The sequence below is a fragment of the Molothrus ater genome, chromosome 12 (genome assembly GCF_012460135.2).
Source record: "Molothrus ater isolate BHLD 08-10-18 breed brown headed cowbird chromosome 12, BPBGC_Mater_1.1, whole genome shotgun sequence".
NCBI classification, from domain to species: Eukaryota; Metazoa; Chordata; class Aves; order Passeriformes; family Icteridae; genus Molothrus; species Molothrus ater.
This window is the reverse complement of record NC_050489.2, coordinates 6,980,306-7,051,696: the sequence shown is the minus strand read 5'-3', so window position 1 is coordinate 7,051,696 and position 71,391 is coordinate 6,980,306. Positions and strand designations below refer to the sequence as shown.

The following is a 71,391-nucleotide window of genomic DNA, read 5'->3' as shown; positions in this document are numbered from 1 at the left end:
TAGCATCAAGTGGAATCCTCTTTTACCTGTTTCCTCACTCACTGTGCCTTGTCTGTTGCACACACAAAACTGTACCAGATGGTTTGTTTAGTGCAGCAAAACTGCAGAAATAGGAGCAGTACCTTGCCCTGTTTTATTAGGAATTCATCCACTGTCCTTTCAGGTTGCAAACCCCGGGTTAGTAAGTCAATGGGCAATAGCAGGGTAAACTAATGAGGTTCTGCAATATTTGCAACCTGAGAAAGGCAAATATTTCACAGAGCTCTCCAATTATCTCTGGTAGCCTTGTACACTTCTAATGAGCACAAGGTAATCAGCCTATCTCTTCACTGTATTAACAAGAGCCACTTAAAATTCTCCAGGATTCCTGTGGAGAACTGATATATGGACCCAAATGGATAAATAAAGAGGTGGTGCAATTACCACTTCAAGGGCTGCCATGCTATTCCCAGGGCTGGCTGGCTCTGCCTGTGGTGTGTTTTGCTGATGCCTTTATTGTATGCAAACTAAAGAGACAGTGATTTTGGAATGGCTAGGGTGCTTTAGCAGCAGCTTCATCTGGCTGCTGTGAGACTACAAAAATCATTCTCCTCCAAGACAGCATCTCCTAACAAGGTGTTCAGCTGCCAGCTCACAGCTCAAGCAGTGCAGCTGGGCAAGAAACAGGATGTCAGAAAATACCAACCTGAAAACAGCAGCAGCTGCTGGCTGGGCTTTCACCATCCCACCCCTGTAAGGGACAGCAGGAGGCTCTCAGGGAGCAGCCAGCACAGCTCCATGGGCTCCTGCTGTGGGAGGGAGCCTCCCTTCCACAGCCTCCCCTGGCAAGGAGGGGCCAGGACAGCACCTGGAGCTGTGCAAACAGGAGCACAGCAGAGGTGTGGGTGGTGGGAAGAGCTAGATGTGTTCTTCTTTGTGTTTACCACATACCTTAAGACTCTGGAGACTAAAGATGAAGAATACAAATTAAATGTTAGATGCTTCTGATCAGCAACAGCAGCTAGCTTTGTTTGAGATCTTTTAAAATAAGGACAGGAAAAATTGTTGCTCAAATAGTTTTTTCCTGTGAGATTGGAATACACAGAAATTTGTTAATACTGAAGAGAAACTTGGAAAGGAAAGAGAATTTGTGAACACTCTCCATTCCAAAAGTCTGTGTCACAGTGAAACCCATTTATAATCAGAGGTTTACAGGAAAAAAAATATCAGTCATTTAAAAAATGTGAACTGACAGCCAGTATCCTTTCTAATTCCCTAATCTGCAGCTGTGCTGAATTCAAACATGCACTTTTGGATGCTCAGGAGATTGTTTGTTGATGGGTGCAACTTTAAGTCCAGGGGGTACTGAAAGTGGAAGAACATACTGAGGTATGTTTTAGTACCCCCTGGACTTACACCACAGGGTTGTATGTCCTTGCAACTCACATCTCATGGGTTTGTAGCACACCTCAGTTCAGGGTTTTTCTCTGTTGTTCCTGTAAGAAAATCAAAACTGCAGAGCTGAGGTTTTGGGCTGTGTCTTTGTCTTGGAGCAGGAGGCAGAAGGGACAGGTCCCAGGTCCCTCCTGTTCCACAGCCCTTCAGTGCCTGCTGAGGTGGGGTTGGCACCAAACACCTGCACCCCAACACCAGCCCAGTCACCTCCTCTCTGTCCCTGCTGCCTGGGTGGAGCCCTGGCAGTTTCAGTCCTCACACAGCACCAAGAATATCAGAATTCTGTCTAAGTGCAAGTAAAAAGCTTCATCCAGCAATGCAGCAGCCCCAGGATTTGCTGCTGAGAAAGTTCAAAGCCCAGAAAGAGCTGGGAGTGTCATGAGGCACCAGCTGACTGCCAGTGCAGCCAGCAAGGGCAGCAATCTGGGGCCAATAAGGAGAAAAATAAGTATTAATATGAGTGAAGTGGTGTGCCTGTGTATAAAAGCTGGGGTTTAATCTTGTGATACCTTTTCCTTTGGCTTATGATGACATTAGGCTCTCTAAAGGTTTATTATGTGCAGCTGGATGTACATCAGCCTATTTATTAGTCATCACAAGGTTGTTGACATTATTTCCACAGTGCTTTTACATTAAGAGCTTACTGAAATGATATATTTGTTAGGGTACCAAAGTAATTTCCTCATATCAGGACAGCTTAGAAATACAGGGACCTAAGCTGTTGCTGTAATGAATTTTCTGCCTCTCACTGGGATATTTATCCAATCTGTTCAGTAAACAGAGAAATTAGTTCAGACTTGTGCAAATGCTTTAATTACACTTAACTGGATTAATGGCTCTACTCTGAGGAAATGTTGTTTCCTTGGACAAGACAGTGTGACCAGGTCAGAGATGTATTTTTAAACCCAGCCTGGTGCCTCTGTGTGAGCTGGGCTGGTGAAGCCTTGCTGGGTTGGGATGTGAGGATCTGTGTTTGGGTTTAGGGTTTGTGACAACTTCTCTCTTCAAGCTCACATCTTTTGGATAGATTTCTCTTGGAACCTCCAAATGGTGACAGTTTCACAGCCCCTTTCTTTCCATATGAGTGAACTAAGATTTTATGGTGAATATTTGCTTATCCATTACCTAAAGGTGAATGCAGCAAATCATGTTAAAGGCTTCCAGTCTGCTTTCCTTGACTGTATTGTGTCAGCTTGAGCAGCTTGCTCAGAAATTCAGTAACTGTTGGAGGAGTGACAGATGCTTTGTTGCTTTGGTGGCTTCTGCATCCCTTTGGAGCAGCCTCAGCCATTCCTGAGTGAAACATGCAGCAAAAACCCCAAGCAGCCCATCCCAGGCACAGCTCCCTGCATCTTCCAAAACCACTCCTTGGCCCTGAGAAGGATTGAATTTCTAATCCCACCTTGCCCTCATCCTCTCATTAAATTGCTGCAGCCAGCTTCCTGCTCAAGGTGCTCCTTTCAGAGTGGTATTGAAGCATCTCTATCTCATCTTTCACCTCAGTGAAACTCAGTACAGCTTGAGAGAGGGGTGAAGGTCCCAGAGCAGAGCCTGGAGCAAAAAGAAACATCTCTGAAGGTTTAGTTGTGTCCAGCCCCAGGGGCTCAGCACCTCCAGGGCTCCCTGTGCACTGCTCTGAGTGCCTGGGAAAGCCCTTGCAGCTCATCAGTGCTGACAGTGAGCCCTACAAGTTATTTATTGTCCTTTCTTACCTGCATTCAAGCTAAACCTGATGAGTGGCCCAAGGCCTCATGGACATAAGGCAAAAGGACACCTTGAAATTCCACTCTTCTCACCTTCTCAGGGTTCTGGGCAGGAATGTCTGTGCTTTCCACAGATATGCAAAATGCCAGCACTGTCACCTCTGCTGTTTCTAGAGGTTCTGGGATTTCCTTGTCAAATGGCAATGCTCAGCTTCCCTTCCCCACCTCTGCCCTGCTGCAGCTCCCACTCCCCCACCCTTTGGCCACTTAGAGGGAACAGCTCAGCTTCCACTTTATTTGCCACTGTCTGAATCAGAAATCCCAGAGAGCTGTGGGGTTCCTCTGGTTTCCTGGAGTTCCTGAGACCAGAATTCCTTCTCAGCCACAGCTGCAGTAGGAAAGTCTTCATGGCATATTCCAGCAGTGCCTTTGGAATGTTTTCTAATTACCTGTTTCTGATAAAAACATGTTTGCCATAAAGATTATATACACAGAGAGATTTCAGGCAAAGCAAATATCACTTTAGTATACCCACACACTTCCATACAAAAATAAATGTTGACTTTGATCATTAAAAAGAAGAAAACAAAAAATTACACTTTTCTTTTTCTCAATATTGGAAAGATCCTGTTGCTAAAAGGACATCTGTGAGCTCTGTTCTATAGAAGGTTTGAAATAGCTCTCTACAGAAAACAGGGAAAGGCCAGGATTGTCAGATCCTTCCAGAAAGGAATTCAGCTACAATCCAAGTGTGGCATGGCATTGAACAGCTCACCTTACCTTGCAGGCAGGGCTGGCCTAAACAGGATCCCTAAATTCAGCTTGTGTGAATTCCCTGTAAATTGGAGTTCACTGCAAGTTGGCCCTGTGTCTCTTTTGATTTAAAATATTCCAGATTTGCAGTGGTTCACCTCAGGAGAGGGAGTCTTCCTCAGCTTGCTAATATTAACAGTGAGTGGAAATGCCATCAGCATTTATCATTTTAACTTTGTTGAATGCATTACACTGCAGATTTCATTGCTCCTTCTGCAGATGGAGAGAGGGAAGGAATTGTGTTAAATGCTCTGTGCTTGTGCCAGGAGGCTCTTGCTGCTCCAGGAGCAGCTGTCCCCATGGGCAGGAGAATCTCCAGTGTCCCTGCAGTGCCCTGTGTGGCTGGGAAGATGCCCAGGGTCACCTCTGTGTGAGCTGTGCCCCTGAGCTCACACCCTGTGCTGGGAAAAGGCTCAGGCCGGGTTCCTAGAGCTCCTCTGGTAGGATTTGGAACAGGGCTGTAGAAGGTGGGGGTTTTAGCCATGGGAACAATGGCAGAATTTGGTTATTTCCCCTTTCAGCACAGGAGCACAGCCCTGGGGCACAGAGGGCAGCTCTGGGGGGGGCTCATTCCCCTGTCTGTCTGTTCCCCAAAACAGGAGCACAGCCCTGGGGCACAGAGGGCAGCTCTGGGGGGGGCTCATTCCCCTGTCTGTCTGTTCCCCAAAACAGGAGCACAGCCCTGGGGCACAGAGGGCAGCTCTGTCTGTCACAGGGGGTCTCATTCCCCTGTCTTTATGTTCCCCAAAACAGGAGCACAGCCCTGGGGCACAGAGGGCAGCTGTGTCCATCTTGTACCTGCCTGAAATGGGGGCTCATTCCCCTTTCTGTCTGTTCCCCAAAACAGGAGCAGGTCAGCCCAAGTCAGAGGAGCTGCACTGGCCCTGACTGCCCAGAGCAGGAGTGTTTGAAACTCATCAGCTCTGCTTCTTCTCCTGGAGCTGGTGGGGAGGGAAATGCTTACAAGCAAAACCTCAGACAAGCAGAGAATTTCTCAGCACTTGTTTGGCTTTAGAAAGTGTAATCACTTGTGTTATTACCATAAAACAAATACCTTGGAGGGTTTGCCAGTTTTTAGTGAGCTACTGAAAGCTCTACTGAAAAATGGTGTTAGTGAGAAATAACACACACACAAAATAAAAGTCACTGCTCTCCCTTTGCAGAGGCAGCAACAGAAAAAGCTAAATATCAGTTTTCATAGCAAAATTGCTATTTGTTGGTGAATCAGTTTCATGCATATAAAGAGTGCTTGGGGATTTTGCTCCCATGCATGTTTATTTATGAAGTGGAAAGGAAGCAGAAATTTTGAGTAGTCCCATGGTACAACCCAGAGCTGAAATGTAAAGACAGAATGCAAAAGCCAGTGATGCTAATAATAGAAATGCAAGGTCTCTGAGGGTGAGCTTGATCTGTGGGGAATGCCAGGGCTGTTGCAATCAGGAAAGAAAGGATTCTTCTGCTTCACTTCTTCCTAAAAATTCAGGAAAGCTTTTAGTTTGTTTTAAACTTGTACTTCACAAAATCTGGTGGCAATCATGACCTGAAGGAGTAGTGCAGAAGCAAACGATGAACACAGCAGCTCTAGAGTTTGAGGGCAGAGTGAACAGCCAGGTTTTGGCTTTGTGACGTTCAAGGGAGAAGATTCATTCCCTCCAGGCTGGCTTTGACCTTGCCAGCCTGCGCAGGGCTGAGGGGTACCCTCTGCTACCTCTGAGACAGGATGCTGCCATGGCTTCTAACTGCTGACATGAGCAGTGAGAGCACCCTGCCTCTCAGCAGCAGACAGGCACAAACACAGGGAAGGTCCCCACGAGGTGCAATCACCCTCCCTCATCCCCTCACTGCTGGACTAAGATCCTTTGGTCACATTTATCTCAAATTCCACTGGTGTGTGCCCATGCGCTCTCCCATCATGCAGCTTTGCCACTGGATTTGTTTCTGTGTTTGTTTGTTCTCTCTGGCAGCATTTAATACCTTTTTTAGGTTTAGTTTTCTCCCTTTTCCCCTCTGTCCCTGTGTGGGTGCTCACAGGGGTCTGAGGATGAGGGAAGAGATGAGGATCTGACTCCATGTTTCAGAAAGCTGATTTATTATTTTATGATATATATTATATTAAAACTATACTAAATGAATAGAAGAAGGGATTTCATCAGAAGGCTGGCTAAGAATAGAAAAAGAAAGAATTATACCAAAAGCTTCTGGCTCAGACAGAGAGTCCAAGCCAGCTGACTGTGATTGGCCATTAATTAGAAACAACCACATGAGCCCAATCCCAGATGCACCTGTTGCATTCCACAGCAGCAGATAACCATTGGTTACAGTTTGTTCCTGGGGCCTCTCAGCTTCTCAGGAGGAAAAATCCTAAGGAAAGGATTTTTCATAAGAGATGTCTGTGACAGCCCTGTTAGTTCTTCAAGCATTCTGCCATGTCTCTCCTCCCAAAGTGGCCCAAGCACCTCAGCACGCTGCATGGATGGCTGCTCCTGCTTCACCCCGTGGGGGCAGAGATGACAGAGCCCCCTTCCCAATCCTATTGTACCTCCTTGTGCTTCTCTTACAGCCAGCAGCAATGCTGGGGAGCTGGCCACAAACACTGCTGTGCAGGACACCCCTCCAGTCATGGCTGAACACTATCATTCAGCAGATGTAAGCCACTAAAGCTTTCAGCAAACTTGTAAGGCTTAACCCAAAGCACTCAGAAACAAGATAAAAGCTTAAGCATTTCCTCATCTCCCATTGGAAGCTGGAGACCCGTGTGTACTGACCTTTCATACTGCTGGAATCAGTGTGCACTGAAAATCCCTCTGTAATTTAGTGCTACAAGGAGAGCAGTCTGACTCATCTCTGAGACACTTTGTCTGCCACTCAGAGCCAGAGCAGCTGAGTGTATAAATAACAACACCTAATGAAAATAGCACTCTAGTCAAGGAAAGCAGGCATGTTTGATCCACCTGGTTATTTAATTCACAAAATACAGGAACTGAGGAGCTGTGAAGCAGCTCTCACTTATCCAGGTCTACCACTCACCAGTTCCTGCAGTTGCTTCAGTCACATTGAGATAAGGAGAAATGTGCTGTGCGGGTCTGTGAATATTTCACACCATTATTTCCATTTTGTGAGCACCTCTGGAGGGTGTTGGAGCTCACTTTGTTGGAAGATGTTGTGCTGTTGCTCCACCATGGAATCCTGGCTGTGTAAAGTCACATAGCTCTTGCCTTGGTCCTTTTGCCAGGGTTACAGCTGTATCCCTGTCCTGAGAGGAAATTAAGGAAGGTCTCTCCATCTTTACAACAGATGGTCTGTTACTAAATAAGGGGGTTTAAATAAACCTTGGATGGTTTTGGTTCTCTTTCCCATATCCTCATTGAGCACTGAATTTTCTGGCTAAGTGGGGCTGTACATCTCTGTCCAAGCAGGACGAGGAAAACAGCCTAAAATTGTTTAAAATACCTGCAAGTGTCCTGATGATGTGTCTTTGTGCAGTTACTGAAGTGCAGCCTCAGCCAGAGATAGAGAATCTTTGCAATTAGTCACCTTCCATGTAGAAGGGAATGCACTGGCTGATTAGATTGTTCTCCTTATCAGGGTATGACCACTGGTGAGAGAAGCAGAGCTGGGCCAGGCTGGGCTGTGCTCTGACTCTCACTGAGGGACCTGCACTGCATTCAGAATCAAGGTATGGTGCTCCTGGCACTGGAGTGTCTGCAGGGCCTGGGAACAGCAGGGCAGGAAATATGGGATGATTTCCCATCACCCAGGCAGTGGCAGGCTCAGCAGCCAGCTCTGTCTCTGTACCTGGGACTCTCACTCACTCTCTAGGTTAAACAACTTCTGGTAGCAGCATCCATGATAATCTGTTGCCTAAAAGTCCTTGGCTTTTCTAGCAGGGGAAATAGATTGGGCTAGTCAGATTGTCTTCTGTGATACCTGTCAGTTTAAATTGTATGATCTTTTAGTGAGCTCTGAACCTCACCTGTCCAAGTCAATTTAATCATGTGTCCTTGCAAGGTTTCACAATTCCAGAGTTCTTTCAACTGAGAAAACTAATTGAAAAAAGTTGGCAAACACTTCACTAAAGAGTAAGTAAGCTTGGAGGGGAAATATATCTTCTTCTGCATGGAGTTTCCTATGTTGCTGAACTTAACTGCTGAAAATATTCACCCCTAAGGCTGCCCTTTATCTTTTCTAGCTCTGCATTTGACTGGTTCTCAGAGACCAAGATCTGTGGAAAGCAATTAAATTAAATCTTTTTTCCTAATTGGACTGGGTCTGTGCAGTTGTTGTCCATTCCCTTCAGACATCTCACCATAGAATAAACTATTTCCCCTTGGATATTGAGTCTCCTCTTTTCTGTCACAGCACCAATAGCTGTATTTCACCTTCTCATTCTGGCAGTTCTTGTTTGCATTTTCTAAACTATGGCATCCTTCAGATTTCTAGTTCTGAGGAGAGATGACCTCTCTGTGTTGTCTTTAGTATAAGAACCTCCCTGGGCAGCCCATTCCAGTGTCTGACCTCCCTTCCTTTAAAGAAATTCTTCCTGATGTCTCCCCTGGTGCAGCTTAAGACTGTGTCCTCTTGTCCTATCCCTGGTCCACTGGTTTCAGAGAGTTCTAAACTTCTTTTGCTCCCTTTCACCTCTCCAGCTTTCCCAGGGAATCGTCAGAAGATTTCCAGCTCTCAGTGAAGATACCATGGTGTGTCTCAGGAGCATGTGTTGCCTTGTCCCATGCCTTTGTTACAGGATGAGAACACTACTCATGACAAAGTGTTCAGAGAGCACATGTTAAAATCAGGGCAGAAAGGTGGCTCTTTAAATCATACTTTCAAGAAAAATGAAGATTCCCATTTACAAGAGTTCCAAAATCTAGGAACCCAAATGTATTCTGTGAAGGAAAATTAGGGGTGAGAGGCACTCAACAAAGTTCTTGAAAAAAATTTTTAAAGCTGAGAAAAAAGCTGTTCTCAGCATCTACTGCAGAGTGGCCTTATTAGCTTTGAGGCTGGGCACTCCAAGGGGGAGAGGCTCATCCACCCTGCTCAGTGTTCACAGTGCTGTTGGTGTTCCCACCCTGACCAAGCATCAACTCTCCACCCTTAGGGACTGGAGTTATCAACAGGCCCAACACTGCCTAAAGCAGGCTGGAAAGCCTTTGTCCATGATGAGTTCTCCTAGGTTTTGAATCCTCTTTTTCCATTGCAGAGCAGGGAAGAGCCTGGTAATTCAGAGAACAGTGCACAGGAACGTATCAGAGGAAGGCAGTGACGCTTCACCTGCTGAGGAGCCCTGGAAGAGAAAATACATTCAATGTATATCATCCAACCTCAATTTCCAACTTGTCTCTCTAGGGAAGGAAGGATCCAAGAATATAAATCCACTCATAATGCAATCTGAATTTTGGAGCCCTTGTTTCATAATTTATCAGATCCCATTTTGACTTGCAGGAAGCGTCCACGTGGTGAGACTGGGAGAGCTGCAGCTGCATTGGTGAGCAGTACTTGTGATTTCACTCCATCAGAATCACTCAGGAGCTGCTCAGCAAAGTGAATAAGAAAAGGTCTGCTGTAATTGACAGTAAAAGGCCTCTGAATTGAGTTACTCCTGCTTTTCCTTTTAAAGTTTCTGATTGGAGTGTAATGGCTGCTCAGTAGCAGTCTGCAACAAAACTGCCATTTTTCCTCCTCCATGTATTTTTGGTTTTCTGATGCCAGTCACTCAGGAGCAGCTCAGTAATTTCATGGACTTGGTGCTGCAGAGGACCCTCCAGCTTGTAATTAAGCTGTTATCTCCCCATTCCTAGTGCTTATTTGACTTCAGCACAAAATATGGCTGTTGACTTAGAATTCATTGATAGCAACAAACAGGCTGAGGTTATAATTTATCAACTGTGTTCACTGGGCACAGGAATTGTCTCAACTGATAGATTTCACACAAAGTTCAGGAGCCAAATGCACAAGAGGCATTGCTCCAGGCAGGTGGCACATCTCCATGCTAGTGCAAGTGCCCCAAAAAGCTTGGATTCAATTAAAGAGGCTGCAGCACAGCAGGGAAGGAGAAAAACACGTCAGGCTGGGAGAGACATTGAAAATCTGGCAGTTCACCATGCCCTTATAACATATGCACTCCTGTGAATTTCAGGCAAAGCACAGTAAAAGTTTCTTTTGTTGCAGAGGCATTCAAGCAGAATGAATAAAGAAGATAAATTGTCTTTTAGAAGGGAGGGAGGGTTTCCAATCTTCCTAGCGACTTTTATAGTTTTATGTCAAGCAGTAGTGGGGGGGGAAAAAGAGTTCTCTTCTAAGGGATCTTTCCTTAAAGGATGTGATAGATGATTAAGGTGCACAGAAAGCTTCAATAGTATATATGTGAAAAGTTCCCCCAGCAAGGATGCATTGTAAAACAAATGTGCTGCTTTAAGGATAATGGCATGGTATTATTTATGTAGACAGTTCCAGCAGCTCCCAAAGAGAAGTAAATGCTGTAATCATACCCATAAAGGCCTGCCTGCTTGCTTGCACATTATTTGGCATTAATTTTAGTACAGGATAATTATCAAAGGAACATTTGGATTTATTATCTGTAAAGGCAATTTGAAGTGACGTAGGAATTCAATACAGTAAGTGTTCTTCTCTCAGCACTGTGAATCCAAAATAGAGTCATTGTCTTTCACCCACTAAGTCAAGCTGTGCCTGGGCATATGGAGATTTTCATAATATATTCTATTCAAGAATCAGATAGCAGTAAATATTTGTGAAAGTGATAATCAGCAACTGTTTTTGAGGGCGGGAACAATGTACTGTAAGATTTTGAAATGAATCCCTGCAATTAGTGCTCCTCAAGGTCTTTTGGGGAGAGAAGGAGGCAGGAGAGTTGAGGTGTTAAAACACTGAGAGAAGGGATGCAAGACAAGAGCCTGAGTTAACACTTCTCACTAGGATGCTCACCTGCAGTGAAATGTTCACCTAAAATTTCAGCTCTGCCATTTTTCAGCTTCTAAAAGTAAATGGCTTAGGAGATGGTACAAGCCATCTGTACTGCTGCAGCCAGTAGGTTTTATTGGGCTATTTTTGTTCTCACTGGACTAAACTCTACTCCTGGCTTGCTAGACAGCTGAGAAAAGAAGTGTCCTTTTCCATCTGCCCAAGCCAAGTAATTTATTTTGCTCTTCAGGCTTGAAATCTGCTTTATGCCCTCACATCCTCAAGTCTTGACAGCCCTGTAATGGGCATTGTACAGTGCTAACAAGAAAAGCCATGCTCAAGAACCAGTTCAAATCCTTCAGATCCCACTTTTGATCCCTTTTGATCAGAGTAAGGCAGCAGAAGAGTGACTTTCCTTTGCTGCATGCACTGGTGTTTGCCCAGGAGCCCCTGTCACTAAGTAAATACTGCAGGCACTTCCCAGTGCCTTCCAGGTGAGATTTCAGCAATTTCTTCTCTTTCAGTGATCCCCTGGTGTCTGGGAAGAGCTCTTAGAGACAGCCAGCGGAGCCCACTCTGGGCTTTCTCCTGTCCCTGTCATGCTCTGGTTTTGAACAAGACCTGATGATCTTCTGTCTGTAGATCTGCTTTATTTAGTTAATTGTTTGTGTATTTATTTAATAGGAATCATAGATAGTCTGGGCTGGCAAACATTGCCCCAGCAGGGTGAAAAGTGCCTGAGCAAACAGAAAGAATGGTGCTGAGCAAATCAAAACTGGCAAGTTCTCAGGACTCAAACTCCATTTTGGATTTTTTCTAGTAAAAAAAATTAGCTTTAAAACCTACAGGGCATTAAAACTTTTTAAGTAGGAGGAGGACAGTGTAGCAGTTCTGAACAGTAATGATCAGCACTGCCAGCCATGAACTCTACTTTGCAGAGTTCTCCTGGATGTGGAAATACAGGCAGGAAAATAGAGCAACCCGAACAAAAATCTTTGTTTCCTATCTCAAAGTAATTGATTAGAGCACAAACCTTGAAATTGGAGAGTTATGGTGCTCACAATTCTGAAAGCAGACATAACAAAGTCATTGGTAGAGGATTGGTTCAGTAATTTATCCCTTCTCTCTGTTCATGGTTTCTTTATAATCAGTGAAGCATTCCCCAAGTGGATGAAAAGAGACTGTGCTGTCTTGAGCAAGATATTGATGTCAGTCCCTAAAAACAGAGCCAACAAGTGGATGTGGCAGAGCCAGCACAGAGGACATGGTGACAGGAAGGGACAGGGGCTGAGGGCAGCTTGCAGAGAGGAGAGGGAAAGCTGGCACTTGCTGGGCTGGAGACCCAAGAGCAATAGGAAAGCTTAAGAGGGACAGCTCAGGCAAGGAGAGAAAGAGAATGGCCCTGTCAGGGAGGAGAGCAGGATTCATGGCACCATAAAGAAAGCAAGAATAGACCAGATTTCCATGTGGTGTCACAGGGTGCTGTGACCAATCTGATTTTCACCAGGTGAGAATCCTCCTCACCCTTTCCAAAGGGGCTGCTGGGCTTGTCTGGCTGAAAAATGTCCACGAGCAGCTGTGCCCCTGATGCAGAAGGTGCAGGGGGTGTCCAGGCACCAGCACCATGCTGGAGGTCAGAATTAGATGATCATAATTTTCCCCTCTGGCTTTAAAATCTATTAACAGCTATTTTATGAGGCTGGCCATTCATCATCACACTGCAGACTGCAGGAGCAGGACCACCATGATATACTTCAGAGATAATTTATTTCCATTAGTTCACAGCTAAACTTAATTTAAAAGAATTTCAAAAAAACTGATTATAAGGGAGAAAACCTAGAGACTTCCCAGTGTAGAATTATTTTGGGGAGGGGTGGGGGAAGGAATTTCTAGAGCTGTGAGTGAGATGTAGATGTCTGGCCCTTGGTTGTGCCCCACATTTTAGTTGTACCTTAAATTTTACCACACATCCCAGGACACAATTGTCCCACAGGATGAGAAGGAAGTAATTCTAATGATGTAGGGAAATGTTGGACTTGTTTTTGCACTTGTGTACATTACAGTAATTTTTTTTTCTTGAGAACTTAATCTTCTGTATTAAATTAAGTCAAATAATCTTCTTGTCACTATAAAAATAATTACCATAACTTTCTGAAAAGAACATAGGAAATAAAAGAAACTTAACCCCCCTCAAACCCATGCTTTTCTTTCCAGCATTATTTTAATGATTAAAACTGTGTTAGATTTAAAGCTCCAATTAAGATTAAAGCACAGGAATGACCAGCTTTATATTTTGAACATATCTGCTGTTGTTGATGCTGCTAATAGGTTCCACAGGCAGAAGTACTAATTGGTCTAAGACCAGATAAAACTAGATTTTCTTTCAGGCAGACATTAAAAAAAAAAAAAAAAAAAAGGAGAACAAATATGTAGAGAACAAAAGAACAAAATTTCCTTGTTTTTGTGGCATAAAAACCCAGAGACAAGAACTCAAGCCCTCCAGGTCTCATGTCACTGTTGAATGTGCTCCCCTAATTTCTGTCTCCTCCAGCCCAGCCCCAAGCACAGAAATGGTCCCAGTGGGAGAGAAGCAGTGACCCTTAATCAGTCATATCCCTTTGCATCTCTCAGAAGTTTTTATTTTTAGAAGATTTCTTTGTAACTATTACTTATATTCTTGTGCTCTTTGGCACAGATCTATTAACCAAATGTACTTTACTGTTAAATGTATGACCACTACAAAATACAAACTACACTAACAGGACAAGGTTCCTGATTGCTAACACACACAGAGCCAGGGTTTAAATCTGTGCTGTTGGCAATTCTCTCCTCCCTGTGCATTTTCTGCACTGGGACCATAAGCCCTTAGTGGAACTTCCCAGAGGAATTCCCAAAGGGGAGCAGATAAAGCTGAAATGGCTGTGACTGGCAACAGCCCTGGCTGTGGGCAGGGCTACTCTCAGATTAGCCAAGGCCTGAGTGCTCAGATAAATCAGGACAGCAGCAAATGACCAGTAGAATGCATTTCGAGTTGTGAAATTTATTTTCTCCTATAAACTCTTTTGTTTTCTGCTGTTAAACTGCAAGGATTTTACTGCCCAGTTACTAATCCTAGCAGCAGTTCCTCAATAGTCCTGAGAAGCATCCTGAGACCAGATGGCTTTGCTCACCCAGTCCCTGCTGCCTTGCCCTGTGACAGGGCTGCAGGGAACAGGTCCCACAAAGCCTCACCACGTGTGTGTTCCTTCCCAGTGTCAGTGCCTGGGTTTGTTCCCCAGCCATGGCTGGTGATGTTTCCAACACCCTCTGTGCAGCTCTGGGATTTGTTTGTTTGTTTACAGCAGCAGCTTCAACAAGAGGAGGGAGCAGGAAGCATCACAGAGCTGATGTAAAGAGAGCAAGAGTCTTTTGTAATTCCTTGTAGCTCTTTCAAGTACATCCATTTGTTTGACACTGATGCTGTTGTGTATTTTAACCAAACACACACAAAGAAAGGAGCCAGTCCTGGAGCCTTTGCTTATTCAGTGTTTGGGGAAAGACTTCCAGATGTTCCTTATAGATGTTTAAACTCTTTTAATGTAAATTTTAATTTTACATCTAAAAGGAGGGAGTGTAGCTCCCTGCCAGAATCTGAAGGCTGATCTGGAGGAGAAAGTTAAATGAACATATTGATGCCTGCTACTGGAAGCTCTCCTGAGATATTTTGACACTCAGGGAAGGATGCCAGCTTGCCACTCCACTTTTAAGATATTCCTAAGCCTTGTCCTGCAAATTTGGCAAAGTGAGGGATTGAGTGAGAGTATTCACATTGCTTTTGTGGAGAAAAGTCTCTAAATGTGGAAGTAAATTTCCCTCTTTCTCCTGCCATCATCTAGCACCTCCCATGATTTTCTGTTGGTGTGATATCACTAATGTACTGTTCTGACACCCTTTGCTATCATTCCAATCCATCACAAACTCTAAACATTATGCTAGTGCATGTGTTTTACTCCTCTATTTTTTTGCATAGATGTACACAAATGAATCCTGACTTCAGGCCTAATACCCGATTTACACAGATGCAGATGGGTTATTATGCCTTTAATTTGCAAGCATGGTTGATATAATTAAAGACATTTCTGCTTTTTAGCCACACAATTGCATATGGCTTTTTAGAAAGAATGATACTCCTGAAGGATTTTTCCCCACTAATGAACATAATGATTGAACATCAGGTACAGAACCATTCTGCAGGCAAGACAGTGATATTGCAGTAAAATCTCACATGGGTTGGTAGTTGCATGGTCTGGAAATAGATTATTACCAAACAGACCTGATTTTTGCTGACCTGACGCGCTGCCCTTCCTTCTGGGTGATGGAGAGGAATGTACAGGAGCACTAATATATGATAGTCCATAAATATAACACTCCTCACTTAAATGATCTTTTCAAAAAGTAAAACTTTCAAAAAAAAATGCTTCAATACCATATAATCTATTTCACTCCCTCAGTAAAAGCAGAAACAGCTTAAAATTCTCAATAATTTTGTGTAGAATATTCCCAAGCAAGTCATTTGTATGCTGGATTTCCACTTGATGCAATATGAAACCACAGAGATACCTTATCATACTCCAAAGGCTGACATTATAAGGCACTACTGGAAATATTGCAGAGCTTTGCATAGCAAAGAACATTCAGCCAAGCAGTTACTGAAAGTCCTGTGCTCTTAAACACAGACACCTTTGCTGTTCAATATTATTACTTCAGAAGACCAGAACCTAGCCTATAATATTTATATCATTTTTAAGTGTCATGGGGGAAAAATCCAAAATGAAAAGGGGAAAAAAAAAAAGCAGGGGTGAAGGGGTGGGGAGAAAAAGCAATCTAGCTGGGAAAGCTCCAGGGACTCAGTTCTTGCATACTGACATTTCACCACAGTGAAAGCTTCTTTTAATGCTGGGCTGTGCAAACAAACAGAGGGATGTGTCTGCTTTGGAGAAATGGAGAAATGAGAGGCTGATCTGATGGAGCCCATCTTCTCTGTCAGCCCAGCTCTTGCACAGGTGTTGCCAAAGCAGTGTCCCCAGCACAGGGGTGGCACTGGGTGGCACTGTGTCTGTCACAGCAGGCTCTAATGAAAACCTGGGGCTAATCTTTAATAACACCTGGGTTTGATACAAGGTGAGGGTTGGTTCTGAGGTTTTGTCTTTCTTCTTTGTCTAAAACTTGAAATTTAAATTGTGGTTTCCTTAGGGAAGGCTGCACTTTCAGATACCTCATGTTTTCAAGTAAGAGCTCAAGCTTTTATGCCTGGTTTTCCTGAAGCCTTTGGAACTGGATATGATTTTCCCATGGAATCAGAAATAGTGTTTATATGGGGTTTAAAATAATTGGTTTTAAAACATCTCCCAGTGGCTAAATCCTTTGCTTGCAGATGATAAGGAAACATTTTTTTGCTGGATGTTTACTGCTGTTTTCATGGCTTTGTGAATCTAAGCTTTAATTTTTCTCCCCATTTGTGCTTATGTCCAAAGGTGTTAAAGTTGAACTATTGTAAAATTAATTGTATCAGGAAACACGGTGTTATTTCTCTCCCATATCTGATGTTCATATTGTGGCTAAGGGAGGGAAGGGGATGGAAGGGGAGGTTTCTGAATGTTGTAGCAGACAAGCTGCTTGTTTCCTGCACTGATAAAGAGAGAGATTCCTTCAAAGTGGAGTAGGAAGATGGCTTGGGGCTTTGGCTGTGAGTAACATCACTCACAGCTGCAGCAGGAGCAGAGTCAATATCAGGCTTTGTGGCCTCTGAGTGCCTGGCAATGAATGCTTTACGGGCACGTTCAGGGCAGGCTGAACCACAGCTAAACCAGCAAGAGTTTCAGATTCTGAAAACTCCAACCTCTGCAGAAAGTCTTATATATTCTATACTAATAAGAACTGTGGTAAAAGATGACTCTGAGGATTTACAGTGACACATAAACACATAGAGATGCTAATGTGTGTGAGGAGCAGTGGAAGAGAGGAGGCAGATTTAGAAGTGAATGCAGGAAGGAAAAGCTAAACACAGTTGGACTGCTGTAGCCAGAAAATCAGAAAATGAATTAGCACTGCATTTCTCTGCCAAGCACAGGATATCCATCTCATTTTTAATTTTTTCCTGAGCCATGGATATAGAGCTAAATAGATGTGATAAAAGGTCAGGGGTTTTAAACTCCACACTTAAACAATAAAATGATGGGACTGATTGTCCTGAGACCTTCTGCAGCTCATAGGAAGGACAAAGACAACTTTGGTGTCTTGATCCTGTTTCATGGAGTTCAGGGAAGTACTGCCCTCACCTTGTCCTTCAGGGGAAGAGATTTCTTCCTCATCTGGATATGTACAAACTGTCTGCTCAAATACTTCCCAGGCAGCCAGGAAGTTACAATGATACTGCTAAACTTGGTGTGATTTTCAAACCTCCCCATCTTAATTATCAGCATCTCTGAAGATTCATTTGTCTCTTGGGGCTTGCTGTTTTCTCAAAATCTAACAAATCCCATTTCTCTGCAAGTAATGACAAAACTATGGGGGGAAAATAAATAAAAGAAAATAAAAATAGAATATAATAAAAATAGAATAAAATAAAAAATAGAATAGAATAGAATAGGATAGAATAGAATAAAAATAGAATAAAGTATAATATTATATAGTATAATATAATGTAATGTAATATAATAGAATATAATATAAATAGAATAAAATAAATTAAAATAAAATAAAATAATAAAATAAGCAATGCTATGAAAAAAGTAAAGGGCCAAAGTCCAAATAAATTTCTGAGACTCTAAGAATTAACCCTATCTGCAGGCAGATTCACCCCCATCTGCAGGAATAATCTGGTTCTTCCTCTTGCTCTTGAGGGCCCCAGCTCTCCTTGCCCTGTGCCCATCTCAGAGGGTGTCTCCTGCCAGGGCAGTGCCCGTGTCACTTCCCCAGGACCTTCCCCTGCTGTGCAGCTTTCTGCTGCCTCCCCAGGGGCTTTGTGCCCTCCCCATCCTCCTGCTCTTGTTCCCACCCGTCCCCGTGCCCAGGTGCTCAGAGTTTGGCAGCAGGGTGGGGACAGAGTTGGCACTGTGAGCCACCCCGCTGCCCCTGGAGCAGCTCCTGCAGCCCTGGGCGCTGCCACCCCACCCCAGAGCAGTGGGGACAGAGTTGGCACTGTGAGCCACCCCGCTGCCCCTGGAGCAGCTCCTGCAGCCCTGGGCGCTGCCAAGGCAGGGGGAGCTGGGGCAGAGCCTGGGGCAGCTCCATGGCAGCACACAGGGCTGCTTCTGCTCAAGACTGCTCCCAATAAAAGTGATTTATGAGGGCTTCTTTTCCCGAGATGGTTTTGAAAGAATGATGTTGATATCTATATCTATCATATATAAAAAGCAGAGTGGGGTGGGTTTTTCTTTTGTTTCTGTTTGATTTTATTTTCCTTAATATCAGATATCTCTGTGGAACAAGTACAAGAATTTCTCTTTTTTTTCCCTGTTTTTAAAGTGTGGTCTTATTCCCTGGATTAAATTTCAACATTACCATACAACATTTCACTTACCCTGTGTAGTGTTGCAGTGGTGAATACTGAGATGAAGCTACAGAAATCTGAAATCACTAAGTTTTTTATCTATTTTAAAACTGCTCAAAGTCATTCTAAAGTTAGGAATAAAGAAGGTATATTCTCTGGAAAAAGAGGGGACATTCACCACAGTTTGTTTATTCTTCTTTGTTTGCAAAACAGTCCTCCTTTCACCTTAATAAATAGAAGAATTAATGAAAGCTTTTTTTGGCACCCTGACTATTACTTTTATATAGCCATCAAAAGGAAATGTGAACAGGATTGACAATTTCATTTATCTTTGTGATAGAAATGCAAAGTAAAGAATTTGTAGCAAGTTCTGTGCACATCATAATAAAAGGGCAGCAAGAAACCCTTTTCCAGCCAGTGCAATTTATTTACCTCTTTTCAAAATCAGCTCCTTATTGTGTGCCTACAAATCTGCCTGCTCTGAATACGCATTCAAAGAGGAAGAAAACAGGGCAACTTTCAAAAGGATATTACAGAGGAAATTGCAAAAAGTACTTTGTAATTAGTTGGAAGTTTTGTCAAATTGGACAGTGCATTTTTGTGCATTTCAATAAGGTACAAAAATGCACTCAGCTGATGACCAGGGGAAAGGGGAGCCAGTGTGAGACGAGCAAGGTCCATTCCTCAGCAGCAGCAGCAAGCAGTGTCCATCCCCAGGAAAGGTGCAGAGGCTCTCATCTGCAGAGGGTCAAAGAACAGAGGAGATGGTGACCCTGAGGCAGAACTGATTCATGTATGCTGGGATTAGGTACTGCCAGGTGAAAAGGAGTGTAAGATAAAGGAGCTCAAATGAAGCCTTTGAAGTTCTCCTTCTCCATCACAGGGGCTTTTCCCTTCCTGTTCCCTGGGGATGGAGATTGTTAGCTGTCTGCCACTGCTTAAAAAACCACAAAGTTGGTATAACAGCTTGGAATAAGTGACCTGAATCCGTCTGTCCCCACCTGCTGTGTCCCCCCTGCTCAGGTCCAGTGGCTGTGTTGGCCCTCACTGCTGCAGGCAGGGGCTGCAGCTCCACACGTGCATCCCAGTGCATCCCTGACTCATCCTCAGCTGGAAGAAGGCTCTAGTGGGAGTTAGCCAAGATCTAGAGCCCTGAAAGGCATTGCCTGCTAAGATGGCTGGGGAAAGGAGCCATTCAATTCCATGAGCAGGTGATTCCAGCAGTTCCCAATGAGAACAAAGGTCAGTAATAACATTTGTATAAAATGTACTCGGGGTTTGTTATAGGAATGGAAGAAAGATTTACTTCTTGGGTTGAGGAGAAAAGCATCAAGCAAAGTTCTAGAAATAATTAATTATGGGCACAAGCAAAGCAAGTTTTTCAAACACAAATCCTACAGTGCCCATCAGGCACCTGCCAGAGAATTCCAGATAATCAGCCATGAGAGGTGATTAATAACAATGAGCAGCTGGGAGAAAATAACAGACTCTCCATGCTACTCCAAGCTGGTATTTCCACAGGGTCCTAATCAAAGAATGGATCCCCACCACTGCTGCTTAACTAAACCAAAGGTTTATGTGGCTCTTTGTCCTGGAGATAAGGTGCAGTCTCTTCACAGAGATTGTTAAATTCAACTCACAAAACCTCCAGTCCAAAGACAGGGATAAAAGCAAAACCATTGCTGAGTCCAAGACAGGAACTTGGTGTTCAGTTTGGCTGCTGTGGGCATCAGGAACACCTTCCTCCTTTCCTCTGTCTCTAAACACCAGCACAAATCAAATGTGGAAGAAATAATTCTTCAGTAGAAACAACTCTGAACACAGAGTTTTCATGTGCTTTCTCTGCTTGGCATTTCATTGAATTTACAGAAATCTGACAAATCTAACCAACCATTAAAGTGTGCAATAACAGTGATAACTAAAAAGCAGGCTTTGAGGGAGCATGCACAAGCAAATGCAGACGATGAAGAAACATAAGGAGAATTTCTGATTCATGATGAAGAGATTGAATCATTTGGTCAGACAGTTTTAGTAATACGTCATTTATTCATTAACTTGTACTGCAGAATACTCCTATTTATTTTGAGTGCAATGGCAAAGTACAGCTGCACAGAATGTAGGCAGAGAGCTAATAAAGGACAGTTTTAGGACAGTTGCTATTCTAGACTTGTAAGCAGGCATTTCCATAATTAATAGTGGAATCACCACATCCAAAACATTCACTTGGGTAAAATGCCCTCATATATTATCAAGGTTATACTAAAGCCTATCAATAACTTTGGGGAATTTTTAAAAATTGTAGGCAAATATATTTGTAGACTAAAAGGTGAATCATTAGGTTTTGCAACAAATTTAACTTTGTAAATATGACCTTTTCCACAGCCTATCATTTCTGATCACGTATCTATAGAAATTCATGCTATGGTATTTACATTTCATAAACTACAAAGGTTGTTTTCAGTGTGTGTGGAATATTGTGTCAAATGCTCAGTGCAATACAACTCAATAGCATAGAAAGTTGTAGTTTGCTCAATATTTTTGGAAGCAGGTCTCTGTCAAAAGTGCAACTTGTTTTTTCTACCTGAGTGAGCCCCAAGTTCAAATGCAATCAGATGAACATTTCAGTCTTAGCTTAAAGTCTACCATTAGCCAAGGAGTGTGGAAAGCTATCAGCCATTTCTCAGGAAAAGGTCAAAGATAACTGCCATAACTGCCAGCAGCTGTGGCTGGATGTGCAGGTTGATCCAAGTACACCAAAACAACAAAAGAGATCTTGGAAGAAAAACAAAGTACATATGACAATGTCTTAAAAATGTAAATCTTTACAGTAGTCACTTTAGAGGAGAACGCTGTCTGCCTTTCTGCATCTCTGGTTATTCATTTAACCCTGAAAAGGTGAGATATTTTGGAGGTTTCATGACGGCAGTGCTGGGGAGGCCACCCTGGCCTCACTGCCTGAGTCCTTTGAGCCATAATTGCTAATTTCAGGCCTCTGCTTTTGACTTGATGGTATCATGTTGACAGAGAACCTACAGATGACAGAAGAGTTCCTAATGCAAAAAAAAAAAAAAAGCTTATTTTTATCAGAATTTTCAATAACCATTCACTGAAGTTCACTGCCATGAACTTCACCATAGTCTAATCAGCCAACCAGTCCTGCCTGTTTGACTTGGCTTTTCTAATCCACAAAACACAACCATGAAGTTGGACTTTAAAATACACATTTCATGAAAAGAAAAGGTTTTGTAGAAAATCATAAGGATCAATGAGGAATCGTTGTGGTATTTTCAGGGTCCCAGGACAGAGGAGGAATGATGAATCTGACTCCATGTTCTTAGAAGGCTAATTTATTCTCTTATGATATTATATTATATTATATTATATTATATTATATTATATTATATTATATTATATTATATTATATTATATTATATTATATTATATTATATTATATTATATTATATTATATTATATTATATTATATTATATTATACTAAGCTATACTAAACTATACTAAAGAATAGAGAAAGGATACTCGCAGAAGGCTTAACAAGATACTAATGAAAATATGGTGACTCACCAGAGTCCTGACACTGCTGGACTGTAATTGGTCATTAAGTCAAAACAATTCACATGTTGGATAAACAATCTCCAAACCACATTCCAAAGCAGCAAAACACAGGAGAAGCAAATGAGATAATACTGTTTTCCTGTTTCTCTGAGGCTTCTCAGCTTCCCAGGAGAAGAATCCTGGGCAAGGGAATTTTTCCAGAAAATATGACAGTGACAGAACCATCACCCATAAGGTAAGAGGGTACTCTATGAAGCAGATAATGTAATCCTGGTAATCAGGACAAGATGAAGCATGGTGAGGTTATGATTTGAAATCCAATCCAGAAGTTTCCCATTCAAAACCTCCTTTGAAACACTGGGGATGGTGTTTATAGCAGAAGCCATGCGTGCCATACAGGAAGAAAACACAAATAACATTTTCATGGGGGTTTTGGCTTTAGAATACATTTTAGTGAGGATTTGGCTGTCAGCTTCCACATAGGCTGGTTTAACTTGGGAGCATGGAATGGACTGCAAATACACACCCAGCTCTAAGCAAAACACTGCTTTTGCTGGGATGGAAAACTCAATCAGTGCTTAGATTTGTCCTCACAGTGCTCATCTGCTAACGTTGTATTAGTAATTAGTAATAATCAGTACTGTGGCTGAATCCATTCTGGGTATCACCACAGTCAACATCTTCATAACTTCTTCCCAGCTTCCTCCTGAAAATCTGAACTCCACAGTAGCCAAAACTAGTGAGTGGTGGCAGGATCACAGCTGAATGCAAAGAGCTCTAAGAGAGAACACATATTGTGGTCAACTTTATACAGGATTATGAGGATTATCTCCTAAAAAAAAGATCAAAATAAGGCAGACCTTCTGAACAATGGAAATCTCTAACTAGCAGTGTGGTCAATTTGTTTAAACAAATATCTATTTTTACATGGTGGATTAATTTCAGATTAGTGAAGTGAAAGCCTTAATATTTAAGCATCTGTAAACATCTGAATTCTAGAATTTTTATTATTTTATTATTTATTTACAACAAATATTGTAACTGTTTGTTTCAAATACCTTTCTGCTCATGAAACCTTTATCTTCCCTGTGTGGCTGCAATGCACTGCAGGCAGGTGAGGCTCTGAGCAGGCTCTGGGTCCTGGGCTGGGCAGGACCTTCCTGGAGCTGCAGAGCCCCAGCCCTGGGGCCACTGCCCTGCAAAGCCTCACAAATGTCACCCACACAGCCTGAGTCCCAGAAACCAAATGAATTCCCAGCATCTGTGGAGCCTGTCCTGCCCAATCCACCTGGAATTCACCAGATGGGATGGAATTCACTTCACTGGGATGGCTGCCTGCACATGGCTGAGGTGCAGCTTGGGGAAGAAGCATTCTGCTCAACATTTGGCACTGTGCAGAGGGTTTAATCTGAGCAAAGTCACATCCAAGCACCAGGAATCTCACCCAGAAAAGAGACTAGGAAGGGAGAAACATGTTGATGTGTTTGAGTTTTGGTATCTATGTGTTATCCCTCATCCCCAGCCACTTTTAACAAGTGTGTGTAGCAGTTTTTTCTCTAAAGGTCTGCAAGTATAACTATATGTCTGTGAAACTCTTTGTTAGAACCATTTGCTCACCTCTAAAGATTCATTTAATGAAGACATTTTGTCTCAGACTTTTCCAGGATGCTTTTGTAGATTAATTGCTGGGACTTGTGTATTTCTGCAGTGGTCATTATTATTTTCCTTGAATCCATCTTTCAATATGTTAAATACCTCTTCTGAGTATTGGGCTTTGTCTACAGCCAGTGTTTTCTGCCCACCCTTTTCACACCTAACAAACTCCTGTCTGATGGAAATTATTAATTACCACTCTGTAATGCACAGCTTCTAATCCACACCTACCAAATGAGCTGCTGAGGTTAGGTTTTGGTGTTTCTTACTAGAATCTGTACAAAAGGATGACCCATCAGAAGTTAACCAGTTCAGATCTTGGGATAAGGGAGGTGAGAAATAATTATTTTTAATTTCATTTCCCTGAGAACACTGAGAAAAAACATCAGAGTCTGCACATGAAGGATGTGGAATCAAGAATGATCTGCCTTTTAGTTTCCATATTCATTCCTTTTATTTATGGCAGTATCTCCCCAGGTCTTCTAGTGCCACAAACTCTTTGGAGAATGGAGAGAGGCTCTCTTCCTGGATGTTTTTGATCCTCTGGGGCTATGCAACTCCTTCTTCTTTGGAAAAAAAATCCTTTAGGGCCTCTGGCTGCAGGAAAATTACCCATGAGAACACATCCTGGCCAGGAGTGTGTTCCAACCTTGCCAGCCAGAAGCTGAAGGCATCCCTCCCTCACACCTCAGTTTCCCAGGTCAGTGGCTGCAGCTCTGAGCTCTGAGCCCCTCCCAGCTGAGTGCCAGCATCTGCCTGACACAGCCCCACTGGCCAATTCCTCTCATTCTGGGGATGAGCAGTGGATGGATTTTCCTTCAGCCTGAGTCCTTCCTACCATAAAATATTGATGTGTCAAGAGGCCATTCCAAACCTGCCCAGTGTCAGCTCCCACTCCCATCAGCCGTGCAGCTCTGTAGCCACAGCGAGCACTGAGGACACAGCAGCAGGTGACACCTGACCCTGCTTGGAGCAAAGAGTCATTCCAGGGGTCCCTTAGCAGCCATGGTCCCTCACAGCCCCTGAAGCATGGCTAAGGGGCTGGATCACCAGCAGAATGAAGAGCTATGTGCTCAGTGGAAGGGTTATCTGCAAACTGCAAGCTCTCCTCCTGTCCCTTCCCTTCTCTTCCCGCCAATGCAGGCTGGGATGGGGGAGTGCAGGGAGCCCCTCTCTGCCAGGCTGCTCCAGCCAGGCCTTCTCACCCAGCCACAGCTGCTGAGAGGAGCAACAACAGAGCAGGGAATTGGGGCCAAATTTTCTTTCTTTTTCATATTAAAAAAAAAAAAAAGTAATATAAATGATTAAGTCAGAGCATCTGATTCATCCATACAGCATGAGGTCAGGTGTTTCACTTGATAAATGAAGACATTGACTTATTAGCTCAGTTCTGGCAGAATTATTAAGAGTGTGTTTACATTCAAGCTCATTAAGAGAGACATCTGAAACCAGAAGCATCCAAAATTAATGGATGCTTTTTGAGACTGTTGGCTTCAATGAGTTGTGTTGCATTCTTTTATTAAGTGGATAGGTTTTTGTGGTTTAGGCAGAGAGCAGCTGCAGACAGTTCCTTAAAAAATGTAAATGTATTCTTAATCTGTAAAGGAAAATTATTGAATACCTAGAAGCTTTTCTGTGCATCAGTCCACAAATTTGCACCCAATATGATTTCTCATGTTGTATGTGTTTTATGTGTACTAGAAGATTCTTGTTTCACTTGAAATTTTCCTTGCACTCTGATCTTTTGTGCTCTAGTATTAATTGGAAAGATGGGATTTCTGTACATTTCCTGCTTACACTGATTTAACAAAGGTCATGATTTTGGCTTTACCAACTCACCAGATTCCTGCTGTCAACACCTTTTCTCTTGCTGTCTCACTCACCCATGACTCCAAAACATGGTACATTGATGTGCTATGGACTCAAACCCCAAACTGCCAGCTGCAGGAACCCACATCCATTTGGAGTATCCCCTTATGTTCTCACAGCTTCAGTGCCATTTATAAAGGTATTTAATATAGAAAATCTTAAAAATCATTTAAAGCACAACAACTCTGAATACCACATATCTATATAGAGACACTATGTCTCTCTATGCAGAGATCTACATAAAATAAAATGCATTGTGTGTTAAACAGATTTTATAATAGTTGGTGCTGGTGGAAGGCCCACAGGTGAGCACAGGAGCATTGCCCCTGTACCTGTGAGGAATCAGAGGCCATCACTCTGCAGAGGATGCTGCAAGTCCTGCTGACTCAGCTTGCTCCCTGCCTTCTGCAGGAGCAGCTTCCTCTCTCCCAGGTAGTCATTCCTGAGCCACCTGGCAGCCACATCAGGAAACCTAATTCAGCCACCTTTAACTAAACTTTACAAGCTTTAGCTTCAGCTTGACCAGAGGGATGCAAGAGATGACTTTCTAATGGTAACTGTTTTCCTTCCAATTGTTTATCAAGTATTTATTATTTAAAAAAAAATAAGGAAAGGAAAATGAATCGTGTATCCTAAGCAACACTCACTTTCCCACCTCTACTAATCAGGCTTTATTTGCTTAGTATCTGTGATGTAGGAGTAATTACACTAATTCTCCAGTCACTCATTGAATCTCTCTCAAAGAACTGGATAGATGTGACTTGAATTTCTCATCCTTTAGATTTTCTAGCTTCATACTAGCGGAGAGCCCAGCGTGATGTGATCCTGGCAATGCAAATAATGTACAGGAAAGACAAAACAATCTTAGCTTTTTTCAAAAGCAAAGCAAACTCCCTGGTTTTACACATGGGAGAACATATATTTTTCTTTATAATATTGCACAGCAGGTACCTCTTCTCCCCCTTTACATTTGGAGGTTGTTGAGACATTTATATTGCAGGTCACAGAAACACTTGCAGAACTGAGATGCTTAAGTGTTTAAGAGTTTGCTGCAGATCTGTTGGTTTTTTACATGGATTTCTTTCCTTATGAGGTGCTGGGAGTTCTTTGAGATCAAATGTATGTTGGTTTTCTGTGTGGGAGATGTTATGAATATCTGTGAGCACAGTGAGAAATACAAGGAATTGCCAAACTCAGAGGTGTTCTCTCTTGGACTATGGTGATCTAATATCATTTCTAAAAGATCTTGGTATAAGTGAAACATTTTACTCCCAGGAAGTAACCACAGTGTGTAGGTAGAGACATTTCAGAGTCAAAAAAATTCACCTACATTCTGTTGGGCACTGCTGGGACATCTTGGAGTCAGAGCTTCTCCTGGTAATGTGGAATTCTGGCTGCTACCCTGCACTTAGCACACTTCTGCAAAGCAGAGTATTTTTTCTAATTCCCAAGACTGAGCTGAGCTGGCTTTTACTCCTCTCTCTGCCTCTGGGTGATCCACCTCACTCAAGCTCTTCCCAATAAATTTGCTCAATCCCTTTGGTGTGCAGGGGCTGCACTGAGCAGTGGAGGAGCAGCAGCTCCCATCTGCTGCAGGCTGAGCTGCCAAATGCCAGCCCCACGTGCTGATGGACATGACAGATGATAATTTTTGTATGTTTTCTTCTCATGCCACCTTATACTCCTGTCTGTTGGGCAGCCAGCATCATGTCTTTTATTAAAACAGGCTATATGCTGTAAATTTCAGGTATGTTTTACAGTGTGGAATACCTGCCTTTCTGGCTCTCTTTGGTTTTGTTGTAAGCATGGTGTACTAGAATGTGAGATTTTGTTGCATTATTATGAAGATGTTGTCCTCTCTTTCCATATGTTTCTGCATGAGTGTCTCATCCTGTTAGATCATTTAACAAAGAATGTCAGATAAGAAAGCAAAAGTAGAAACTAAAGTTAATTAAAAATGCATTGGCTGCATAAAGTGAGCCTGGCCAGAATGCAGAAACATGCTTTCTACCTTAATCAGTTTCATGGAAAGTTAAATAGAGTTTTGTGGTGGAAATGTCACTTGTCCAGAGTGAGGATAAATAAACCAAAGAGATAGCACAATCTGCCAGTTTTAACCCTGAATTTCCTCATATGACACCAATCAGTTCTTTCTGAGATACTGTGTTAGTCTTCTGACTATCACCTGGATCCTGGAATAACTTCAAGGCAGTGCAGTCCCTGCTTGGAGATGGGAAATTCACAGTGTATATTGAAAACAATCCAGCCCTTTGAACTTGCAGTTTTTATGACCTTTTACAAACTCCTTCCAGGAACACAAATATGGTGTTCATATTTGATCATGCCCAAAACAGGGATTGTTTTGGGCATGATCAGGACTGGAATTATGGGGGGTGGGGAGAAAGCAGAAACCAGGCAATTATACCTCCTGATTTGATGTTAAACCAGTGACATTTTAAAGGCAACCAGGGTGGCAGTTGCCAGCCTGTTTTTATGAGCTGCTCTGAGATAGAAGCTCCACAGTGAAGGTCACTGTACTGGAAGCAGAGATGTGAGCATTTTAGCATCTCTCTACTTTTGCTTTTTTGGGTGTCTTTCCATCCAATTTTCTTTTCTGCCCTCACCTATTTTCTACAGCAAATGCAGTTTGCAGAAGCCCCTCAGCCACAGCACAGTCAGGCTCCAGGGGGGCACCCTGAGCCCCAGAGTGGGCTGGAACCCCTCGTGGGAGCTGAGGGGCAGCACTGCCTGCTCCAGCCCTCCATGCCCACAGGGGTCACGTGCAAAGCATTTACTTTCTGGGACTGGAAGCAAAATTGGCTCCTGTGACTGCAAAAACATGTCAGTCTAATGAGAAAAATGAGAAGGGAAAAAAAAAACTGACAAAAATCTAAGAATAGAGTGTTGAACAGGGCTTATTTCTGCCAGAGGATTTAGAGGAGAGATGAATATTACTTAAATATGGTAGGAATACCATGTCACATCAAGAATGTTACACCAGCTCAAAGTATGTCTCATCCCACATGCTTTGTGTGTGTAAATTTGGACATTTTTGCAGCTTTCTCCTTTCCAAAGGTAATCTGCACTGCCCTAATTTCTGAGTGGATTAACTCCAAACAGGAGAGAAGGCTCCTCCAGCAGCCATTAGAAAGTGTTTTGGTCATTCAAACAGAGGAGCTGCTAGTCGTTTAAAAGTATTACAGGGAGAATTTACAGACATTCTCCAAAGTAATCAGCTACACAGTGCTGGGGCCACAGGCTGAGGGGATTTCATGAGCTCCTGTAAAACAGAGTCCAGCAGCATCCAAAGAGCTGTGCCCCTACCAGCCCTGAGAGTGGCAGTGCCTGCCTGAAGCACCAGGCACTCAGCCACTGCTCAGCACCCATCCCCTCCCAGGGCACTGGTGCTCCTGCATTCCACACCAGGGGGATCTGGGTTAGGGGTGCAGTGTGACAATGGGACCCAGAGATGGCAGGGATGGCTGTCCCTTCAGAGGAACTCTGCTGGTTCCATGCAGTGCTCCCTTCATACTCCTGGCTCACCCAGAAAGGTGCTCAGGAGTCAGGAAGGGGACTTCAGAGCTTTCCCAGCCACCATCCTCTCCAGGAATGAAGCCACTTGTACAAAGTGATGGAGAGCCCTGTTACAGAACAAATGCTCCTGTGCTTGGGTTTATCCTACGTTAGAGGGATTTTCTAGTAAAATCAGATTTGGAAGTGGAATACTATGGAAATGCCATAGAATTTCTCCATAAAAACAACCAACTTCAGTTTGCCCAAGTGTAAAATATTGTTACCTATCTGCCATACAGACAGCTGCAGCAAAAAAATAAGATCAACTAATCATGGCCTTTACTTTAAGCACCTGAGTAGTTTCCCTGATTTCTGAGAATTGCTGGATGATGCTGCAGAATCAGCAACTACAAAGTGAGCTTCTCCCTATGACATTCCTGCCATTCATCACCTCTTTGGGGTAAGAGTGCAGGCAGGTGAGAGCTTTTGCTGTACAAGTCCCTTTTGCTAGCAGGATTGAATCAATAAATGACTTCAAATGCTGTTATGATCCTAAGAGCAAGATGATTTGCACAGAGTACTTGCTAGTGAGTGTAGAGCACCATAGTCCCTCATTATAGTTTTAGCAGGAGAACATAAAAAGAGTCTTGGATTACTCTAACTTGAGACTGTGAAAACCACACTGTTGTGTTTCTTATTCCTTACTTTAATTGAACACCAAGATATCAGCACTTCAGTGTCAGCTGCTTCACATAAAATCAAACTTAGAGGGTAGTAAATACAGCAGAACTGAAGGTTTAGTGTTATATATTGAGAGAACCATTCAAGATAGAATTGTCTTAACCAACACTACTACTACAATAACAACCTTAAATTTATTAAAATAGAACTAAGTTTAAATGCACTTGCCTTTCCTTTTCATTTTTATTACGTATTTTTTATTTCTAAGAACCAAAACTCACTTAACATAAACTGGGTGTTTTCACTTTCCCAGCTGTTGTAAATTTTCACAATGTTGCAATCTCAGAAGAACTTTTTAAACATCAATTTTAATAAAAACTTGAGTAAAAGTGTTTAAAACATGATTTGTCACTAGCCATTTGATGTAAAAATTACTTGTTTTGATCCTGCTTATCCAAGAGGAGCTTTCTAATCAATCTTTGTGCAGAGGGCACAAAGTTGTGGAACTGCCTCTCTAGCAGAAGACCAACTTAACCCATTCCTGGGATTTGACTGGGAGACTTGTGCTGCTGAGCAGAGAGACTGCTGGATTTGCTTTCTCAGGCGTGTCTGTCCTGATGGCCTTCCCCTGCCTTCCTCATGTCCTGGTGGGTGGAGCAGTGCCTGGGGACTCTGGCACAGTGACAATGTGAAAAAAGGAATGATGCTGGATGAAGCACACTGAGCCTTTGGGTGAAAAAGCAGTGTGTCAGCAATTGTTACACAATTTAATTAAACAGTATTAACTAGTAATCACAATAAGTTTCTGTGACTGCTAACTCCACCTGCCTGGGGACCTGGGCCTGCCTGGGGCAGGATTTAGGCTCCCAGTAACCAGTCTGGAGAAAGGCAAGTTGCTATTCAGGCAAATTGTCACAGACCTGCCAGAGGACTGTCACAGGATTTAAGTCACTGTAAGATCAGTAGGAATGGCTGAAAATGCTCCGAAGAAAAAATTTTCCAGCAAGAAATATTGATTTGGTGCAGCTTGGATATTCTTCAGGACTGTGTGAATTTTACTGGAACTTCCTGATGGAAGCCTTGCAAAGGTGGGTTTTCCTAGCAGGGAGCCAGCAGCTGGCAGGGTCCAACCTCCACCAGAGATTTTTGTGATGGGACAGGGAGGTAGCTGGGGAGCTAGAGAATAAATCAAAGCTGGTCTGATTTAGTTATTCAAAAAAAGAATGTTCCCAAATATTTTGTTCCATAGAAATCTTCATGTATCCAGATAACACATTATGCATCCTTTTTATGGTATAGAATGAAATAATTAAAAATATAGAGGAAATTTTCTGTGGCTCTTAAAACACATGTCCCAGGCCATCACAGTGATAAAGTTGTGGCTGAACAAAATGGTGACTTTCAATAGAATTTCTGGGGGGTGGAGGGCAAATATTTCAGAAATGCACCTCAAATTTATTAAAATACAGCTCCCTCACATTAGATACTGCAAAAATCTAATTCTGCTTTTTATTTATACTCACTGTAATGACTTTACTGATGACTTTTCACGCTTCTATTTTTTAATTGGGACATTAGCCTGAGAAACAGCTGATCCATGGAAACGTTTTCTTGTTATGATGCTGTTTTCTAAATCAATAGGAGTGGGTTTTGTTGGGTTTTTTTCCCCTTAATGCATGTTAACACCGCAGCGAGCACGTTAACAAACGCAGCGAGTTGGGGAGGCTGACGGCGCCGAGCGATCGGGAGGAGGCCAGGTGGGGCTGGGGGTGCGGCGAAAGCGCGGCTCGGCTGCCGCGGGCTCAGGGGCCCCGCGGGCGCTGCCGGCGCCAGCCGGGCCGGGCCGGGCCGGGCCGGGCAGCGCGGGAGCCCCAGCGGGGCCGGGGCGGGGCCGGGGCGGGGCCGGGGCGGGGCCGGGCGGGGCCTGGCGCGGGGGGCGGGGCGGGGCCGGGCCCGGGGGCAGCTGCGGCCGGGGCCGCGCATCCATCGGATCCAGGGGATCCAGCGGCCGGCAGGGCGGGGAGGGGCGGGGGCTGGGGCTGGGGCTGGGGCTGGGGCTGCCTGCCAGCCGCCGCCTCCCCGCGCAGGGGCAGAGCCCGCGACGGGCGCACGGCGGGCGCTGCCCGGGCGCACCAGCGAGGGGAGGCTCGTCCCCGTCCCCGCCGCCGCCGCCTCGCTGGACATCGCGGCGACCGTGGGATGGGGCTCGGAGAGGCGCCCGGCGTCGCCTCCTCGCTCCCGGGCTGCGGGAGCCCCCACGCAGCGCAGGGCAGTTGAATCCCGCCCGCGGTGGAGAGAAGGAGCGGGACGCGATTTTGTTGCTGCATTCCCAGAAACGTCGCTTCCACCTGCGAGCGAGTTTGAGCAGCCGGCTGTGGATTTTATATTTGCTTCTCCGCAAACCGAGGTTAGCCGGGAGGCTTTGGCTTTTTGGGAAGGAGCCCTGCCCCGGCCCGCTGTGTGCGATGGATTGAGGCGTGCCCGGCTGCGCCCCCAGCCAGGTCCCCGCCCGCAGCCCACATAGATGCGATGGAAAGTCGGGGGCTGTTCTGCACCCTTTGTTACCTGATGTTCAACGCTCCTCTGCTGTTCATTGTCACCGGTGAGTAGGGAACTCCGGCCGCTCCGGGCACAACTTGCCGGCGGGAGCCTGCGGGGCCGTCGGGGCTGCGGGGCCGCAGCCGCCCCGCTGCTCCAGGCCCGGCCTCCCGGGCGCGTTCCCAGCGCGGGGCTGGGGGCAGGGAGCTGCCCGGGCGGGCTCTGGCTCTGGCTCTGGCTCTGGCTCTGGCTCTGGCTCTGGCTCTGGCAGAACAAGGTGGCACTGTTGTTGGGCCGCAGCTGCCGGCAGCGCGCAGCGGAACGGAGCGGGGCGCGCAGCCCGGGACAGGTCCCCGCGCCGCTCGGCGGGAGGGGACAGTGCCACACCGGTGGCCCTGTATCAAACCGAGGGCTCTCTTAGAAGGAGCAGGGGGTTTTTGAGTCCTCTTCAAACTTTCCGCTGAAGCCGCGGGTGTAGGGTGATGGGGGCCGGGTGCGCAGTCCTGGATGCTCTGCTCACCCTGTTGTCCCTGGGCTCCAGGAAATCTGTGCCGCGGTCAGCGCTCAGCTCTTGAGCTGAAACAGCTCACGTTAGACTGATCTTGCCTTTTAATCTCTCTCGTTAACCAGCCCTTATAACTCTGTCTTCCCCTCCCAGCTACCTTTACTGAAGTTCCCAAAGATGTGACTGTTAGGGAGGGAGATGATATTGAGATGCCTTGTGCTTTCCGAGCCAGCGGATCCACCTCTTACTCCTTGGAAATCCAGTGGTGGTACCTTAAAGAGCCAGCCAGAGAACTTGCACACGAATTAGCCATCAGTGTCCCCGGCAGCAGGAGCAAGGTAATACATTGCTATGGAGATATATCTCTTCATCAAATGCAACATGCTTAGGCAGGGATCAGAATAAACTCAGCATTCCCAGAGTGCTTCCTCTGCCCAGTGCCAGCCACCAGTAGGAAGCATCAGTGTGCCCAGGCCCTCTGAGGAAGGCAGGAGTACAGGGCATGCACCATGAGGGACTTCATGTCAGGAAAAAACATCAGTGCTGTAAGGACTGTAAACAGAAAATGATAAATGTTCCACTGCAAAATCAGCAATGAGGTCCCAAGAAAAGCTGTTGTATGAAGTGTGGACAGGCAAAAACCAGTGCTTCTGTGGACTGAGCTAGGAATCACTGTAAAAGGTGGGAGAGCCTCTGCTCACTGGTAGTGCAGAGAAAGGCACGAGGGATACATCTCTCTGTTGGTACATTAATGTGGTACCAGTCTGCACCTACAAAGCCACAGTTACTTGTCCATGTCCTCACTCGTGTCCATATCTGAGGCTCAGAAAGATGTTTTCAGTCAGATATAGCCATTAAAATGCATGAAGCAGAGTTAAATCTTGTGTGCCTTTTGCCCTCCCCCTGGGAAGCTGCTTGGTCTGAGGGCAGGCTTTAGTCTGAATTTTTCAGCTGCGTTTCCCCAGCATAAGCCAGTTCATTCTGCACCCCTCCCCACCAGAGCAAAGACAACTTGCAGGTGCCAAACGGGGCTGTACAAGGAGTGGGGTAAAGCAGGACTTTGAGGCTGTGTTGCCCTACTGTGCAGGACATGTCATCCTCTCCAGGCCCTGTCCTCTGTGCCAGCAGGGTGGCCCGTGGCAGCCTCTGTGCCTGTGCCAGCTCCCCTCTCTGTGGCACGCTTGTTTTCCTGCAGAGCTCAAATAGAGATGCAAAGCATATAGACACTGAGCTAATGCGATGCCGCCTAGCTGGGGAAAGTGTAAGTCAGTTGTCAGACTGGGAAATAAATCGCTTGGATTTAAATGTCTTCTTTAACCTTATATAAAAACTGTGAGCGGCTTTTACAATAAATGATGACAGAGCAAGCCTGGAGAATGATGACCATCTCCCTGAGAGGCGTATCAGTGAGGTCTGAGGCATCACTTAGGTTTACAGTGGTTGGCTGGAGACAAAAACATAACCAAATATGAAATCTGCTGCATGATACCTGCTCCCAGGGTGTTTCAGGACTGAAGCTCTGCCCTGAGCCATGCAGGATCCAGCTTGCTCAAGCCCTTCCCTGCTGTGCTGCTGGTGAAGCGTCTTCCCCAGTGCTTGTCAGTGACTGTGAGCAGCAGAGCATGCAACAAGCATTTCTTTGGCTGCTGTTCACACCCTGGGGGAAGGCAGTGCTTCTGTGGGGCAGCATGGGAAGTTTACCCGAACAGTCGCCCCGGCTGAGCACTGGTTTGCTGCCTTCCCCATCACCTGGGGACTGCCCTGAGCCACACAGGCTGTGTGAATGGCAAGCTGAGAAAGTTGCATCTATCCGTGCCCTGTCCTTCCACCGGGGTGGGAATATGAGCATCCTGTTGATGTGCTGGCAGTGCTGAGTCTAATTGCCCTTTTTTTCTGTTCTTTTAGGTAGCAAATAAGGATGCAACTAAAATCAGCGTAAGTGCAGAGATGGGTGCACAGCCCTCCTCCCACGCATGTGGGATTTACTGCATGCCCCCCTCATTTCCTGACACACGAATGCAGCTGGTCTCACTGGCAGCCGCGCTCCCGCAGCACGGCGGGAGTGTGGCACGTTTCCCTTCCTCGCTGTGCCGCGGCTCAAGACGTTGTTACCATCTGTTGCTGGTTTTGCAGTCACGTCTCATTCCTCGCAAATCCAGAGGAGGTGGCCCTTCCTTAGCCACGTTGGAAAAGGACTGTGGGCCAAATCAGAGGAGAATCTTGCTTTTTTTCCCCAGCCTTCTGCAGCCCCCAGTCGCCTGAGGCGGCCCCGTTCCCTGGCTGTCCCGCAGGACACCCGCTCGTTTCCCTGGAATGCGGCCCGGGAGCCGCTGCCCCTCTCCGCGGTGCTGAGCACTCGGGGCAGGAGAGGGGGCCCGGAGAGGGGGCCCTGCCACCAGCCGGGCTCGGCTCGCTGCAGCGGGCGGGGGCTGCGCTTTCCCCGGGGGGGTTCGGGGCGGTTCCTGAGGGCCGGGGGGCGACAGAACCCCCGCGGGGGCGGGTGGCAGAGCGATGGGGACGGGGCTGGTTGTGGGTAGCCCCCGCGAGGTGGGGCTCCGGCAGCGAGGTGCTGGGCTGTGTGCGCTGCTCTGGGGGAGCCAGCCCGGCTCCGTGCTCCGGCAGCAGAGGGCACGGCGCTGGGCCAGCCCGCTGAGGCCGTGCCGGCCGTGCGCTCTCTTGCAGACGGTCCGCGTCCAGGGCAACGACATCTCGCACCGGCTGCGCCTGTCGGGCGTGCGGCGGCAGGACGAGGGCGTCTACCAGTGCCGCGTGTCGGACTACAGCGACGACGAGACGCAGGAGCACAAGGCTCAGGCGCTGCTGCGCGTCCTGTCCCGCTTCGCCCCTCCCGACGTGCAGGCGGCCGAGGCGGTGTCGCACATCCAGAGCGGGGCCGCCCCGCGCCGCCACGGCCCTGCCGCCCGCCCCACGGCCCCGCCCGGGCCCGCCAAGCGCCCGCCGCCGCCGCCGGCCCCCGCCCCGGGCGGCACCGCCGCCAGCGCCGCCGCCACTGCCACCGCCTCGACGGCCGCCGCCGCAGCCTCCTCGGCATCGCCGCCGCCCGGGCAGGCCGCCATCCTCCGCCAGCAGCACGGGTCAGGTAGGGCGCGGCGGGAGGGACCCCGTTCCCGTATGGCACTCGCTGCTCCGGCACTGCCATCGCTTGCGGGTCGGGCACTGTGACCCCGCTGCCGTGGGGGACTCCCTCTGTGATGCTGAAACTGAGTAACTGCGCCCGAGGCTGTTGGCAAAGTGCGCTTGGGGTGTCCCAAAGGCCGGGACTGTGCCTTGCCCCGGGACAGGAGTGAACACAGGCATGGGGCTGGGGAGATGGGTCCGAGTACAAGGCTGGGACCTGCGTCCCTTTGGTAGATGCAGTGGGGGGCCCCACGGTCAGAACCCCCTTGCAGCATCTGAAACAGCAGCTGCAGCCTCAAGTGAGCGAAACACCATGGATGTTCTGCAGAGAATTCAGATCAGCAAGTGGCTTACAGGGCTAGTTGTCCCAAGCAGGTGCGAGGCCTGTGCAGAGCAGGATGCAGATTCAGAAGGGAAATGTCAATTGCTGTGTAATGAGCTCCACATCTGAATTAATGGCAGGATAAGAATTGGAGATACAGTGCTCTATAATGTTTTCTAAATGTAAACATCATGCTAATACTGATTGTCTATCAGTTAATACTGTATTAAGTTATTAATGCCACATTACCATACTGTGGTTTGCCAGAGAAGGCAGTAATAAACCTTTATTTATCCAATGACAGGAATGTCTGGGATGAAGCACATAGTCTTAAATCTGCATTGCAAAACTATTTCAAGCTTCAGAGGTGTGGTGCTGCTCTGGCTGGGCTTCAGCTCTCCTCTCAGCCACTGTCACTTGGCTAATGCTGAACAAATGTCCCTGCCAAGTTATCTGTGGAAAAGGGAAACAGTTTTGTGCCCCTAACTGTGCAGGGAAGGCCCTGAGCTCCCTTCTCTGCCGAGCCTCTTCTGACGCAGATTCATAATCTTCACACAGGGAAGTTCACACTTCTTCCTGATACCTCTTCACACTTTCTGGGCAAGCAGTTGCAGGTTTTGGCTCAGTAATGGAAATCATCCCTGTATGGGTCACTGTGACCTGCTGGTGCTTTACAGGTGCTGTGTTTTATCTGGCTACCACCTTTTCCTGTTTTATGAATAATTTAGTTTCTTTCTTCTGTAGAAATACATGTGAAAGTTAGATTTTACTCCTTATCATTCCCAAGACTGAGCTGCTTGTTCATTGCTGTCTAGTGGTAGATAAGGTGACAGTTCCTGAGATCTAACTACAGGGGCTTGTGGGCATTTAAAGAAGTTCATTTTGCTTTTGCTGAATCCACTGACCCCAAGAAATTAAACCAGACACTGTAATGCTCATGATGTATCATTTTTTGTTTGGAAATATCTGCTTTTCTCTCCTGGGACCCCAGGGCTGGGGCTTGTTCTCATGTTTCCTCTCCACTCTGTGACTGTGTGAATTCCTGCAGTGTTTTCCATGCTGACAGTAGAGGTTGGCTTTAGGACCTGCAGCACTGTGTATCCTGCCTGCTGAACCCAGAGCTCATGTGGTGCCTATGAACTGAAACCAGGACGGTGGAAGTGCAGCGGGCTCAGTTCCACATCAACAGATGGATGTGAGCCTGTGCTGCCAAGACAGCATGTCACATATGCCTGTGAGGGCAAGACCTCCTGCCCAGATCAGCTAAACTGCTGTCTGTCCTGATTTTTTACATGTCTGTGGTTTGGGATATGGCACTTCTGCATCGTTTCTAGGCTGCATTAAAATCTGAAAATAAACTGGTAGTGTTGTGGCCAGCAGTGGAGGCAATGGAATGATTTAAATCAGTGAAAAAGGCAGCAGAGTACAGAAAAACATCTAGTGGGGTCTCCAGGTGGATACTGATGCTGAAGGCTACAAAAGTGGCTAAACAAAGATCTGGTGCTGTGAGCTCCCTGCTGGGCACTCAGGTCTCTGTGAACAGTGCCACTCCGTGGCAGCTCCAGCTGGAGAAAGCCAGGTCAGGCTGTTCCTGTTCCTGCACCGACTTCACAAGGTGTAAACCTGCTTTTGTCCCCAAAAGAGGGAGGTAATTAATAGTGTATTTTGGTATGGCCCTCTTGTAGAAATAATGCCTTTTCACTCTGCTTGAATCAAGACCTCCCTGGATAACAGGATCCTCCCTGGTTTGTTGTAATTTCTGTACCTGTGGTAGTTTGGAGCTGCCTGTAATTACGAACCCATAGAACATCAATCACAGCATGCCTTTGGAAATTTGTAGCTGAGGGACTTGACCCTCAAAAATTCCTGATTCAGGTGCTTTCTGGACCAGAACTGCCGAGTCTTGTTACCACAAGACGTCTCTTTGGTTGCTTCTGTGAAGCAGATTGCTGCTGTCCCAGTCCCTATCTCCTGGGTCCTTTAGAAAGACTGTCTGGGACAGGGATTTGGTCTGAAGCTGAGAGACAGCCTCAGTAGAGCAAGAAGTCTTCCTAGACATGAATGTTTCATAGAAACCTGGATAAAATGTTATCATGGCAGTCAGTGTGATGAGGGCTTGCAGGGGGAAAGGGAAGACTGGGGTCTCCAGTGCTGCCACTTGGGTTGGAGAAGCACTAAACTTTCTTCAAAATGTCCTAAATGAAAATGACATCTTAGACCTTCTGGTTTCCCATTTGTATGTTCAAGTGGTGTTCATTAGAGCTACAGTTAGGTACAGTAATTATTGTTCTCCTTAAAGAATGCAGTTGCTTTATAGGAAATGGGGTTTTCCCCTTTCCTTTTACTTCTGGGAACTGGAAGCCCTGTTTTGAGTCCACCCCAAGGCAGTGTTGTAACTGGTTTTCCACCCAATAGTACAAACAAATCCAACTAAATCTTTGTTCATGTGGTGTTTGGACTGCAGGACCTAACCTGGTGTTGCTGTAGGAGTTATATCTGCATGGCAGTGTAATACACATGCCTCATTATCCTATTTTGAGCTCCATAACACATACAGATAAGTGCTTGCACCAAATCTGTGTGTAATAATTGAATAGTCTGATACATTTACAGTACTTAGCATTTCTAAGTCTTTTCATTGTACACAGGGATATTTCCTCTGTATAAAAGCAGAAATGTGGTCGGACAATGGATTTGCTATCAGTGATTAAGAAATATCCTCATTTAAGACACTGCAGAGCTCTGCCTGAGAGCTGATGGCATGGCACTAGCTACAGTATCCTGCATGAATTGGCCTCTAATCCTATTTTCCTTGCAGTAGAAATCTTCCCAATACTTTCAGTGTAGTAAGAGGGGGCCTCTATGTACTTGGATTCCAATAAACATGATTACAGATCAAATGTTCCATTGGGATGTGCCTGCAGGGCTCTTGTTGACTTCAGCTGCTGCCCCAGTCATGCACCATGGAAAAGTATGATTCTTTACATCTTCTAAGTGAACTGAAACATGAATTTATTAGGATAAATGTGTCTGTTACTGAGATTATTTAAAGAGCAGAGAGTCTCATCTGACAAACTGGGTATAAACAGAAAATCCATTGTTTTGAACATCATCAGAAATGGTATTTGCCTGAAGTCTGTGTCAGCATTGTGGTATATAAGGCAATAGATCCAGTATAACTGGAAAATTGACCAATATGCCACAAATATTAGCTACTTAAACAGAATTTTATCTGCGATGTTTAAACAACCATATAAAAACTGTGGTCTCATGGAAGCCCAGAAAATGGGATTTGGGCTGTGAGGAGACAAAGATCTGCTGGCAAGAACATTTTTAACACGATCAGAGAAGCAGTCATCCCTGTGGTTCTAAATGAAATAATATTGAGCTTTTAGTTTAAATGCTTGTCCACAAATGGAATCTTACACTGTAGGAGAAAAATGGGGGTGAGCAAGTGAAAGTGTGCAAGTTGTTACTGTTTGGAAGTGCTCCTGGTTTTACTGGGTAGAGCAGGGGGGATGCAGGAGCATCACTGAGTGAAACACACGGTATCTCTGTCTCAGGAAGTTTGTAGTCCAAGTGTTTGAGACAGATAAGTGACACAAGAACAATAACTGACTTTGTTGAGTCCTGTGATAGCTGCGAAATTAAATATGAAAACTTAGTTTCATATCTTCTAAATTTAAGTCCCGTGCCTTAGTTGTGAGGCTAACTTTGTCATCTGATGGTGCAGTAATAAACAAGGATCTTGATCCTGACCTCCTGGGAGGGAAATTGACTGTATTATATCCTATCAAATGCTCTCCAAAATGAGTGCCTGTGTATTGGCTTGGGGGCAATTTTTAGTTTAACTTCTGAGCAGAATGTAGATCAGACATTGCAGCTTCCAAATCCCCTTTTATTTGTTTGATCTCCAGCCTCAAAGCTCAGGAGTGAAAGCCTTAAATAAAATAAACAAAGATGGGAGTGTGAAACAAGAAGCTCTAGGAGGAACACAGGCACGTGTGTTAGGCACAGATGAAGTGGTCATGGCAAGGAAGAACATAAACCTTCACTCCAGCCCTTTATGTGTGAGGCAGGAGGAGCTCTGCTGCTGGGCTGCTTGGCCAGGATCAGGCAGCAGCAGCAGCCCTGCAGCCCCCGTGGTGCTCAGCAGAGCAGGGCAGGCACAGCCAGCCCACCTGGAGGCACATGCACACTCAGATCTCTGCTGGGCACTGGCAAGCAGGAAACCTGTCTGTGCAGCTCAGAGACAGCACAGGAAGGGTTCGCTGTGTGCAGGGCTGGGGCTGGTCAGGGGCACTCTGTGCTTGGGTTTGGACTAACTCTGGGGGAAGGGTTTGAGTTCAGGGCTCTCCTGGCTTTGTCAGAGCTTTAATGACTCTCTGCTAGTTGGAGCCACAGCCTGTGGAGCTCGTTTATGTTTGACAGATGAACATTACATGAAATAGCAAGAAAGGAAAGTCTGTGAGGCTGTTCAGCTCAGGCTCCCTGCCTTTCCCACTCAGTAATGTCTGGGTCTACTCCACTTCCCCTGTGCTTTTTATGAGACCATGTGTGAGCTCAATTCTGATGCTCCTTGTAGTTAAATGCAACCTGGGTCACGTCACATTTTCCTTTACATTGAATAAAGTAGCAAGACAGAGGCCATAACTGAATTATCAGGCTGACCTCCTAAATGTCACTGGATAATAAACATGCAAAAAGAATTCTCATTAAATACACATCACTAGCACTTTAATATCTAGGCAAATTAGACTGCTTTGGGGACAAGTGAGGTCAAATATCTTCTTTTGTGTCTGTGTAATGTGGATTAATTCTCGAACTGGACAAAAGCACTAACTGCTGTACTGTGTCACCTCATTATCTAGGGCAGAAACAAGCTGTGCCCGGGTGTTTTTGTACTGTGGAAATGCAATTTATTTGAGTAACCTCCTTTCAGCGGTTCTTGCTTGTTCCCCAGAGGACAGACAAACTGTACTAACCTATTCTACTCCAGCCTGTTCAGTGCCCTTGAAGAAATCCAAATATTATTTGAATTTCTTTGAAATCTTTAAGCTATAGATGAAAAAAATCTTCTAAAAATATTACTAAACACAATGAAGGGGGTATTACAGGTCTTTTTAGTGAATATTGAAGCTGTATTTAACACTGGTCTAAATTTCTATATATGATTGATTAACTAGTGAGTGAGAATTAGAAATTTATATGAAGAAAGGCTCAGTGCACCCACATGTGTTTTTGCATGAGCAAACAGCATTTGGGGCAGGAACACACGTGTAGTGCTGGTTCTTTATACATGATTTCAATGGATACTTTGCAAAGCAGAGTCATAGTTTGCAGCACCAGCTAACTTTGTATCTTTTATGAGAGGCAGTAATTGTTCCTCACTCCCCACCTCGGCTATACCGGTGCAGCTTTACTGATGTATAAACTAATGCTTGAACTGTGCTGTCGATTTATATAGGTCCTTAACAGTTTAAAGCTTAGCAGTGGTGCCACAAAGAAATGCCCAGACAGCCTTGCTGGTACTAGTTCTGAGAAGGCTTTTAGCAGTGTGGGCTGTAGTTGGGAAGCAAACACAAAGTAGCCTCTGCCAGGAAATTAATCTTACCGTAGTCCTGTGTAGGTGTTTCCCTTTTTACTTAAGAGAGCCTGACAGGACTGTGCTGGCAATAAAAGGAGGTTGCTTTGGATTTTGATTTAGCTTTGCTAAAGCAGTAAGAATGCTGTCAGGCTCACTATTGCTGTTTACTATGTGTTTTTTAAAATTAGATAATGGTAGAGCAGTCCCATATGTCAATAATAAACAGTTCAAGTAGGTTTGTATTGGAAAAAATGGGGTTGTCAGCAGAATGGTATTATTTGTCACAACAGCAGCTAACAACCAAGCCCTTTATATTGCTAGGCTGTTATCAGCTGGGAGGCAATTTTATTAGCTGGAAAGAAGAGCAGTTTGGCAGAGCAGAGCCGTGCTCAGCTCAGCAGAGGGGTCTGTGTGAGCCAGCACGAGCTGTGCTGGGCTGGAGGAGGGAGCTGTGCTCACTGAGCAGAGCCCAAGCACTCCCCTCCGCAGCTGCTCTCACCCTGCCCTGGCTGGGAGGGATGCCTGGGGAAGGCTCACCTGGAACAGAGGCTGGACAGAGCTAAAGAATAAAGTAGGGATTTATTAAGAGGTCTCAATTGATCTACTTGTGCAGCACAACCCAAAATGGCCACAAAAATGGACGAGTGGTCATGAGGTCTCTCACTTCTATAAGTTCTGATCCATTAGTGTATTGGAGCTAATTGTCCAATTACAGCTTCAGCTTATGAAGTCCAATCCTTCTTGTTTGCTCTCTTTGGTCTACTGTTGTTTGTGCTCTTGGGCCTGAGATCTGGATCATTTGTCCTTGGTCCCCAGCTAGAGAGGGAATTGTTTTGTCTCCCTGCTCTGTGCACAGAGCTCACCATGCCCTAATGTGAAACCCAGACCCACACACTAAAGCAGCACAGAATCTGAAAAATAGAAAAGCTAAGACCTGAGGCATCAGGAGCAGGACATTCCTGTGTGAGCAGGGAGAGGCTCTGACTTCCAAAGCAGGCAGAGCACAGGGAGCTCTCTCGTGGACACTGTTTTCTACACCTGTTGTTTTGTTGCCATGCTGCTGGAGGTGTTCAGCAGACATGGCAAGGTAGCACCTGAGGACATGGCTTAGTGGTACACGGTGTGGTGGTGCTGAGCTCATGGCTGGGCTCAGTCATCTTACAGCTCTTTTCCAACCTCACCAGTTCTGTGATTCTATGGGTAAAATTCATCAAACAGATGTAATTAGAACTAGTTTACTGCTTTATAATTTTTAGAATTGGCCTGCTAATCTGAATCCCTCTCACGCCGAGGAGCTGGAGATTTCACATGGACAGAGGGTACTGAGCAATATCCCATGTCCACAGTTTTGTCAAAGAACCCTTTGCTACCTTATTCTGCAAAGCTTTGCCTCCCTTACACCTAGGGCATAGCAGAGTCTTTGGTTAACTAACATCTAGCAAATATCAGTCATTGGAAATATTTGGAGAGTCTCTGTATTTCTGGGTCAGTCCCAAAATGCTGCTGTTTGTCTACAGCAAAAAGGTGATCACTTCTTTATTGAAATCACAGGCTCTGCTTTTTTTCCAGGCACATGCTCTCAGTACAGCCATTTTTCGTGTGTCATCATGCATTCTGCTAATGCACTTAGCTCTGTTCTTTCAGTATGGACAGGATAGAGTTATTTAAAAAAAAATCCTTAATCTGCACTTGCATCTGCTTAAGTTCAGTAATTCTGATTGGAGTGATAATTACAACTACATTGGCAGCTTGTTCCTAATCCTGATCAAGTAAAAAATACTCTAAAAACAGTGAAGTGAGAACCACAGGGTCATCATCTTTATTTCTGGGTTGCAAATATTTACAACTTTTATCAATTTCAGAATGTGAAATCTGTGCTCCAGTCCAGGGGCACTCATTGTCAGTCTTTTCATAAAGTCCCTATGGAATTGTGTGACCATATCTAGCTTGCCTGCTTTTCTGCAATATGACTTTTTAGTCCTCCTATTTATAATGAAAAACCTGAGAATATGCCCCAAACTTGCTTCAAAGCTCAGTAGCTGAAACCAGCTCGCAGTATTTTTCATTGCCTTGTGATCCGAGCAATTTGAGTTCTCCTTTTGCTACTTGTGTGTATGGATATGCTCTGGAATTGCTCACATAATAGTACAGAAATAGGAAGTGTAGGACTGGCTGCTTATTTACCACCTGAGCTACCACTCATTCAGTTACTTCTTTTTCTCTGTATTTTAATTTAGAATTTATTTTCCACCAAATTTCATTACAAAGAATTTTGTCTCTCTTGTTATTTAACTTTAAAGGAATGAATTAATTGTTCTTGGTTTTGTTATGTTAATTTTAGATCATGGAACTGCAGAAAATTCTGGAAAATAAAACAATAGTTGCATAGTTTAAGTGTCTTAATAAGATGTTTGGCAAAGAGAGATCATCCCACTGATACCAAAGCAGAAATCTGTTTATGTGAGGGTAATACAAAGTAGAGCCCAGCTGCAGGTCTTAAAAGAGGAAAGTTACTGGCTTATTTAAATGCAAACTAATAGAAAGTATTTGAACTGTATAATCTATATAGAATGAATTACTCATTTTAAGCATTCAGGGTGCATTTCTGTTCTCCATTGACACGTCTAGAGCAGTGTTTCCTTTTGGAGCTTGTTATAAATTACTCCTGCTGTTGTCTGGAAGTTGCTCTTTAATTTCTCCCAGGGGAGATTTGGAGTGGTTGGGTGGTTGGTTTGGCTCTCTCCAGTGTAGCAGAGATCCCAAGAGCAGCTCCCCAGGGCCTGGCTCCCTCAGCTCAGCTGCTGGGCTGTCAGTGGGCACTGCCTGCCCTCAGCACAGAGCTGTTCACAGGCACATGGAGTGGTTGGAGGAGCAGAGGGAGGCTTTGGTAAGAGTGCTGATTGCTCTGTACACTTTTGGCTACTACAGAAGGGAAATGGGGATATTGAGGGAAAATTGTGTTACCCCTATTTCTTGTAACTTTGGTGGGAGATAGTTTTTTGCCAGTCTGTTGGCAATGAAAACTGCTTATTTCTCTGGGAATCTAACACCAGAAGTATTTGTGTATAAATATATGATAATTTCTTGCTCCACAGCAGATATGCATTCCCCTGCATTCATCAAATCCACTAGCTCGACAGCTCCTGTTAGTGATAGCTGTAAAACAAAGGTGTTGTGCCTTGCAGACCTGCAGCAGCTGTGGAATGGGTCAGACCAATTGTCCATTTAATCCTGTGCCTTATGTCTAATGATGTCCTTGTGACCCAGGAGAGGGAAGAGCCTCTGCAGAGGATCACAGAGCACTTGGCTGCTCTGTGAACCATCAGCATGTTTGGCAGGGATTGTCAGTACCAACATTTTAAAGAAAATTTGGCCTTAGTGAGTCTCAGTTAAAATGAGCTCTGTTGAGATTAAAATCCACCTCAGTGGTTGCAGGTGCCTTAAGGAACACATCCCCAGCTCCTGTACCACTGCCTGTGTCTGTCCTGTCCACAGGCACTCACACATTGACTTCCAGCAGAGCACTGCAGTGCTTCAGAAAATCAATACTGCAGAAAAGGAGTATTTTTCTTCTCTTAGCTTCTTATCAGAACCAAACTTTTATTTCTGCATCATTTCCTTGCATGACTACACCTCTATCTCATTTCCAACCAATTTATTTGTTTTCTAATCTGTAGCCTTACTGCTACCATGCTAAAACACTAAAGTCTAAAACACCAAACCACTAAATCACCAGTCTTCTGTCCTAGGTGAACTTTTCGAGTTGTCACATCAAGAACAGTCAAAATTAAGGACCAGGGTACTACAAGGAATTGGCTTTTTCCTCAAATACATATATTTTTCTATCTATTCAGGAAGTTTGCACTGTGCTGCCCTGTATGCAGCTTCTGTAGAGTTATCAAGCCTTAAATTCTGCCTTACCTCATTGTTTTCAGGTGAGTTTAGCCCAGCACATAAATAGATACAGGAGTGGGCAAGTGAATTATTGTAATTTAGTGTCCTCTTTTCAGGACTGCTAAATACTCCAAATACAAATGAAATCTTATTTGAAATATTAAAACCTGTTGAGTTTCCAAAACCAGGACAGGAGGCTTTCAGTAACTCTTGTAATGTGGGGTTTTGGCAATTCACCTCTAAATATAGGCCTGAATATTGCAGTGGATATTTGCAGAAAGTAGAGAAACAGTGAAACTCAGGGGTATTTGAGAAGACCTAAAATGATGACAGAGTTTTACAAAACTCTGGTCAGTGTCTTCTGGCCAGTAAAATTGCTTTCAGCTTCCTGGAGAGTTTGAGGCTCTGGTGTGGATAAGGAAGTGAAATGTGGGCATTATCATGAAAGGTGTGGAGGGCAATGCTGGTGGTTTCACCTGGCTGTGTGAGAAGATTTACTCCTGACCTTAAAAAACCTTGATGTCATGGATGAAGGAACAAAGCAGAACCACAAGCTTCTACCTGCATGGTTGTGTAGAAATAAAAACATATGCTGACTTCTGTGAGGCATTTTCTTGAGATGAGTTATGGAAAGCTGTTCCAAAACTCGGCGAATCATAAATAAAAACTGTAGTGGATAGAAAACTAATTTTGTCATCGTGCCTTCTAGGCAGGTTCAGTGGCAAGCAGAGCCCATGCAGTTGCTCATAAATATGTGGGAAGTCAGCACTGCTGAAATTAGCTCCCCCAAAAGGCAGCTGAGGAGCTGAGGCTGTGCCTGGGCAGGATGATCCACAGCCAGCCAAAAGCCAGGAGCAGTGGGGACACCACAGTTCAGTGGTTTTTCCTGTTGTACCAATACTGCTTTGAACAGCAACACCTCCTGCTCCATGCAGTGCTCTAGGGTAGAGCTGGGAGGGTCTGCTAAAATCAGCACAGGCTCTGCATGCACTTCTGCACAGCTTCCTGGAGAATTAGCTCCTGGGGAGGACTGGGAATTTTAAGGCATTAGTTACAAAATAAAAGGTAAAAAAAAAGCAAAAATGCAGTGTGTGGATTGTACTGGAAGTACTTAAGAGTGGAAGGGTGTATACAGTTTATAAGATCTTGTCTCAAGCTGTGGAATAGTTCTAATGGGGTGTAGCTTATTATCTCTTTGGTTCAGTGAGTGTATAGTGACTTTAGTAATTTCAATTAAAAACTTCTAAGAAGCTCTTAGGTCTGAAGTTGGGGAAATTTAATTCAATGCAAGTGCTCCAAATGTATGTCAGTGAGTGAGAATCTGTTTTATCTAGGAGGTTATTGTTTGTAATGATCCTTGACTAGCAACCCATATAAAACTCCATTTTTTCCATAGATACCAGAACAAGAACATGTATCAAGTGCAGTCTAAATTTTCTGGACTGATAGGACAGATTAATCTGCATGGCCACTTCTTAATGAAATGCCAGGTTTGAGGGCTTTAATTGGGCATTGTTCTGTAAGGAAATAGGCCAAGGCTAACAGGTCACTGCATAAAAGGCACTACAGAGAAATGTCTGTGACACTGCCAGCCAGGGCCCCAGCTCCATCATCAATAGGCAGTCAGATTTTAGGTGTTATCTCATCTTTCAAGGAAAATAGGCTACTGATGTCTTTCAGCTTTTTATTATATGGGCCACTGCATTTTACCACCATCTCAGAAAGAGACATCAAAGGACTTTTCAGATTCTTTCTAGTAAGAAAAATAGGTGACTGCAGGAAACTGTGGGTTTTGACCATTGGTTAAATATAGCTTGCAAAAGAATCATCCCTATTTTTTCTGGGTGTCACAAGTCACTTGGTTAATTAATGTTTATTTTTGATTGAACTGCTTTAAGTCAAACTGTGATTAATTCTGGCATAAAAAAAATATTAAATAGAAAATTACAGTAAAACACTATTATGTCATAAATTGCAAAGAAGGATGAGTGGTGCCAGAGAGCAATTCACCATACACAAAGAGAACAATTTGTTCTTGTTCTGCATGGGGGTAGACTTTCCCTTTTGGCCATGAGCATATAAATATTTTAAAAGCAAAGTTTTAAGTCTGTATAGTGATAAATAAGCTTGCAATAGCAGAACATCAAATGAATATTAAAAAGATCAGTGAAATGTTTTCTCCCAGTATCTGTAGTTTGCAAGTAACTGTGTACTCCTGATTTAGGGTGTCTGGATAAGAACCCTCTGTTCTCACACCTGGGTCAGTCATGTGTCCAGAGCCTCATGCTCAAGCCCACATTTTGTTTGTTTACATCTACAGATGTAGCAATTTATTAACTTTAGTCAAGACTTCTACTACTGCAGTAACAGCAGAATTGAGGACACTTAAGTTCAGTTTGTTGTTGAAATTCTTTTTCTGGTCTGCTTATATTTAGAGGGAGGAGAATTCTGGAGTTCTGTGTGTCCAATATTGCCTGAAGTCTTAGAGCAGAACTGCACTGAATCAGTATGAAAAAGAAGCTTGTATGTGGTGTTCAGTAAGAATAATCACTTTCAAATATTTTTTAATATGTTTCATTTAACTGCTGAGATTCTGTTAACAGAGTCTGAACTCACATTCTGCCATCAGAGAAGATGGAGAATATAGGTTAAAAACAACAGCAGTTTCTACAGAAGGAAAAGACAAAACTTGGACTGTTGAATTCACAGTTCTGAATTGAAATTTAAACTAAAACTACTACATAAAGGTAAAACCAAGATAGGAATGACTTTGGTAGGCAGGCACACAGGTGCTGCAAGGAGCTGTGACTAGTCCTGCTTTCCCTTCAAAGCAGAAGCCATCCTAAGCTGGTGTTCCTGGCAGCCCTTCAGCACCATAGTGGTGAGGACACTTGAGCTTCAAGAGCCCCTTTCTCCAGGTTGAGTTTCTCTGTGTTTCCAGGGGAATTCCCCCTCACAAAAGCACATTTTGCTGTCTGAGCAACTGGCAGCATCTCAGACTCGAGCCCTGCTCATTGAAAGCAGGGAAAGGATGGGTTCTCAGAAGAGAAGAGTGGGTTCTTTCCCTAGCAGGGAAGGAATGGCTTCTCAGCACTCTCAGGTTTGATCATCATAAATATCCAAGGCCAGCTCTTCCCTGCAGTGCTGGCCAGGCGTGGAATTGGCACGAATTTGGCCCTGAGCTGTGTGCAGCTGCCAGGAGTGCTGGCTGCTGCCAGGCTGCCCCTGCCATCCCCAGGCTCAGGGGACAGTGACAGCCCATGGGGACTGTCCTGGGCTGGCCTTCTTGCAGCTGTGCCTTGTCCCAGAAGAGGGGACTTCCCTGCACACACTCCTATCCCCTTTAGCTGCTGGAGTTAGTTGTGTTTGTTAATGATTTTTCAGCTTTCAAAACAAAAATCCTGTATTCATCTCAATACCTTGCTGGGCAGGCAGTCCTGAGCACATGTTTGTGCATGCAGGGATTTAATTAAAACCTTAATAACCAAATAATCACCACACAATCTGGGTGTCTGTGAGATAGCACTGTGGGGACATTTCCTGAGTTCCTCAATTGCACACCACATTGCTGTGTTCTGTTTTTGATGTGGGTAATCATGCTCCAGCATTGCTGGTGAGGTGTGTACAGATTACGAGGCAGCTGGAGCAGTGAGTCCAAGAGCAGTGCTTTGCTCAGGCACTGTTTGAGGCATTTCCTTTGATCATGCCATAGCTGGGAGATGCTCACATGTCCTAGAGACCAAGACTAAAGTATTCACATTACCATGCCTGAAGTGAGTTTCGTAAACAGAAGTGCCCTGAATACCTTTCCAGAGATACAGAAAACTTATTTTTCAATTTTTCATGCTTTGCAAAGTGTCTCTCACAGTCTGGGTGGCAGTCAGTGTTTTGGGCATTGGTCACTCCTGTAGGTGGATGTTCAGCAGAGAGGAGCTCTCTCCCCAGCTGTCCCTCTGCACTTCAGCTGCAGGGCAGATTCCCACTGGGCTCCTGCTTTTGTCCCACATCCATCCCATGCTGGTGACAGCTGCACACGCTGGTCCTCTCGTGGCTCAGGAAGGTGTCCCCAGGGACATTTGGGCCAGGCAGCTGCTGGCCTTGTCTGCATGGGCTGAGCCAGGCTCAGGGAGTGCCAGGCACCTGTGTCCTGCCCTGCAGCAGTGGCAGGGGCTGCTCCTGGGAATGGGGCTGCTCCAGGGAATGGGGCTGATCCTGGGAATGGGGCTGCTCCAGGGAATGGGGCTGTTCCAGAGAAAGGGGCTGTTCCAGGGAATGGGGCTGCTCCAGGGAATGGGGCTGATCCAGGAAATGGGGCTGATCCAGGAAATGGGGCTGCTCTAAGGAACAGGGCTGCTCCAGGGAAAGGGGCTCTTCCAGGGAATGGGGCTGCTTTGCCTCTGCCTCTGCCTCTGCCCTTGCCAGCAGCACAGCAGTGGCCATTCCAGAGGTGACAGCAGAGCCTCATGCCTGTGTCCCCTGCTCTCTTGGCTGAGCGTGGCCATGAGACCTCATGCCAGAGAGAGGGGCACACCACAGTGCACACAGAAAATGTGTGCACAGCTTTTTGTATCTTTTCAGCCAGAAAATAGCCACCTTGCTAGAAAATAGAAGAACTGAGGGAGTATCTTGGTGAGCAGGGGTGTGAGGCAGGGACAGCCTCGGTGGCTGCAGCACGGAGTGGCTGCCCCTGGTTGCTGGGAGCAGTTTCCTCAGCGTGTCCTGCCCCATGAGTGAGCTCACTGCTCTCCTTGGGACAGGCTGACAGGAACAGATGTGTTCCACACCTGACCTCTGTTTTTCTATAGCTCCTGAGCACATTTTTAATTTAAATTTCTGCTCTTTCCCATAAAAGGTAAAGAAGATGTCAAGGTCTTGCTGTTCCCATTCCAAATGGAATGGGTTCATGTCCTGTTAATCAAGAAGTACAGACACAGCATTTGTCATTTCCCTCTAAAGTAATGGGTGGTTGATACCTGTCATTTCTCAAGAAACTATATACCAGATTATGGTGTATTTATAGAAATCTCAATTGCTGGTAACTTGGCTGAAGCCAAGTTTAGGCATACCATTAGTAACACATAATGAAATGACCTCAGTGGAGTCAGATTTGGGAGGGGGAGGAAAAAGCTATTTGAGTTGAATAGCTTGAGGATGCTGTTTTACTATTAAAATTAAGCTTCTGACCCCTGGCACTGAAGTGATAAAAACGAATCTTCCTATATTTCTCTTTTGCATTTAATCTTCTATATTGGAAAAGATAAAAAAATCAAATCTCCTTCTCTCCCTTGTCTCTTTCTCTTCTAGGTACAGGACCTATTTATGCTACAGACCCACTCCTATACATGTCCCTGTTAATACTGCATAAGCTTGTACATTTATTAGTAAACCACTGACGGACTGCTCCCTCCACTCCTCCTCAGCCAAACAGAAAGGAACCTATTTAATAACAAACAAAACCCCTGACAAAGGAATCCCTACCGTTTTAAAGATGGACAGAAAGAGACTGAAAGAAGCATGATAAATTCTACATGGGGGGAAAAACATATTTTTGGGGATGCCACAAGAAAGTAAACCACATAGAATAATGCATCTAGTTTCCAGACTCTATGGTGTAAAGCCCTGCTCTGTGCATGGCACTTATGATTTCTCTATTTTAATGTAATATTTTTTTCTTTTCTAAACCTTCCCTCTGACTCTTCATTTTGCACGAACTGTTGAGCAGTTATCTTTATGACAATATGTAAAGATGTTGGGTCAAACCCTTCCTAAGAAAGGAAATATTTTTAGTAGATTATTGTGTTTAGGTTTTTTTGGATTTCCTTTTTCTTTTTTAATTAAATTATTTCTTTTGGAGACATTAAAAAGGTACATCTTACCATAATTAATATTCACTGTCAATAATATTTATTTTTAAATGAAGATTGGAAACAAGGTAAGACATTTGTTTATAAACTGTATTGTATATTGCTGAATAACAGTTGAATAAAAAGATTTTGAAATAAAGTTTTTACAGATGTGTGTGCCTTTCCCTGTGTCCTGAATGTCCCTGAGAAAGCTTGATGGCTGCATGCCTTCCCTGCCTTGTCAAAGCAGAGAGACTTGAGGAAAGTACAAACAAAATAAAATTGAAATCAGTTATTTTTCAGACACCCTCACCTGGTGCCAAAGCCCACAGCAGAACGTGCAGGCAGCCAGTGCCAGGCTGCAGCTGCCTTTTCCTTGGTGCCACAAGAAAGTAAACCACAGTTACCTCTGGGCAGTCAGGGCAAGATCTGGAAGATGGACAGTGGCACCATGTGTGGCATTCAGTGTAAATTGCTTTGGTTTGTCCCAGGCCTCTCTGAAAAAAGGGAGAATCAAGCAGTGGAAAATCAAAATGAATCCTTCTGGAATGTTGTGTTCCCTAGTTCCAAGATTTGTTTAAAATATATTCAGATTTTTAAAATGCATAATTGTGTCACTTTTCTTATCCAGGTGAGCTTCCTCTAAAGAAGCTTTTTTACAGCAAATAGTTATTTTTTTGTCGCAAAATGCTTGTTTTTCAAGTGAGCCAGTAAGATGACTTGGTAAAGAAACATGACCTTCGTTAGCTGAATTTAGTGAACTGCCTTGAAATTTCCTATGCCTGACTATGACTCTTGTTCTGTCACTTGTGTGGCATTTTAGAGAGGAGTTTCTTTGTGGGGAAGGCAGAGTGACAGCTCCAGGGGCAGCAGGACTGTGCCTGCAGGAGCTGCAGAGCAAACCCAGGACACGCCAGTGCCTCACCTCGAACCTGAGTCCTGTCCTGGAAGGAGGGCAGGAAGGGGTTGCCATTTCCCCAGGTGCTCAGGATTTCCTTTTCCTAGGGCTGCCAGTGACAGCCAGGGATTTGTGCCACTTGCACTCCCTGGGTTGGAGACCAAGCAGATCTGTGTTTGATAAGAGTACTACACTGTGGTAGCAAAAGCCTCCTGCACTGGGGCAAACTCAGCATGGGGATCCAGAGGGGATAAAATCAGTAATGTTCATCCCATTGCTGCCAGCTGTAGGACTGGGGAGCAATCCATTACCCTCCCTGCTCTTTGGAAGGACAAGGAGGAGGAGGTTGTTGCCAGCCTGGAGGTGCTGCAGAGCATGAGACACTGAAGAACACAGTCCTTGGCTTCCACGAGAACACAGGAGCTTCCACACCTGGAAGGAAAAGGTAGGTGGGAAAAAGATTTGTATGTTGGACCATGTCTAAACAAATACCAGCATCCCTGTGTGGCAGTTTGCTCAAGGACAGTTACTCCAGAGGTGTGCATGGAGCCTGCAATGTCAGGAGCGTTCTAACCCTTCCACCAAGGGCTGGTCATGCAGGTGAATCCTGCCTGTGTTTGGACTGGGGTTCTCTGGCCAGCTCTTCATCACTGCTGCTGTTTTCTCAAGGGCAGAGAATATTTATCAGGGCCTCAACTTCCTTCTAAGGGAGAGAACTAAAATTTTTCCACAAGAGGAAGAAGAAAATCTGCCTAAATTGATCGAAATAAATAGCTGAGGCTTGAAGCAGTGAAGCATGGCTGTTTAAGAGTTGTTATGCTTCTATTTCAACTTCAGCCCTACCCCAACTGGTCTCCAAGTAAACAGGTATCTGCATTGCTCTGATATTTTTGTTCCATCACTTACAGAGTACATTGTCTCTTAAATTACACACTGTGTGGTTTGGAGGAAATATATCAATCATGTTGAGTGTGTCTTTCCTTTTGTAGCCTGTTACCTGCAAAGGGATGTGGCAGCAAGTTTTGTGTGCAATGACAGGAGTAGAATTACCAAGGTCTTTTAGACTTTAATCACATTAAAGGTGAAAAAATATTAAATCTGCAAGTAAAAGTAACTTTTTTATCCTTTCTGAGATCAGAATTAAGCATGCCACAGTAGGAATAGCAATTTTTATATTCCAATTCACCATAAAATCTCAGAAATACTAAACAATAACCTGAGGATTTGATGAAAAATCTCTTCTAGGAAGAGCAAAAGGCATCTTTTCTTTCCAGTGAAGATCTGTACACAGGCAGAGAGAACTCATTCCCAGCACACAGAATAACTTCAACAAGTGAGATTGCCTTGCTTTACCTTTACCTTCACCCTCACTACATGTCTGCCTTTAAAAATGTGCAAAGTGAGTCCTTCCGGTTTTGGGGCCATGCTTTCCACATTCAGACCAGCTTTTCTTTGCAAAATACACAGCCTAAAATTGGCCCCATATTCCTGTAGTGCAGGGAAAATAAGTGGCTAAAGAGGAGACTGCAGCTTTCAGTACAGTATTTAGTCCTTAAAAAGCACTTAAAGGAATGAGAAACATTTTGAAGAGAAATTGTAAAGAATTCAGAGCCTTATTGCTTGTGAGTGTGTTGAGAACTTTTGCCAAAACACCTGTCCTTTGAGAGTGCTCTTTCTTTGAAAAGGGCAACTGCCTCACTTGAGCTGATTGTATTTGCGAAGGGCAAAGCGAGGTTTTGCCGTACCCTTAATGGACAGAGGCTAGTGGCAAATCTTGCTCTTTCATAAATCTCAGCATTCCTCGTGGTGTCTGCTGTCAGAATCGATTAGGAGGAAGTGCCTGTGCTGCAGAGCCGTGGGAGGCTGCTGTGGCTCCTGCAGGGCCACGGGGAGCCGGGCACAGGCTCCCCCAGCACCGCGCGTGGGGAGGCAGCCCCGGGTCCCTGCAGCGGGGACAGCACAGGCTCCTCGCACAGCCAGCAAGCAGGGAAACATGAGGGATGGCTGGTGGGGGCCAGAGCTGAGTCATCTGTAATATAATCATAAGGAAACACACATTTTTCCTGAGAGAAAATCAATAGAACTTTGCACTTTTCCTTGTAATATTTCCAGTCTGCGCCATCAGCTGCAGCTCGCTCACAGTTATACTGCCATAAATCCACTGCGAGTTAATGGATTTCCACAAAAACGAATGGATTTACAGCAGTGTAACAGAGCTGGTGCTACAGCCTTGCACATGTAAAAACACACGGAACAAAAGTAGTTTGATAGCACACAGGTGACCTTCAAAGTGCCAAGACCTAGAGAATAAAAACCAAAATTACCCAGTTTGTGGTGTGCTCCTTTTCTGGCAAAGTTCCCGAGGAAAATGGAGCCTGCAGTGCTGAGAACCTCGCTGTGCGTGGCAAGAGAGCCAGACCCACTGAAGCGAAGATGGGTGAATGAGCAGCTTCACGCTGTGATGGAGAGTGCAAAAGAATGTCTGAACATGTCATTTGTCATTTCCTGCATAAAACATTTTGGAGCCTAGTCTCGCTTAGAATTAGTAAGTAAGTAAATAATGTGCTCCCAAACTTGTGTGTCAAAACTAGGTTGGTTAATGTATGAGCTGCCTCCGTTGCATTTGTTACTCCACAGCAAATTTCATGCTTAGCCAGAGGCTGGCAAAGTTCATTTATTCATTATCCCCAAAGTTTGGGCAGTTATTATTCAAACGCCCCTAGTACATCTATTTAATAAGAAGAGAACAGAAAATTGATGGGATCAGAAATGTTAAAGTCTTAATTAATGCTTTTAGCAAAGACTGATTGGAGGGGGGTTGTTGTGAGAATATTAATGCGCAGCAAGCGTGTCTGGCTGGTGTCACTGGGCAGGGGAAGGGCTCTGCCAGCCCTGCCCAGGGAGCTCTGCCCCTGCAGCCCCCTGAGCTCTGCACCTGTGGGACACCCCCTGCATCACCCCCAGGCTCTGAGCCTCCAGGGCAGGGAAAACCAGTGCTTGGGGAGCACTGAAATACCAGCATGTGGGAATTACTGCTGCTTATGGGCTTAAATGGTAAAACATCCACTTGCAGCAGAGTAAAGATGGGGGGTTCTTTCTTTTCTGCTGTTTCTGGGCTTCTGTGGCATTTCTGTGCAGTTCTGCAGATCCTGTGCTGCAATGGGGGCTGCTGGGCACCTGGGGGCTTTGCTGTGGGCACACAGGGACCAGGTTTGGGTTTTGTTCATGCAGGAGCAGCTGCAATTATTCCGCAGGAAAATTAACAGGCCTTGAAACAACGGGAACAAGATGAAGGCTTGAAGAATCCCAGCAAGGCAGGCTGTAAGGAACCCCTGCCTCAGCCTGTCCTGCCCCAGCACAGCAGCTGTGTGTGATGGGATGGGGAGGAGGGAGGAAGGGCAAGTGTGGAATCCTCTGAATCCTTCCCCCTCAGGGAAATCCCCAGGGCCTTGCCTTGGAGGAATATACCACAGAGTTTTCCCAGCTAGGCTGAAGAGAGGACCTAGCCCATGGAGCTCTGCAGCACTATTGCCAATCTACATCAGATTGCTTCTCCCACTGGCCAGTGGACACTGCCCATCCCAAATATTCATCCCTCATTGCCCCTACAGGTTACTGCCCTGTGCCCTCTGATCATTGGTCACTGGCACTTAAGTCTGTGCAGACCCCATGGTTTTGTCTTTGTCCCTGATCCCTCTGGCCTGCTTTGGAATAGACCTTTGCTGGAATACATCATACAAAGATCCTTCCTGCCTTTCCTCTGCTGAGCTATCTGTGGTGTGTTTGTGCAGCAATTCTACCACCCTGCCATGCTGCAACAGACAGGATGGGAGGGTGTCACTGAGTTTAGACCAAATTTATAGAAGCCAGCAACCTCTGCTGAGTAGAGATGGCTAATATTATAAATGAAGCCAGTCAGGAAAAATATGTGCTTCAGATCTAGAACAATGACAATCCAAAATTTAGCACTGAATAAGGTGGCTTTTTTTAAGGATCCATGCAACGAGTGGATTGAAATCTCCTATTTCTCCCCTGCTGACTGCCCACCTTCAAATTATAGCAATTATGGACATTGCAAGTAAAACTCAGTTACATTAAGAGCTGAATCAAAGAGGACTGTGATGTGGAGTTAGTTAATGGATTTCCCTATTTGTTGAGTATAGATTTCCTTTCCTGTTATTATTGAACTGGTTCTTAAATCTCATATGAAAAATCATCTGTAGTGTAATGCAAACTAAACTACCAAGATCTTCATAAATAATTCAAAAATGTTTACAGTTCAATTGAAGATCATACTTTCCTAACAGGAAATGTTTGGGGTTTACTCTGGGGAAGATGGGAAAGTAGATGTTACTTTTATTTCTATTCCATGACCAGATCTTTCAAAAACTTTCATTCATCTCTGTGTTGGTATTATCCTCGAAATAGGAATTAACAGGATAAGTCTTTGGGAGTATTATACTCCCAAATGATGAAAAAAGCATGAAAAAGCAGATCACCACAGAAAAAGGATGAAAAAACAGATGACCACAGAAATGGGCTCTTGTTTTTTGATTTTCTTGTAATTTTGGTTGGAAATCTAAAGTAATTGATTTATTTCAATAAACTAAAATAGGAATTCTTCATTACTAAATATTTTTCAGGTTTTGAAGTTGCTCTGACAGTCCAGTGAGTATTGGGTTTTAGGGTGATCAACATAGTACCTAGGCATGTTGATATTTAGGCTGGCAGTCAAAGTCAGCAGTTTGGCAAAAATCAGTAGCATATTTCTGATTTCCAAGTGTTGTGTTTTTATAATAGGTTTTAATTTATTTTTTTCCCAACAGAGTCTGTCTGTATTAACAGTCTACATTAAACACGAGATTTAGCTCTCAATTCCCATGGCAGAGCTTCTTTTTAATGCCTATGCTGTAATTTATTTACTTACAGTTCTGGAGTGCTGCATTTCAGTGCTTCCAGAGTTGTCAGAGTTGATCCAAGTGATGGATACCAGTCAGTGTGTCATTAACCAACTGTGTTTGCAGTTTTACAAACGTGCCACCAGCCCCTCAGGGAGTGTCTGTGCCCTCGGGCTGGCTGTGAGGAAGGTCAGTGCCAGGGCTCTGACACCCTCCTGGCTTTGCCTCATCCTTCCCTCAGGAGAGCAGTGTGGTGGTGGCTGTGACCCAGAGAGGAGCAGCTTGGCCAGATCCCAGCCAAGGATCTGAGAGCTAAATTCCCCCTTGGGAATTAACAAGCAGACAGCCCCGGGCTGGGGGTTTGTTTGTGCTCTGAGAATTGTTTGTTTGTCAGTTCTCTGGAGCCTATGGAGCATCACCAGCATGGTGCTGAGGACTCCTCATTTGTCTTTCTTTTCTGGGTTCCCCTGCAAAGCACTGAAAGCAGGATGGCAGGGGCTGTATTACCAGGCTGCCAGCCATGGCCAGTGCAGCTCAGGAAAGCTCAGGAAAGCTCAGGAAAGCTCCTGCCCAGCATCCCAGAGCACAGCTCAGCCTCACACCCTGGTCTGGCAGGACAGGCACTGCTGCTCCCACTGCTCTGAGCAGGCAGGGACAGTGGGAGCACAAGGAAAAGCCACCCATCCCTTCCTGAAGGGACTCCCAAGTGGCTCAAGATTTAAAAGCCTGTTTTCCCTAGACAGTCATCCTGTGTCTGTGGCAGGAATTTGGATGCTGCTGAAACACCCCCCAGTGCTATCCTGAATTTACAGTGCCCTGGGAAGCCAGCAGTGCCTACCTACACAGTGTGCCTCACTGACTGAGCCAAGCTGTGTGTGAGCTCTGGAGCTGCACTTGCTGGGGAATGTCAATAAACCCTCAGACAAAGGCACAGTGTGCACATCTAAACCCAAGTCAGGCCAAGGGATAACTGTACTGAGGGATGATCTAAGCTGGACATGTCTGTCAGTGATACCTGGTACCCTGAGGGGAATGCAGCACTTGAGAAAGTGCACCAGAGAAGCTAAAGGCAACAAAATCAAATGAGACAGTGAAAATTTACAGTTTGATTAAGGAAACATCAGTTACTTTATAGTCTTTACCAAATACACTCATGTTTGTTATTCATTTATGCTAATTCAGTGCAAGACAGTAAAAGTACAATCATTCAGTGCTACAAATAATGATAATAGTGTAATCCATTTACAGAGTGCCTGGATATAATTTCAACTTTTATAGTACAGTGGTATGAGAGTCTCAAGTTAGTTAAATGCACAGCAAGGTGCTAATTGCAATCCTGGTTAGAATGAACCTCCATTTATGGTTAAGTCACTGATAATGACTTTGCACCCAAGCTAGCCAAGAACCACACAGCCAGACTCCTTATGACATCCTTTAATAATTAATAACCCTGGCATTTCAATCCTCAGAGAAGCAAGCAGGGCCTGACAAGACAGGAAGACCAAAGCTGAGTACCTATTAGTGCTTCAATCCTGGAGGAATCTGTGGGTGTGGTCACCTTGCAGCTCCCCAGCACTAGGCAGAGACAGAAGGTGGGAAGGTGGGCTCTGCCCTCTGCCCTTAGCACAGAGCAGTGAGCAACCACACCAGGCCCCTGTCAGAATGGCAGCTGTAACATGACTTAACGACAAGACTGAATAAAAGGAACTAAATCCAGCTTGCCACAGTGTCAAATGTGAGTGGTTGAACTTTTGCTGTATTTTTTGAGAACATAAACTCCCTTTATGAACCTGAGTTAATTATTTAATGACCAGAGAGGTCTTACACTACTTATGCTAGACTAAAGCACTTCACTAAAGAAAACCCTCTCAAAAGCAAATGCGAGGAGCTTTGCTGGGTTCAGAAAGTGTTTGTCAACCTGCTTTGTAAATGTGCATGGAAAAGTCAACCCAGTTTAGGCTCATTACCCCAGGTAATTCAAACCTTGCCTCAATGTTCAGGGCCATGAAAATGCCGTGTGTTCACGTTTCCCTTCGCTCAGTGCTCATCTGTGGCTGCTGGCTTGGGAAAAACATCTGTCCTGTTTGTTGTTTACAGCCAGGAGTGCAACTGCAAAATGGTGAGGGGAGCCTTGGGGACCATTTACCTGGGAAACAATGTCACCTGCTCTGGGGGCTCTGGACCACAAGGCACACCTGAGGCACAGCCTGCACGGGCAGTGTGCTCAGCAAGTGCTGCTGTCATGCTGAAGCCATTCATTTCTATTTTAGCAACGCTTAGCATTCCCAAAACAGCCGGGTGGAGCTCAAGGACACAGGTAAATAAGCAGGAACAGCACGATTTGACACAGCTCGAAGTTTCACTCTGCTCTAAAACAAGCTTTTCCCGGTGGAGAAAAAGGGGGTGTGGTTGTTTTCTTCACGTGCTGAACCAAGAAGCAAAATAAGGTGTTTTCCCACCTAAACCAGGTGATAACGGGTTCTGTCATGCATCCCTAGCTAATTGGGGTGTGATGAAGTGCATAATTCCAAAGCTATCTAGCCCGAGGGCTTAAAGAAAAGCTTAACTGTGCCTGCAAAGCATAGTGGAGATAGCTGGTGTGACAACTGCCTATCAGGAGGCTGCAGGCTTTCCAACCAGCCTGACACCGGGACGCTATCTGATTGTAGCTCCAATTCTGCCCACGGTCCTGCTGCTGGCTTCAGCAGTTACTCGATGGCCAATAAGGCATTAAAGAGTCACAATGTACAGCTTATTTCAGGAGGAAATATTTTAACACACAGGTGACTGTCCTGCATGCATTAAGAAAACCAGGACACAGCATACCAAATTAAGTTCAGCTACAGATAATTGTAACAGAGCAATGCTGACCCCAACTACTGAATGGTGAGACCTGGCTTTTGCTGCACAGGTGAGATTAGGTTTTCTGGTTTGCTTTCCTCCCTGTCTCCTTGCATATATAAATCACAAATATAGTGTATATTCACAGAAATATAGCATATATTTACTATTCAGATGTTTGAGATAAAACCCCAATATCTTAGAGAGAGAAGTGTCCTTCAAGCTCTGCAGCACAAACTATGGTCTCACAGAAATACAAACTGCAAGAGGAAAGTAGCCCCTACTGTGCAACTCTTTCACTTTGTTAGATTGCAATATATTTTCTTATTTTTCATGTGTCTGGTTTGTGTGACCCTGCCAGTATGCAAAAATGGTTGTTGACAGTTTCTTTGTTTTGGTTTTATTATAATGTAATTTATGGGATGCTGAAAGTCTGCAAGTACTTGTACTTGACTGACATTTCTCTGAGAGTCAAAAGATTGCTCTGTATACTTGACTGAGATTAAAATGAGTAGACTGCATATAGCTGTATCCTGCTTTGAAAGTGCAGGATTGGAAGGCTTCCATTAAATTGTTATTTTCAGTTATTATTAGCTCCTAAATCAGTTAATATAACTCCCTTCCCATAATGAATGCACAGCACTGTAAGCCTAAATGCCATATTTTCTATTGATCTATTTCCACAACCTGTTTAGTGAAATAATTAAAATGATTTACAAGGCTGACCCAATATCTTAGTGGTTGAGTAAATCACGCTGCCGTGTGGGAGGCTCAGCTGGGTTGGAAGCACAGCTCGGGGCAGCAGCAGGACCTGGAGCTTTGCGCCACACCTGGAGAGCACCAGGCTCCAGAAACGCCCCCTCCACACTCAGGGAGAACAGCTCCAGCTGCTGTGCTCACTCATCACCTCTGGCCAAAGATGGGGAATGCCTTGGTGCTTCCCAGCCAGAGCAGAATCTGAGTTGCAGGGAATGTATCTGCACTGAAAACTGGAACATCCCAGTGTCCTACCCCCAGAACTGACTCTGTATATCTGTGTGAGCACCAAAAATGTCTCAGCTGTGGAGTCTGGTATTTTTACATGCATGACAATGAGGAAAATTATTATTTCTACCTTCTTTTTTTTTTTTAATTTGTTTCAATTCATAAGAAGAGGACAACACACAATACACAACATCTGTGTTTAAATGCCAGAGTTATGGAAGGGCTCAGTAAGATTCAGTAATGTCAACACAAAGACACATCAAAGCATGTCCCACAGTCCCTTAAAATCCCTGTAAGTCAGTCCTCAGGGAATAGGGAGGGTTTCATTAAGATGATCTCCCTGGCACAGGAGCCCCTCCTGTAATGACATGAGCTCTCCTGACTCCTCCATGTCTCCCACAGCTCACCCAGGCAAACACCCAGGGCTGATGCTGGTAGGACTGCCAGGATATTCCTGGGTTTGTTCCCAGCTCACCTCCCAGTGTTATGGAAACGCTGAGAGCCCTTGGAGCAGGGGCAGAAGGACACTACAGCAGTGCCTGAGAGGAGACCCAGCAGCCAGACTGTGCAGCAAGGGTGGCAAGAGCCAACCAGAAGTACCATTATCAAAAGTGGGTAACAGCTCTCCTTCTCATGAAGAGTGTGGATTTTGACAGCAGCAGTCTGGAACAAAAGGGATTGAGGTGATATCAGGGCAATGGCTGTTAAGCAAGGAGTGTGCAGCCAGGGCCAGCCCTCGTGGGGCCCTCAGGGTCCTGCCCTGGCCAGCCATGCAGGGAGGACATCCCTTAGAGGACACGTGTGTGGGCAGGAAGGACACAGACCCCCCATTCTGGAGAGACAGAGCCCACAACCCTGAAATCAGCATTTGAGACACCACTTATAATGCCTCTATTTGCAATCCCTGAGCAAGCCTCCACCTTGCTTTCAGCATTTAGTACATTTTTTTAGTTCTATTATTTTGCATAATTACACAGAGAAAAGAAAAAACATCCAATAAAAAAAACCCTTTAAAATTTGAAGACAGTTGTTGGATGCACTTTGCAGCAGATGTCATTATCTTCCTTCCCTGACCCTCACCCACAACCATTTCTATTTTTCTTTACATAATACTGTAATTTTACAATATGTATTCAGCTGGAACTATTATTTTTGTTAAATAAACTTCACCCTTGTTCTGGCTGCTCCAGGCTCTGAAAAGAAACACTTCTTCCTTGTGACTGTTCCAAAATGTAGGTCTGAAATTCAAAAAAAAAGAAGTGTTGGTAAATGGGCTGTAATCATACTGAAGGGCAAGTATTCCTCCTCTAAGGCAGAAGAAAATAAAGGAAAATCTGCTTTGCTTCTGATGCCTCAATGCTGAAAATTTCACAGATCAGAGTGCTTTTTTTAGAAAGAAGCCTGCTGTGCTGCAGTGTGTGTTTCAGCACTGAGATACCCATAGTCAAGCCCTTAATGCCACACTTGGATGTGTAAATCAGGGCCTCATTTCGTGTCCCCAGCAGCACCTGGTGCTGCCCTGGCAGACACCAGCACAGGCACAGCTCCAGACTCACCAGGGGCTTGAGATGCACTGGGAGCAGCGTGTCTGTCCTCAGCTGTGCACTGGGAGCTGTGTGTCTGTCCTCAGCTGTGCACCTGGAGCTGCAGGGGTGCTACATGAGAGCTCAGTGCCTGTGACAGAAGTGATGCAAGGTTCAAAAATGACCTCAGAGAGGGGCAGTAACACACAAACACCCAGCTCCTGAGGGCACAGCAGGGTCACAGCCCCCTCACTGCCCTCCACTGCAGGAGAACATCTCTCCCCTGCTTCAGTGTCTGCCTGGCCTCAGCTTTCTCCAGAACAGGACAACCACGAACCAGAAGGAGCTGGGCAGCTCTGTGGACAGGGAGTGCCACACAGCTAAAGCTGATGGGGTCCTGAGCAGTGACTTGCTCCCTGCCCCAAGCCTGCATGGCACACACAGCTCTGTGGTGACCACCAGCTCTGCTGAAGATTACCAGCTCTTGGTGATTACCAGCTCTCTCAGTGATCAGCAGTGTGCTTTTACATACAAATCTGTCCTTTCCTGCAGCTCCTCTGTACATTTGCCAGAGCATCCATCCTTGAGCTTCCTGTAGTCCCAAATAACCTCTGTTCTTCCTGTAGTGGGATCCACCCCTGAAGCACTCCTCATTTCACACTCTCGTAACTCAGAAATCCTTTAAACCACAGCAACACAGAGTGACTCGAGCTACCTGCTAACTAGGGCTCTGTACTTACTGAGCTGTGGCAAAGCCAAGGAGCCCCTGGCAGCTGTCTGCAAGAGTGCTTTGGGTCAGGTATAAGCCTGTGATTAGTTAACTCTGTTTAGAGTTAAAATTAAACATTTTTTCTCTCCCATTTTCACACACTCTTCTGTTTTTAACAAATGTAAGGTGCTTAATAATCTCTACCATTGACAGGATGAAAGCTCTCCCCCTCCCATCCTTGCCATTTCATCCCACTGCAAAAGGTATAAATTAATCCCATGCTAAAATTAACATATATTGCTGAGGCAAATGAATTGGCATCTCCATGTGTATCTATTAGCTTCCAGCATTTCCTGAGAGGGCTTTCATTTAATTACCAGCCTGACAGCCTAACTCACTCCCGAACTGCAGCCACATCTATTACTTTTATCTCCTTGGACACCTGCCTCTCTCTGTGGTTTATCAGATTTCTGCTGAAGAGAGGGACAGAATGTTTTCTATTGCACCAGGTTATTGTTTCTTTAAAAGGCACTTACTAGAGCACTGACCTCAAACAGGGGGTTGTTTGGTTAGCTTTGGATGGGCTTTTTTCTTTTTCAATTATCAAAGGACTGCTGCAGTGTTAACCCCCTCAGTGCCCCACCACACTCCACACTGAAGAAATGGGATTACAGGCAGGGAGCTGAAAGCCTCATCACCAGCTCTGTGCAAGGAGCTGACCACTGCTCATAAGGACCCTGCCTGCAGTGGGAGTCCAAGCTGTGACTGCTTTTCACACTCCCATGGATGAAAACTTCAAAAGTCCTGAGCACAGCTCAGTGCACTCCACTGCAGTCCAGTGAGGGGGATTTAGCTGAATTTCCCTTGATGGTTTGGGACACATGTTATATAGTCACTGATGCCTCTATAATTGGCTGATAAAAGACCAATGTAGATCACCAGGAACATTATAAAAGTAATGCTGCCTCCATGCATTACCAACATGGTCCCAGCAGCGTTATGGGTTAGCAGCACTGTGTGTGAGTATGCACCACTCCATATCAGCTGGGAATCACAGCTCTCCCCTCAGACTGCCTCATGAACTGCTAGTTCAGGTGCTGCCTGTGCCAACAGGGCTCATTCAGCCCAGTTTCAACAGACAAATAGCTCCCACTTGTTTTCCTCTGGGCCCCCTGGGCAGGACTCTCATGAGCTGGCATGCTGTGACCGACGTGTTCAAACCAGCGGGACCTGAAGTGAGTGCTGCAGAGGAGCCCTTCCAGAGTGTATTCAGCAGCTGCATCCCTTGGAGGGGCACAAGCAGACTTGCTGTGTTAAAAGGAATGGCTCACTCCTGACAGCCTCAGCACGCTGCTTCCAAAGAGTCTGGCAGGAACAGGGCTTTGCTGAGAGTGATGCTTTTGAGAAGGATGCCTCATTATAGAGGAAAAATGAGAAATTCGTGTCTGTTCAGTTAATGAACCTTCTCAGCCTCCCTGGGGTTTCTCAGCAGCTGTAACTCCAGGCACAGGGGCTGTTTGGCAGGGAGCAGGGCAGGAGGAGGCCGTGCTGTGGACGCTGCCCAGCGTGGCTGGAGCCTCCTGCTCCCCTGTGGGTCACAGTGTCACAGGCAGTGCCCATGGCCCCAGCACATCCCCCTGGGCTGCAGGGTGCCCTCCCCTGCCTCTGGCCCGAGCACCTGCTGGCAAACACAGCACAAGATGCTTCAGGGAAACACAAATTATTTTCACCTTTTATTTTCAACACACCTGTATTATTTTCAAATTGTAATGAATTATGTTAATTTTATGTAGTTTAACCAAAACCAAATGAAATGCATTAAACTAGTCAAACTGCTGTAACTCCAATTACTATTATTACTTTCTAATTTACTATTGTTAATACTCATTTCTGCATCATGCCTCCCTATCACACATGACCCAATGTTAATTAAGTTTTAAAATAGAATATTCAACAAGTTCTAAATGAGACTCAAAGCATAACAAAAGTAATGACTGTGAGACACTGTCATGGAATAATACATGAATGCTGAATGCTGGTGTTAAGTAGTAAATACAAGCTGCTCAGGAGCAGAAGTGGTGCCTGTCATGCTGATGTGTGTTTGGATCATACATGATCCCAGCACTCAGGGAATGCAAATGTCAGCTGCCAAAGCCTCAGCTTTCCTGACTGCTCGTTACTGTTTTGGGAAGCAAGTGTAGCTATTTTAGCACTGCTCTGTGTGCCAAGTCTGGATTCTTGTAGTTTGCAGTAGTTATCTCCAGGTATTCTAGGGTTGCCCATATTTTAAATATTTTAAGACGGACATGGCTTCTTATTTTGATATAAGAATGTATTGGTGTTTTAAAAGTGGCCACCTTAATTTGGTGAAATTGAATTCACCACCTTAAGTGGTGAAATTGAATTCCTTCACAATCCTCTTTTCACTGACACTGTGATACAGAAAAGCCTGGTATGTGGAGGAACTGGAGTTCTATATGCTAAACCAAGCTGCAAACAGGCAAATTTCTCCCATAAGAGGACACAATTTGTAAACTTTTACAATTTATTTTTTACTGTAAGACAGTGAGCTGAATTCCAACAGCTCTGTACAGTCCTGGGCTGCCCTCTAGTGTGAGCAGCTGTGGAGACAGGGCACAAACCTGCCTTGTTTTACTTTGACTTTTGAAAACCCAGCTATTAAATCATTGGGATTTTCTGAAAACATTTTTGGATTATTATTTGCTTCTGATGTCTCTGCCACTGAGATCTATTTGGACTGTGCTTCCCAGCGCTTTCTTGTTTCTGTCAGGCACAGACAAGCCAGCCTTTTGTTTGTGCCCTGGAGCAGCAGCTGCAGTTTGAGATGAGAAGGAGCCAGGACTGCAAGGAAATAATGACCCTTCAGCTGGGAAGGACAGATTGTCAGCTTGGGGCGGGGGCAGAACACGATGACAAGCCTTGAGTTAAGGGCGAGCTGATAAAGCAGAAAAATTAATGGAAAACTGTATGGAAAAGACACATTTGAGGGATGCATGGTACTTCAGAAGATGCTGCTCATCAGTCAAACACAGCAATCTAAAATCAGTCAACCAAGCCCTTAATGCAAGAGTCTGGGCTCACACACACAAATATTGCAAACCTTCCTCTGGCATACCTCCACTGACAGGAGATGAAGATTCAGGTTACCCATGTCAGTCACTCCATGTTCCCACCGGGCTGGATGGAAGATTTCATCCTGCCCACCCACCCACCACCCCCAGACATGACCCTTTCCTAGACGGGTTTTTCCAGGGAACACCGAGTAGTGACCCCCTGGAAAGGTCCTGGCTGCACAGCCAGGGCTGGGAGAGAACAGCTGTGTTGGGTATGGTCAGCCACTGGCCCTAAAACTGCTCCCCCAGGCCCAAGGAGATGTCAGAGCAGGATGCCAAGGCTGGGTGCAGGCAGGAGCTGTGGGATGGTGGCAGGGCTGACACGGACTGGATGGATGCTGCTTCAGCACAGCCATGGGAAGGGGGTGGGAATTGTATTATCTGGATAGAGGAAATCAGATCAGAGGGCTTTAAATGGAAATTATTTTCACCAGTACAGATGTCCCCAGGGACCAAATTCAGCTGCTAATACAATTTGGCCAAGAGGAATAAACTATATTGATCTTGAGAGCTCAAATGCTTGCTGAGACAGTCCTTCTAGAGAATTACAGTATTTATTTCCTGCATCACTGTCAGCAAAAGTATAACAGTGATTACAGCCCAGTGACTTTTTGCACACACCAGTTAACTTCACGCTTATCTCTCGCTTCAGTTCATAATTACTCTTTTTTTTTTAATCCCTGATCTGCTATTCTTGTGTCACACAAACATCTTTAATTACACTGTCTTTGGTCACTTCACATCTCAAGTTTTAGCTTTCTGTGACTGTCACAATAAAGCTCATTGTGCAATTGCTCCACAGCCACCCAGCTCTCCCAGGACACTGCTGCTCCCCAGGCTGGCCTGCACACGGTCCTTGCCCATCCCTGCAGTTCAGCAGCCCCAAGAGATACAGCAATATCCTCCCCTATGGCACAGCTAGACTGTGTCCATGAAAGGGGTTTGCATAGCTGTCAGTGAGGTGTTACTATCTCTGGAGAGCAATAAATAAAGCCATTTAGATTTAATTGCATAAGAAACACCAATGTGGGCACCTTTAACATGGTATTAATAATATATATCATGGAACTTTATCACTACAAACCTATTCCAAGGGGATGTACTTGAAGTAAGAAGTTTCAAAATTCTAAGACACTAAGACAGGGTGCTGCACATCCCAAAATATGCATTATAGTTATTTGCTGGCATATTTCCACATCGCTTTACATTCACATCTTACCTCATTTCTCTGAGCCTTCTTTTTCTTATCTACACACTGCCTTTGCCTATTCTGCGGTTTCTCAGTGTCTTCACCTATTCTTTTTCATGTTTATTTGATGTGAGTCTCGACTCCTGATGCAGAGCCTTCTTGCTGGGACACACACTAATGCTCAGCTCACTCCCTCAGACATTATATCTGAAGATAAATTGGGAAATGAAGATGTAGAGCTGTTGGAAGAGGCTGGTTTCCCCAGGCACCAGTTTAGCCTGGATCATTGGATTTACACCAGCACCGCCAACACTGATTTGACTATTAATCCCTGAAGTGCCCTAAGAATTGCAGCATAAATCCAGTGAAGGAGCACTCATATGGCCCTAAAGACCCATAGCGCTTATCCTGGTACTCCATTCATGAAAATTGATCTTCTCATAGTAGCAATGACAACTCAAGGAGTCCATGCTTTGTAAAACCAAGAGATCCACTTGCTCTGGTAAGATATTTAGCTGCCAGGAGGTCTGTGATACAAACCAGCTGCTGTTCATGCTTAATACTCTGCAAACACCAGCCCTTTCTCCTTTACACACAACCAGAGAGATCTACTATTTCATTCCCTGTTGGGTATCACTTTAGTACCTTTGTGCCCCACAGCAGCATCCACAAAATCATCATGTTTCCTATACCCTGCCCCTGTAACTCCCTCCCCAAATATCCTTTACCAAGCAGTGCTTCATTATCTGCTAAGCAAATATTGCTATGTGACAAGAATAAATATTTTCTGTATTTGGAGAAAAATCATGCCTGAGCAGAGAACTGCAGGAGTTGGGACTGGGCTGGCAGGAAAAGGAATTTGCCACGCTGGTTTCAAGACACTTCTGTTTTGTGAGAGCAGGACTTTGTCCTGTCCCAGAAGGAAAGAGGCCCTGATGTGTCAGAGCATGCAAATCTCGCAGCGAGTGGCATCTTCCTATGTCTTGACCTTGATTGCTAGAAACAGGAGGGCTGATTTTAACCCAAGGTCTCATGTTGCTGGGTGTGCAGCTCCAGGACAGACTGACACACTGCTTGCTATGGAGAGAGAGCCGGGCACTCCCTGCAGCGGCAGCCAGGACTGTGCCTGGAGAGGGAGACAGGATGGGACCAGGAAAGAACTTCTCTCATAGCAGGAGAGGTGGGAATGGAGGAACTTTGGTAGGGGCAGAGAGGACCCGTGCCTGCCATGGCTCTGGAGCCTGGGCAGTGGCTGGCTCCAGCACTACACTGGTAAACCTCTGGGATGAGGCAGATCTCCAGAGCAAATGATGTAACAGAAGCGGGAGGTGAGGAGACTGCAGGATGGAAATGTGGAAATTTGTGGAAATGTGTATCCCAGCATCGGTGGTGGGAGTAACTGCAGATGAAGGAGAAGTGAGGACTGGGCTAGGCTGCCATGACGAGTGTCAGACCCTGCTGTTCCTGCGGGAAGGACACGGCCATGTCAGTGCTCCAACACCAGAGCCGGGCACTCTGCGTGTCCGTGACCACATGCTGGATGACCACACAAAATGAGGTGGCCCGCGTAACAGAAGGTATGATTGACATGGCTTTTTAAAAAAACTCCCCCATGATAGTAAATGAAATATCTGTTGCTCAGTGTCCCCCGATTAAGAGAATTTATTAGTACAAGAGTAGTAAATAGCAGCAAACAGCCAATTAAACAGCAGCTCCCCTCACAGCAGCCCGCCAGCTCCCGCGGGCGGCAGCGCCGCCTTGTGGCCAGGTCGGGGAGCACCGCTGTGCGCATGCGCACCTGACTCGTCATCGGTCTGCGCCGGCTGCGCCGCGACACCATGGAGGGTGAGGGGACCGGGGACAGAGGGGAGACCGAGGGACGGGGGAGAGGGATGAGCGGTGGAGGGCGAGGGATGGAGGTGAGGGATGAGAGGGGAGCTGTGGAGGCCGAGGGATGGAGGTGAGGGATGAGAGGGGAGCTGTGGAGGCCGAGGGATGGAGGGTGAGGTAATAGAGAGTGTGCGGTGGAGGGCGAGGGATGGGGGGCGGGCGGTGCAAGGTGAGGGATGGGGGGCGGGCGCCGGTGGGCGATGGAGGATGAGGGATGGGGGGCGGGCGGTGCAGGGTGAGGGATGCGGGGCGGGCGCCGGTGGGCGATGCAGGATGAGGGGTGCGGGGCCGGGGGTGGGTGAGCGCCCGCCCCGGCCGACCCCCGCGCCGCCGCGCCTTGCAGGGCAGCTGTACCGTCGGCTGGCGCCCGAGGAGAGCGGGGAGCTGCGCCTGCAGGTACCGAGCACGCCGTGCCGGGTTTACCTGGCCGTTCCCACTCCTGCACGGCCTCTTAAACCCTATTAGGCACCGACGGGCCGGGGGTGGGTTGGGTCCCCGGGTTCCCCTGTATATCCTGCTCGGAACTCACTATTTCAAACGAAATGCAAAACAAGAGTTTTCCTCCAAAACACGGGTCCGACAGCGGGCCGGGGTGTTCCCGCGCTCGGCACTGCCCGCAGGACCTTCGGCGTGGGGACATCTCCCTCCACTGGCACTGACGGGAAGATCTCCCATTCACACGGAGATTTTGCCGACTTGATGAAACCACCGGTCAGCAGCAAGTTCTATCTTAATTAACACATACTATTTTAGAGCATCCTTTACGTGTCTTTAGCCCCAGGACTCAGAAAAAGCCAAGACCTTTGTGCATGCCTTCCTGAAGCGCAGCATGCCCAAAATGAAAGATGAGGCTATCCAGGACATGCTGACTCGGAAAGCTGTCGTTCTGGAGCATTACCACAAAAAACAGACCAAGCAGAAGAGGAAGAAGACAAAAGGTTTTACTGCCAAGCAGAGGCGAGAGCTGCGTCTGTTTGAAATTGAACCTGAGCAGCAAAGGTAAGGCTTTAAATGTCTTCTTTGTGTAGTAAAGAGGAACTACATCAAAATTGTAAAAGCAGCAGCATGTTGATGTGGATAGAAATCCTCCAGTGTGTAAAGTCAGTCTGAAACACTATTTGTGGCACTTCAGCATGAGAAGAGTTCTCTTGTGTGCATAGGTGAAAGATTCATTTTTCTTGAGCTCATTTTGTGTACCTAGATATGACAAGAAATCAAACCCAGACACAATCCCCTCTGGTTTCAATTTGTAAAGTTGGACTGTGACCAGAAAGTCAAAACTCTGCATAAGGTTCCTTGAATTTATCATGCTGAATGAAGGCCCTGCTTTGCTAACAGAGTAAGCAGGGAGATAAAGGAGTGGGAAAAAAAGGAGAAATCTCTTCAGTCTTAGCCTGATACTCTAAAACACATCTCTGTTTTGGGTTGGAAGAGAAGAGCATGCTTTGTGCTTGTTTTATAAAGTAAACCAGCTGTTTGGAGTGGGTCACCTTGCAGGGTAACTTAAGCTTGTGTAACTTAAAAATGTTAGACTTAACTCTGTGGAAATACAGACTACTTCAGCAATCAACCAATGGACGTTTTTGTAACTAGATTTTGTATAATATTTTATCTTTTATTTTACTGCAGATATGCCATCTTTCTCCCACTCCACGAGCTCTGGAAGCAGTACATCAGAGACCTGTGCCATGGACTCAAACCTGATGCGTACGTGGGCATATTTTAAATTTAGTCTGGGTTTTATGCAGTAAAACTTCTAGTTTTATTGAGTTACTGCTTGAAACACTGTGGCTAACTGATAAGCATATT

General features: G+C 45.3%; 2 protein-coding genes across 2 annotated transcripts in view; both read left to right on the top strand.

The window, feature by feature from the left end:
* The first annotated feature begins 31,767 nt into the window (after nt 1-31,767).
* On the top strand, nt 31,768-51,691 carry VSTM2B (V-set and transmembrane domain containing 2B). Its single transcript, XM_036390509.2, has 5 exons — nt 31,768-32,291; nt 32,886-33,070; nt 34,638-34,667; nt 35,415-35,832; nt 50,978-51,691. The coding sequence occupies exons 1-5, from the start codon at nt 32,219-32,221 to the stop codon at nt 51,064-51,066; spliced, it is 795 nt and encodes a 264-aa protein (XP_036246402.1). The 5' UTR covers nt 31,768-32,218; the 3' UTR covers nt 51,067-51,691.
* A 17,791-nt stretch (nt 51,692-69,482) lies between these two features.
* Nucleotides 69,483-71,391, top strand: part of POP4 (POP4 homolog, ribonuclease P/MRP subunit) — a 3,220-nt gene continuing 1,311 nt past the window's right edge. The window contains 4 exon segments of the mRNA XM_036390623.1: nt 69,483-69,537; nt 69,926-69,978; nt 70,358-70,581; nt 71,212-71,289. Of these exon segments, the coding sequence (XP_036246516.1) occupies nt 69,483-69,537; nt 69,926-69,978; nt 70,358-70,581; nt 71,212-71,289 (410 nt within the window).

Excerpts from the sequence above, each read along its gene's own strand:
- VSTM2B (XM_036390509.2), top strand. The coding sequence starts at position 32,219 with ATGGAAAGTCGGGGGCTGTTCTGCACCCTTTGTTACCTGATGTTCAAC. Across the intron at positions 33,071-34,637 it reads TCCCCGGCAGCAGGAGCAAG|GTAGCAAATAAGGATGCAAC; the intron begins GTAATACATTGC and ends CTGTTCTTTTAG. Across the intron at positions 34,668-35,414 it reads AGGATGCAACTAAAATCAGC|ACGGTCCGCGTCCAGGGCAA; the intron begins GTAAGTGCAGAG and ends GCTCTCTTGCAG.